This window comes from Chenopodium quinoa, unplaced genomic scaffold (assembly GCF_001683475.1).
Source record: "Chenopodium quinoa cultivar QQ74 unplaced genomic scaffold, ASM168347v1, whole genome shotgun sequence".
Classification (NCBI taxonomy): Eukaryota; Viridiplantae; Streptophyta; class Magnoliopsida; order Caryophyllales; family Amaranthaceae; genus Chenopodium; species Chenopodium quinoa.
Window position 1 is genome coordinate 2,286,068 of NW_018743033.1, and position 69,129 is coordinate 2,355,196.

The window sequence follows — 69,129 nt, forward strand, 5'->3', positions numbered from 1 at the left end:
ATAATCAAGTCCAATTTCACAAATGACTCAAACGGTGAACGCCTGGGTGTTCAAGATGGTATCGCCTGAATCTTGGACGGCTGTGTACTTGGCTTGGGGCAATCAATCTATTTTGAAACCAACCAAACCGCCGCCCAGGGGCAATAAGTCAGCCGGCTTGTTAGTTGTCGCATGCAATAAGTAAGTTGGGAAAAATCAAAGCATATATATAGCAAAGGTCAAAATGGCAAGAATTGAAAATTTTAACAAAACCGACTCACTTGGTCATGTCATAAATAAAACCTAACCAAAAGGCCAGGAGAGTGATTGTCAAATGGGATCTACGTCCGGGGAATTGAAAAAGATTGTCAAAAATTACAACAGAAATACTCGGCACGAAGGCTGGAGATGCATACGGCCAAACGCCGAATAGAAATAAAGAAAGCTAATTCTACTGAAGCGGGGCCCTTGCCGCATCCATCTGAGGCGGAGGTAGAGCTGAATTCACCTGTGCATCCTCTACCTGTTGCTCTTGCTCCTCTCCCTCTCCTACAACCTAAGCTGGCTCCTCACCGTCTAAGGCCTCCTTGTTTGCCCATTCCTCAAACGGTTCAGGCTCCGGCTTCCCTTCAACCCTTGCAGAAAGAACAAGATCTGCGTACAGGTAGGCCAAAGCCCAGACGCCATAATCAGCACACTAATGCACAAGGTCCTATGCCATCCTCATCTGGTCTTCACAGTATTGTTCATTCTCCTCAATGAGGCGGCTTTGCTCAGCCTCCAGAGTTACCCTGAAGTTGGCCTGGGAAGCGGCCATCTCATCCTTCAGACGGTTGACGTCTGCTCGGAGAATGGTGTTCTCCTTGTCGGCGCCCTCCAGAGCTTTGAGGTCCGCCTAGGCGTTCTTTAGCGCTGCCTCAAAATTGGTGGCTTTTAGGTTAGCCTCATCAAGAGCAGCCGTCAGACGCCTGATGGATTCCGCCTGCGTCATTAGCTCAGCTTTCGTTTTAAGATCATTTATGGTATTTTGATACTGGGCAACGTGAGCGGACTCATTCGCCCATTTATTGGCCCGCCTTACCTCTTCCTGCTTGCTAGCATACGGCTTCTTCACCCCATCAACTCTCAGCATCGCCTATATAAATGCGGACGGTATGTTAGAAACACAACCGGCATTATACTTAAAAGAATCTTAATTAAGTTGCTATACCTTAAACAGCAGGGTGAGGATGCGTTTGACATTGAACGACTGAATTCCAAGGATGGCCTCCTTATCCTCCTTGGGTATAGACCTCAACATGGTCTTGGATAATTGTTGCACATCCGGCCATCGAGAGGATTGATCTGCACCAGAAGATAGATTTGGTGAGAAAGCTACATAGGCGCCACCAACAAACTGTCGACTGCCTCAGGAACCCTCCAACTGTAGCTGAGAACGTGAGTTGACCTGCATGGGCCAACCAAGCTCAAACGGGAAGTCGAAGGGGTCAATCGTACCTTGGGGATGTTTTCTGAAGGCTTAGATCACCCACAGCCGCTATAGAACCGCTTGCAGCTTTGGGTGGCTCGCTAACCTTCGACACCTCAGAGGCACCCGACTTGTTGGAGAGATCTATCCCCAGACCAAGGTTCCTGATACTCTTACTTTCGATGGTCAGACGGCCCTTCCCAAGCGAAAGATCAGGAGCCGTCTGAGCAGAAGACACTTTTCTGAACTTAGCTAAGCTTGTGACCTAGTCATCCGACTTCCGTTTGATTAGCTTGGTAAGGAATCTAGGAGGCCCCTTATCTCCATCCTGGACAAGAAAATGCAAGCAATAAGTATACAGTCGGTCATAGCCGTCTTTATACGTTAAAAGAGATGAAAGACTAATGCAGGCGGTTCATACTTGACCCTTGGTCGCTAGCTGGGCCTTCTTTTTCTCTGCATTCTCTTGTCTTATTTCAGCTGCAGAGCGGGCAGGCGTCTTGCCTTCAGGAAGCATGCTTCTGCCAGTGTCTACAAAAAGAACCGTATGTCAGATTATCAAACAAACAAGAGTTCACAAGTTAGAAACAATAAAGATGGCATAAAACTGTCGGATGTCTATTCTACGTACGTCTATCGAACATGGTGCTCAGACCGCAGGCGGACAAGAATGCCTCGTCCCTTAGCCACTCATGCTTGGGTATCCAATTTTTAGGTACGCTTATTAATTAACTCGCCGATTGCTAGGGGCATGGTAGTCACCCCAAAGAAATTCGACTCTATTATTGCCTCCCAGTCGGCGTCTGGAACCTTGAGCTTGGCACATTTCTGGCCTAACAGATCCGGCTTCTTATTGTAGCAGCGATACTCGAAGTTTTCTCGCCATTTGGGGGCAGAAACAAGATAAAACCTGTTCCTCTAATCAGACCACTTAGACGATTTGTCTAAGGTCATGAGGTATTCCGGATGGGTTGTTAATTTGTACCAAGCCCTCCATCCAACTGGGTTACGGCTCAAATAATGCATATGAGCAAAAGCCTCCAAGGCGGGATGGAGGTTTTGCATCTCACAGGCAACAATGTAGCCCAGAATGTTGACCCAGGAGTTTGGGGCCAACTGCCACACGCCAAGGCCGTATCCTCGAAGGATTGCCTTTATTGCATCATGGAGGGGGAAGCGAAGACGGGCTAGGAACGCCACCTCATAACAACCAAAGTACTCATTGGCGTTTGGTTGGTTATATTTCTAAGCAATGGTGCCAAGCTCAGGTGGAACCCGTATGGCATAGCCCACTCCAAGAGGACGTTTCTTCTTGAAGTTCTCCAAACCTTGTTCCATGTTAGCCCTATCTTTGGAGGAAACATGGATTCGGAAGGGGTCCATCTCTTTATTCCACTTCTTACGCTCTTCTTCCTCACTATCCTCAAGCGGGGATAATGAGCCACTACTCTCCTCAGAGCTTGACCCAGAGGCGGTCCCTCCACCGTCTCTCTCTGAGCCAGATACAGAGCCGGTCTCTTCACCTTCTCTCTGTTCGGACTCAACTTCTTTATCAGATTCCTCCAGGATCCTATCACTAGGAGTGCTAGGTGAACCCGGAGGAGACCCTCCTTCCTCGCCAACCGGTCCCACCTCATCAGGTGGAACATCGTCTGTACCTTCCTCTCTATAATTTGGATTAGGTTCCGTTCACATTAACCTAGGCATTGCGTCCTACACAGACACAGAGACGGTCGAATTTGGGGAGTTACAAGGGTGGTCCAAACACCCAGAGGCGGCACCTCCAGTCCTAAACTCATTCGTACTAGGAGACCAGCTAACTACTGACATAGGTTGTGCCGTGTGTGCAGTCGTGAAGATGGTAAATCTATCTTATTCAATGCTATATACACAAACGGTAAAAGAGCAGGGGGAATAGAGACGGTACCTTAAATGTTTTTCTCGAAAGTGTCAAGCATTCACCGGCTGTAACAGGCGGCAAGAAATGAGGCAAGTGTCTGAGAAATACATAGGCGGTTGTCTGAGAAATACACAGGCGGCTGTCAGATTTTCTTTCTCTAGAACGTTTGACTTTCTCTCTCTAAACTTTTTTGAAAATGTTAAAAATGAGGGGGGGTAAAATTCTACTTATAGAGGGATAAATTCAAGAGCATCCCTGTAATTTCCCCAGAAGGTGAACAGTTAAAAAATTTTCACCAATGCCTAAGTGACAAGTGTCACATGTGCCACGTGGCACACCACGTCACCCTTGTGAGGGGAAAATGTTTTGGGTAAAAATAACCAGGCCACGTGGCCCAATCAGAGGGTGACACATGTCACCTTAGGAGAGGTTCAAAATGAACCAATCCTCAGCTGATACGTGGCACTCCCAATCAGCAGGGAAAAAGACGGCCTTCAGGGCCCAATTCCCAAGAAAAGCCGCAAAACGGCATAGCCCACCAAATCTAGGTCATAATGGCCTAGGTAGGGGCACATTTACCAACGACCCTATAAATAGGGAGATTTCCCCATTTTGGGGACACGTTCATTTATTACACACAATCAGTTCTCTCGAAAACAGAGAAATCACCTGATCTCAGAATCCGAGAAGATCTACTTTTACTTTCCGCACTTTTACATCACTCCGAACACTTTCCAACTTGATCGTCGGAGGCGGAACTCCGAACACCCAAAGCTTCTGTTGTCTGCAAGTACAGCCGGCGAGAAATCAGTTTTGGTGACGTAACTCTCCCGAGGGACAAAAAGCCCCGAAACAGAACTGTTTGTCTAAATACTCTACGGACAGTTGAGGAATTCTCACCCAAGCAGTGAGAAATTTAATAGGTGCTTCATCTGCAACAAAATTGGGCACCCACTTTCGAATAGTCAAATAACTATCGCCAATAATCCACGGTCCTTGAGTAAGAACAAAGTTGTAGTCTTCCATATTGTTGAACCTGACTATGTAGTACTCATAGCCAACATCAGTAAGGGTTATATCACCCTTCAAACTCCATTTAAGCCTTAATATTTTGATCTTCATTACCCCATTTTCTTATCAAACAATTTGATGATTAGCGCGTTTCTCCATGGTTGTCTTAACCTCTACTTCTCTTCCTTTGATAATAGGAAATTTGGGCAAGCTTCATCGTCAGAATCACAATCTACAGGAATATCATCATCCGAATCAAATTCCTCGCTATCCATCTTGAGAATGGGGTTTGTCAGAATCAATCCCCCTCCACCACCAGCCATGTGACTGTAACACACACGGTTTCTCTGGTTATTCATCAAAGGAATATCCTCTGGTTGCTCATTCATTTCCACATCCAATATTGGATGTTGAGGATTTCCATTCCCTGGTGAATTTTCAGGGGTTCTTTTGAATTTCTTATTAGATCTACGCATTAAATCGGCTTCCTCAGAGGAAAGCTCATATTCTCTCCGTTCGCTCTCCATTTCTTTCGGATCGTTTCAATTAAGTTCTACTGTACTATGATACAAAGCGAATGAGTTGAAAGTGATAATAATTTGTGAAACCATTTAAATTTAGAGAGTATAACTACTAGTAGAGGAATATGATGTAATTGAAATCTATAAAATAATATATTGAATGCCTTTTTTGGGTGGCAATACTATTTATCTGAATTCCAAATCTAATTATGATATTAAATTGGAGAAAACTAACCATTTGCTTATTCCTATAAACAAATTTTTTTTTTTTTCGATTCAATAGCAGTGAACTTTTAAAATCTAATGCGAAAGTAACTATTCCTTCCGTGTGTTAATTAATTACCTTCGTTTCATATTATTTGCAATTTTAGAATATTTTATACTTCATATCTCACAAATAATCCCACAAAGTTGCATATAATATGAAACGAATTGAAGGTCACATTTCTTTAATGGGATCCCAAAATATTATGCTTATTTGTATGTTTATTTCATGCAATATTACCAAAACTCCCTAACCACCCTTCAAAATTGATGTCATAACATTATTGTAATCAAAATAGTGTAAAAACAAACAAAAAAAAATGATGTTAATATACAAAAACAATAAAAACATAATAAGAAATATATTTAATTTGGTTAGGTCTCATTAAATAGAATAGTTTCGATTTGAATTTATAAAGTATGTAATTTTGTATAATTCTTATAATTAAAATATTAATGATCAAAATTTGTGCATTGACAAACATGCAAATTAAAAAAAAAAAAAAAAAAAAAAAAAAAAAAAAAAAAAATTAAAAAAAAAAATTAAAAAAAAAAGGGAATTATTGTTAAGAAAAATTACATATTTTTTTACATAAGGAATATCAAATTTACACATAATACTTATACTGCAAACATATTTACACTTGCAAGTTGCAACTTCAATTTCAAATTACATATCGGACATCACAACAAGCCAATTAAAGAACTTCACCTACTGTTTCAGATAGACACTTTAAAGCCATATAAATTACAATTGATAATCCAAATTATACAATACATATTATCAATCATGCATATTATTAATACATTTAAATTCCTAAATTGGGTAAGAAGGCTTCATAGCAATACCACAAAGACCTTCTTTAGCACCACCACCTCTCTTAATCCTCATATAACCTTTCTCACCCCATTCTTTTCCCCATGAATTTTTCACCAACCAATACTTACTCCCATCTTTCTCCTCCACTCCATACCCTATCACCGCCACCGCGTGATCCAACTCCGTCCCACACTCTCCTTTAAACACCCCACCGGCGTAGAACTGAAAGTCGAACCCTCCCCCTTCAATCCCCACTGATACCGGCTGATGAGCCACGGCTGCTAACAAGGCATCCTCATTGTTTTCCGGAACATCCTCGTGCCCGTGGATAGAAACGGATTTTATGGCAGCTCGCTTTGCATTGCAGGTTCCGTCAGTGCCCATGTAAGGGTACTTGGCCTCGGTGGTGAGGCCACCATGGCTCTTGATGAACTCAAAGGCGGTGTCTAGTAGACCGCCTTCACAGCCCTCATCAAATGATGTGTCGCAGTCGACGAGCTCTTGCTCGGAGAGGGAGACTAATTTGCCTGTCTTGATTTGGTTTAGGCCTTCCATGGATGCTACAGCTGAGAATGCCCAACAACAACCTGTGTGGCATAATAGAAAGTAACCAATGAGGTTATTGAAGTTGATTTTGATAGTTTTTGTTTTTGTTTTAATTATAATTTAATATTTGTTTTTTCAAGAGGACAAAAAAAGTCCTTAGATACATCAAGTTTATATATATGAACCTAGTCTATTAAATACACGTTTATATTCCACCCATGCATAAATCCTAGGTTTTGTGTTTGTAAGTTACCACTTTAATTTAATTTGTCATGTTCTATACCCTCCTGTGTTTGATGGTGCTTTAACATATTTTGTCTTAGCACTATATACATCTAATTAAATTTGACTATAGCTTATAATTAACACATAAAGAGAATAATAGTATTGAACTCGTGTGTTGTCTTGCAAATTGTTAAATTAATCTTAGTATATACATATTAAATTCTTATAACTTTTACAATTACACATATATGTATGCTTCTAGTTTCACATTAGCAAAGGTTAAAAAAATGGTAATATAATTAACATATAAAGAAAATAATAGTATTGAACTCGTGTGTTGTCTTGCAAATTGTTAAACTAATCTTAGTATATTTTATTTTCATTTTTTGAATAGCAACTAATCTTAGTATATACATATTAAATTCTTATAACTTTTACAATTACACATATATGTGTGTTTCTAGTTTCACATTAGCAAAGGTTAAAAAAATGGTAATATTTTTATGAAAATAGAGGTAATAAGAGTTAACCTTGTATTATTTTTTGCGATGTTGAATTATAGTAAGTTCATTTTTTAAGTGACTATAATCTACAACCATAAGAGTAATAATTTACACAATAAGCATTCATTATTATTCCTAATATGTTAAATTGTTAATAGTTTAGGAATAATTCATTACAAATTATGCGTCCGCTATGCTTATTATTTCAATTTTAAGCTACAATCCTCTTAAATTAGAGTCTTATAAAAACATACACGGTTCTTTGAAAAAAAAAAAACTAAACTAAGAAAAATATGTACACAGTGTTACCTAAAACATTAAGTTACTAACTTTAGATATCAAAAAAGACAAATTATATTATGCAAAAATAAACTTATTTCTCCAATTACTCTTATTGATGTATGAAATGAATGCAAAAATTAAATCAAACAGGAAGGAATGAAGGAAGGCTAAATAATTCTTACCACAATCCTCTTGATTTTTTATTGGAGTAACAGCACCTTTTTTCCTCCAATCCATAGTTGATGAAACACTATTGGTTAAATTTTCATATTTAAAAGATTTTGATTTTGACTTCAAATAAAAATGTTTGGACTGCTTCTTATAACCAGTACGAGAAGCTCGAAACTCCTCGTTAGTTAAGTCAGCAAAAGCATTAACACCTAGGGTAAACCCTCTATTCAATTTATTTGATGCTTCAATACGTTTAACATTTTTATTGAATATCTTAAATCGTTTTGATTTTTCAACGTCGTCTTTGTAGACACGTCCATGAAAATTCATCCATTTTTCGTGTTCCTCGATCATCGATGGCTCATCGTTGAGGAGCCGAGATGAGGCCAAGACAATCCCAAATGAGAAAACAAGAAGTGTCAAACAAAACTGGCTTACAATAGCCATGAGATGAAAGTTAATGCTATTTTAGGAATAATTTAGTGGAGTGAGAAGTTTAGTTGTTTGGTTGTTACATGATATGATTAATTTTGGATGGGATTATATATAAGCAATGTTTGATGTGACCTATGGTATAAATCAGATTCCAACATCATGCTCATGGTCACTTCTTGTTAATTAAATTGAGTCACATGCTATTATCTATATTAACGATTTAAAAATGATAAAAGTATATAGTTATGGAATCTTTAATATTCACACTTTAATTTATTCAACCGTTAATCTAGTATAGCTTCCATTCCTCTTTAGATTTACTATACTATTCCTATGTTTTCACTTTTATCACATAAAAGTTGTCTTTACCAATAAGGTTATGGCCTAATGACAAAAATTGAGGATTTGTATAAAATAGGCCGCGTTGTCAAATATCCTTCCCCAATTTGTATTTTGTATTGCCCTTGTGGCTAATTCGCAAAAAAAAAAAAAAAAAATGGTATTGTCTTTAATTGTTGATGAATTCACCAAAGATAATTTTACTTGCAACTTTAAGATGAGCATCTTAAATAACAAACTACTCGGTTTTTTTAATTTTTTTTTTTTTTAACTACTTTTGGTTTTTAGATTTATTATATAAGTGGAATTCAATTTTAAGATGGTTATCATAGGTTAGATCTAATCAACCTTGCCATCTTGGAATGACTTTGTCTTCTACATTTAGGGGTAGTTTGGTTAGATCATCTGGAATGCAGTTAGAATTCATTCCATTTATTTTTTTGTTTGGTTGAGTTTTTTAGTAATGGAATGTCATACTTAATTAACGGATTCTAACTCTACCCCATACCTATGGAATCCCAAACCTAACTCTCCCTCTAAGATTATTCACAATCCATTCTATTAATAAAGTATATTATCAATTCCAACAATAAAACCAAATAACTTTAAACTTGAATGGTTTAGCTAGAATCCATACCTTTCTAGTATGAGATTATTCTGGTTTTATACCTTAATTTTAAGGCTAAGGTGGTTGGTATGAATTGAAATGTATGAGAAAGTGTGAATATATCCGTATGATCTATTCTTTAAAAAATTAAAAAATTAGTAATAAGTCATGCGACATGTACAATGATTATCAAAATTTATACATAATTAGAGAATTAACACATCTACAATCAAAATAATTTATTTTAAACATATATATACTCAGGCACAATTTTTTAATCCATTCCTTTAACTGTGATGCTAGTATTTTTATTTTTTTTTTTTTTTTTTTATTGTTGTTCAAAATTAATTTGAACTTACTGTATTTGAAATATAAATCTGAGTAGTTTGTTATTATATGCTCCATAATTACCGGTTAGTTATAACTCTTAGAAGAATACGAAGTAATTTGGTTGATTGGGTTTTGTTAGTGTCAACGTAACTTGGGGAACATGCTGAATTAGACTTATCTGTTGATTCCATTTTGGTCAATCTTCACTCCATAATCATTAATTAATTACAATCATATTTTACGCCAATGTAGGACATGCTAACATACTTTACTAATTCCACTCATCTACGATTACTATTTACGATTACTATTTTCTTGATGGACTCTTATAGTTAGCGGTCCAAATATGATAAGCGATAGGAGTAACATTTAATGTACTCTCACAAGTCTTAATCAATGTCCATTTGATGGCCATTGCATACTACAAAGTCTTTTTTTAACTAGAAAGTTTACATTTTTTTCCTTCTATAATTCACATAAGCAGAGTAAGGGTTACAAATAAGTGCATAATACGATGAGGTTATAGAGTTACAAATAAGTGCATAATGCTCGTATTAATTTTTAAATATGATGTCCATTCGTAATCTATGGCCCAATAGTGTGGATGTTGTGTCATGTCGAGCTTGTGATGAGCTCATGTCAGTGGGGTCATATCTATATTGTAACGGAGAGGCCCTCGTATTTGTCTACCCCACTTTTAGTATTGTTATTTTTTTTTTCCAGACATTTTTATTATTGACATTATGTAAAGAGTAATAATAAATGCAAACCATCATGTATATGATGGAAGAATTAAATATTAAAATGGCATACATTGGAAAATTTATGACAAAACGCGTGTTAGTCGGTGTAATTAATGCTAAGTTATTGTTACTTTGTTAGTATTTCCTTGTTTAGCTTCCATATGAAGTACTATATAAAAAAATTTCTTATTTTAAAATTGTGGATAAAATCACACGTCAATTGTGTAAATAATACTTAAGTTAATTTAACTTTTTTTGTAAAGTTTTAGTTTGGGACCTATTTTGGACACTAAATTCGTCATAAACAAATTTTGGTATGAGTTTAAATTTAGACCCTATAATATTGAATTTAATGAATCTAAATCCTAAGAATTGCGTATGTGTTTTTATTAAACTTGATCAAATCTGATCCATTGCTTCCCTGCAGACCACTTTGATAACCACCAATAGCCATCTGAAGTTAACTATAGCAAGAGATAACTAAACTATGGCAAAGGATCACCACACGCCACTTAATTGATGATTATGCAATTTTCACATTCATCATGATATACACACAAACTAATTGATGTAACCATTAGAAAATCATCAACTTTCATAAAAAAAAGATTCCATGAAGTTTGGAATCACCACCGCTGAAGTCTAATTCCAAAGAAAATTGTGATGACTTAAATTCGTGCAAGTAACGAGATCTTCATCAATTGGTGTCGTTTTAACTAATTGAAAAAAATATACATTAATAAATGATGATTTAAATACTTCTATTTAAGGTGTTTTCTTACGTAAAGTTGTTAATCTTGTTGTCGGAATTTGCTACTTAGCCGCAATTTCTCCTGATTGGCTAAATATGGAGAAAATGCATTGTAAGATTCCATTACTTTAGTGAATCTCAGACTTTGGTAGTGATTAGTAAGGTATCTTTTGAATTGACATCACTCATACTACGTAGGACCTATTCCATTCCAAGGCAAATCAAGATTTTATAAATTGGAAATGCATGACAAATGTTACTCTCAATGACAAAAGTAAATTTTAATAAAAAAAAATAATAATAATTGAAAATGGAGACCATAAGCTGTGGCGGATTCTGGATTTTCGAAATGGTGAGTCACCGTTAATTATTAATCACCCTATCCTACCTACACCACCACCCGCACCCACAAAAAAAACCTCAAAAAATACAAAAAAACCACACCCACACCCATTGCACCCACCCTTAACATATTGCACCATGGAAACAACAAAATAAGACAAAAAATTTGGAATAAACACATAAAACTTAAAGCATACATCACAAAATTACATCAATTATGGGTTTTTAGAGTCATATAGAGGGAGGAATAAGTGGATGATTTTTGTGATTTTAGTACATGTTCTTTCCAAAAATACTCTGTCTTTCATCTCCAATTTTCCAAAACACAAACCGTAAAACACAATGCCAAAGTACAATTTTACCACAATTGAACTAAACAACTCCGAACATTCAACAATTCAACCAACAATTTCAAAACAATGTATTTATCAAAATAAGAAAGAAAAAAAAAAAGGTAGAAGAAATGAAAAGTAAATAAATCAAAGAAAGGAATGAATAAAAAAGGGACTTGTTAAACATCGCCCGCGTTTTACTACATAAAGCCCACATTTTTTAAAAGTTTTGACATTCTTGCCCTTGTTATAATTTTTACCGAAAACGAAATTTTTCACTCACCAAAAATGTGGAGCAGGACTGGATCGCCGATTGACACCGAAGAGCCCTCAACGTCGGCTAGATGCACCGGAGAGACGCCGTCGACGCCGGGAAACGAGGTACGAAGCCATCTAAAACCACGAATTGGCGGCTGGCGTCCTGCCGGGACGCCGCCACCGTAGCGGTGGCGCCTAGCCAGGACGCCGCCTCCGTGGCCTTGGCGCCTGGCCGGGACGCCGCCACCGTGGCCTTGGCGCCTGGCCGGGACGCCGCCACCGTGGCCTTGGCGTCTGGCCAAGACGCCGCCACCATGGAAGCGGCGTCCTGGCCAGGCGCCACCGCCACGGTGGCGGCGTCCAGGCTAGGCGCCACTGATATTTTATTTTTTTTTTTTTAATTTTTTTTTTTTAATTTAATTTAAAATTTGTTTAATGTTTTTTTTTTTGTGTTACAATTTTTTTCGTTTTTTTTTTGGTTTTTTTGTTTTGTTTTTTCTTTTGTGCTAATGTTGTGTCAAATGTATTAATTTAATCTAATCTTATGAGATTATATTTATATGTTATTGTTGCAGGATTATGGTGGAGACGGAAATGATTATAGTGGGATTTTTGTACACGATGGTCTGTTCGAAGATGCTCAACAAGCGGTTGATTGGGCGAAACATGTTGCAATTACATCAGGTTTTTGTTTAGTAGTAGCAACTCATAAATTTCAACGGGATGGTAGAATGGATCGCATTTTGAGATGCGACCGTTATCGCAAAAGGGAGGAACGAGATTTCAGGCAAGCGATTCGGTTTGATACAAAGCGGAAAGGTTGTGGGTGTCAGTTCAGAGTAAAGGTTCGACAACAGCAAAGGGGTGACGGTTGGGAAGTGAAGAGTTACGGTAAATGGGGGTATCACAACCATGAGATGATCGCATATGAAGTGGGTCATCGACAGTTAAGCGGCCTAAGTCCTGCTGCGAAACTAGTTGTAAAAGAAATGAGTGATGCTCAAGTGAAGCCTGCTAAAATATTAGCATCTGTGTTGGAGAAATTTCCTGAAGACCAGCCAAACCGAAGACACATCTACAACGTCAGACAGAAATTGAGGTTTGAACGGTCAGAGGGAAGGAACCCTATACAGCAGCTTCTACACCAGGCACAAGCACGTGGTTACCTGTACTGGTTTGAATCTGATGAAGACACATCGGAGGTGACTCATTTGTTCCTTGTGCATCCTGACTGTGCTGATATGATTTCGTCTTGGCCATCTGTGATTACGATCGATTCAACGTACAAGACAAACAAGTATAAGTTTCCACTGGTTAAGATGGTTGGGATGACTCCAACGAACCAGAACTTTTTGATTGGTTATGCAGTTATGAAGGATGAGACGGTTGCGAGTTACCGTTGGGTGTTGGAGAAGTTGAGAAATTACATCGGCCCAAATGTTCAGCCATCGGCCATCGTCAGCGATTGTGAGGGAGGTCTCTTTGCCCCTATAGCGGAGCTGTTTCCGGAGTCGAGCCATTTACTGTGCACATGGCACATCAACAACTGCGTGAAAGTCAAAGCCTACAACCTTTTCAACAAGAACTTAGATTCAGCAGAGAGATTGGTAAATGGTAAGTGGCGGAAGATCCTGCAAGCTACCACGGAGGAAGAGTACGACCGAGCCTTGGATAACTTCAAGGATGCATACCAATGGTGCCCGACAATCGTAGACTATGTGATGCAGCAGTGGGTGCCTCAGAGGGAAAAGTTTGTCAAATATTGGACAAACCAAGTTCTTCATTTTGGAAACACTACTACATGTAGAGTTGAGAGCGCTCATAGAGCTCTGAAGGACTGGATTGATTCTTCCACCTCTGCTCTGGATACACTGTTCGAGAGAATAAACAAGGCTATTGATACTCAGAGGAACGGCATCAAGAACTCTCTTGAGGACTCCAGACGGCGACATGGCACGATGTATCTCCATGGTCGTGTGTCACACTACTGCTTGGGGTTGATTCTGAGCGAGCACACCAGGATGAGGGAGTTGGGTGATGAAGTGGCTATTCGGTGCGGATGTGCTATATCGGTGACTCATGGACTACCTTGTGCATGCACCATTCACCGCGTAATTACGCAAGATAGGGCGTCGTTACATGTTGATCAGGTTCATCCATTCTGGCGGACGCTCGTTATCGGAGAGCATGCTGTTCCACAGACAGTCAACCGTGAACAAGAGGAGTTGGAGCAGTTTCGTTCGATGTTTGACCAAGTGTCCTCCAGCCACCCTTCAATCATTCGTAGTGCTACCCACGTACTTCATGACATGTTCAACTCGTCGTGCTTGGATCATGAGGAACCTGAGGGGGTCGAGCGACCACGGGGCCGACAACCACGGCGGGAAAGGAGTGCGTTTGAGTACATTCGTGGTCGTGGTCGTGGTCGTGGTCGTACATCGTCATCAAGTGGTAGTCAAACTTCTTCGTCGGTGAATATGCCCGGCACCGGTACGGTACTTTAGTTTAATTTACTTTTTAGAGTGTTTGTTTAGTTTTCTGCTGACTTGTTAACTGTGTTTTTTGATGTGTGCAACAGGTAGAATGGACATTGAACATTTTCCATATAAAGACAGGATCCCTAATATCATGATGCCGTTCCTGGACGGGTGGAATGATGTGGTTGCAGATGGTAACTGCGGATTTCGGGTTGTGGCAGATGTGTTTCAGATGGGTGAAGACAACTACGGTTTAGTGCGTCAGTTGATGTACAGTGAAATCGCCTCAAACCGAGCTGTTTATCGCCACGTGTACGGACAGGACTTGGATAGGTCTTTGCAGCGTATCCGGTGGGGAGGAGGACCTTGCGGTCAAAATCATTGGTTCGACGCGCCACTTGATCTCTTCGCCGTTGCAAACATCTACAAGTGTGCAGTGATGCATTTCGGCCTTGGTTTGCATGGTGGAGCTTACTATCCATGTACCACGGTGCTGCCTTGGTGTTCGCGTGAGACCGTCACCAGACCGGTAACAGAGGTTGCTATTGGATTTCTGGGGCCGTCATACAGACATTTCATCCGACTGGACCTGTCACCCAATTTTCCGGTCCCACCGATCATACCAACGTGGTACACCATTCGTACAGCAAGCGTAGAGGGCTGGGATGCGTTATATCATGACCGGGAGCAGCAGTGGAACAATCTAGTTGCCTTTTCTATGTGACCTTCTATTGTTATTGCTATGTTTTTCCCCTTTAAGAGTAATTTTCGGATTCTAATTTTCGTATTTAGTTTTCCCATTTATATGTGAACTTGTATTTAATTTTCGTATGCCCACTAATTACAACTTAAAATAATAATTATAAAAACTAAAAATATAATGTCAAATTCTAAGAACTTTAAATAATAATTATAAGAATAGATAATGTTAACTTTTACAAACAACTAGGAAAATGTTATATAAATGCACTGCCGACATATCAATAATCTCTCTGTGACGCCCACTGCCACTGCTCAAGGGCCCGTTCCAGTTCATCAATAACAGCTCTGCCTGTTGCAGTCGTCATGTTGTCCCTCTCCTCAAAAAGTCTGTGTCCCAACTGCGTCATCTTTCCCATCCACTACACATAACAAAACACATAAAATTCAATAACGACGTATTATATGAAAAAAAAAACACAACAACAAATGTTTTATGAGTCGTACCGCATCCACGGCAGTGGGCGGTGGCACATCATCATCATCGGCGTCGTCGCCGTGGTGGACGTCTCTGATCAACCTCGGGTGCGAGTGCCGGTTGTACCACTCCATGTAGTGCTGGTCACACATGGCAGCCACCCCAGCTGGCGGCCGCTGTAGCTGCTCAATCCATATGCGGGCAACCATCGGAAATTGCTCCCACGTGCCAATCATGCTTGCCGGCCATTGGACGACGTACTCCTTCGACGACGCAGATCGGACGGCCTTACTGGGCCATGCTGGTGGAGGAGGAACAACTTGGACATATCCAAGCTGGCGAAGACAGCGCTGCGGCATGTACGCCTCTACGATCTCACGATACTGAATCAGTCCCGTGTAGAGGGACCTGGGTACCCTATTACTAGGGTTCTGGCCGAAAGGCATCCAGTTCACCTGCACATTTTTTAAAATTATTAAGATTCATACAATAAACACATCAAACTATAAAAGTAGAAATAATTTTAAACACTTTACCTCTAATGGGGACATCCTGTCAAGCAATAACCGTATCGATCGCAGGCGGTCAATGGACTTCTTCTCGACACGCGGACTCCACGCACAGGCACGTGGCTGGCCATCCCCAATAGGAACCGGGTCGCGGTGTGGTCGAAACGCCGGGAAATACTCGTATATCCACGTCTGTAACAACGTCATACATCTAGTGATACCTGCCGCATCAGCCCGGCTCGAGAATCCTAACTGGCGATACATGTACGCTAATGTAGCCGACCCCCAAGAAAACTGGCCTACTCTGTCGGGCTCACACGCGTCAACTATGTCGCGTGGCCTGAGCTTGTTTCCGCTCTTATCCGGAAACAAGGTACACCCGAGAAGAAGAAAAACATATGCAGCTAGCTGTGTGTCCTGCGTCCTACGTGAAGTGGGGTGCAAACATCGCTACAAAACTGCTGCGATCTTAACACCGCCGTGATCCCACACACCAAGTGCCGCTGTGTACAGCGCAGCCCTATCCACCGCCAACAGCTCCGCTAGTAAATCTGCCTGATCCGCATCTGTGACAACAGATGCTCGGTTTCCCTCTACGGGAATCCCAAGGATGGCCTCGACGTCATGCAACATGATCGTCATCTCACCGAACGGAAGGTGGAAAGAGTTCGTGTCCGGCTGCCATCTCTCAACGAAAGCCGTGATCAGCGTCGAGTCAATCCTCTCATGCATGGTGGCAGGAAGGTGGCTCACTCTAGTGCCCCTCAATCGGCCGACCATCTCGCTCTCCTCCGGCCAAGCCTCAGCCCAACTACACAAGAAGTTACAAGTCCTCTCCCGGGTTTGGCATTTCAAAATGCCGCTATCCAAAGCCCGCTCTTGGTCCTCCCAAATACGGGTAGCGATGTGTCCTAGAAAGCTAGGAATCACACTCCCGTCTATAGGTCCCCAGCCACCTCGCCCCTCACCACCCAAGAATCATTAACGGCCCTCGACCGTTTTCTGCTAACCGCAGACACAGTGGACGCAGATGATGTGCCAGATCTACTAACAAATCTACCATCTCTACCCTTACGCACGGCTACCCTACGCGTCTCATACACATCATCAAGCCTCTGACTGAATGGACCGTAATCATCATATGGTCCACTCTGATCGTCCACATCCTCATCTGCATCCTCCTCCTCCTCCTCCTCCTCATCACCATCATCATCTTCATCATCCTCAGAATAGTGCACCCGTTCTCTACGAGCCGAGGCCGAAATACCACGGGATCTAACGTGTCTGGGCCCCGAGCTCTCCATTGAGTTCATCGTACTTCTCATAATGTCCATACTCTTCCCAGCCCCAGAACGAAAATACGATGCCTAAAAATTAAAAAATAAAACGGAAAAACAAAAACAAAAAAAAGCAAAAAAATAATTCAAAAAAAAATAAAAGAAAATGAAAAAAAAAAAAATAAGGGTTCTGGCGCCTGTCCCAGACGCCAGAGCCACGGTGGTGGCGCCTGGGCAGGACGCCGGTGCCACGGTAGTGGCGTCTGACGTGGACGCCGCCACTGTGGCACCGGCGCCCTGCCCAGGCGCCACCACCGTGGCCTTGGCGTCTGGGACAGGCGCCGGAACCGTGGTGGAGGCGTCTGGGCCAAACGCCGCCGCCCAGTCGCCGCCGTCCAGCCACCTTTTACGGTTTTTTTTTTTTTTTTTTAAACAAATTAACAAAATATAAAACATACCTTTCCTCCTCCAAACCCCCTTGCTCCGGCCACCGGTGCCGCCACTTCCTTGCCTTGCCGCCTCGACATTTTTAAAAAATATTTTAGAGAGAGAAAGTGAGACTACAAAGTTAAGAGAAGATGAGAGTGTGTTTTTTACTAGAGTACAGAGTATATAATTTTAGTTCAAGGGCAAAAGAGTAATTTCACTTTTAATTTGTGGGCTTTATGTGGAGATTTGCGGGCGATGTTTAGCAGTTCACATAAAGAAAGGGGGAAAAAAAATTGAAAGAAAAAAAAATTATAAAAAAAAAAAAAGGACAACCATCAGACCCCCCACCCCCAATTTCTTCCTTCTTCCTTTTCGCATGTGGCTGCTCTGTTCTTCGTGGCTCTCTTCCTCTACAATCATCATCGTCGTCGTACATCACCATCGATCAGCAAATCAAGACCGTTGTTCATGATTAATTCAATCACAAAACCACAAAACGAGGAGAATCGCAAATTAATCAATAAATTAACTGCAAAAATTTCCCTATTAATAGTTTCAAATTAAAATTAACCGAAAAAAATTCAAATAATCAACTGCAAAATTTTTAAAAACAAGTATGATTTTAGATTAAGCAGAAACAACCAATTATTCAAGTAATCATTCATTCAACTGCAAAATTACTGTGGGCTGTGCGACAGTGGATTTTGTTATTTTTTTCAATTAAATTTTTTTTCCTTTCTCCTGCTGAGTTACGTGCACCAGCATGCACCTGAATAGATCCGCCACTGACCATAAGGTCAGAGAGATAATAGTAAATCAAAAATGTTGCAGTAATAGATACTAAGACCACTCTCAATGGTGAGCAAAAAAAATGTTCACCCACTCTCTCTCTACCCACTTTATCTCTCAACAAATCAATTTTGCTCATGGATAAATTTTTTTCACATTTTCTCTCCCAATGGTGAGCAAAAAAAAATGCCCACCCACCACTCTCTCTCTTAGAGCACTAGTAATGATGAGAAATTTTTTTGCTCATGAGCATTTTTTGTGAGGAAAAAAAAATGATCACCAACCACAATGGTGAGAAATTGGTGAAATGCAAAAAAAAGCCCTTGAGCATTTTTATTGATGAACAGTAACCCATGTGGGGCCCACACCTGGCAGACCCACTAAAAAAATTTCAGCCAACCCACCATCAAAACGACGCGTTTTGATGAAGCTTCCTCAAAGGCGCGCCTCAAAACGCGTCGTTTTGAGGTTGCGGATTTTAAAAAAAAAAACTCAGTGCTTCTGACGCGTGCAGGGGGTTGGCGAATGACGAGGCGACGAGTGGCGTGTGCAGCGGAGTAGCCAATCAAAAAATACTAGCCGTTTACAACGGTTATATATTTGTAATCTATTTTCTGAAAAATATATTTTGTAAAAAAAAAAAAAAATTACCAACGGTCATAAAATTAAATTCTCTATAAATAGACATGCATTTTGATATATTTTGATATAATTTCGTAAACACTTTAAATCCTCCATATTCTTTATTTTAACGATAAAAACGACACAAATAAAAAAAAATAAGTTACACAAATTTAGACTAGTTTTTATTTATTTGGAGTATATTGTTAAAATATAAATGAAATTAATAAATAAAGAAGTGTTGTGTTGGAGAGAGAAAGCAATGGTAGGGTATTGAAAAAGTAAGAGAGAGAGAGTAGTGGGCAAGATTTTTTTTGCTCACCATTAGGAGAGAAATTGTGAAAAAAATTTGCCCATGGGGAAAACAGATTTGTTGAGAGAGAAGTGGGTAGAGAGATAGTGGGTAAGCATTTTTTCTGCTCACCATTGAGAGTGGTCTAAGGCCTTATTCACTTGAAGTTACTGATAGATCAATACGAGACATGACCTAATCCACAACCATTTCCAAACATCTCTTACACCCATATTTTGAATATAAATCCAATCCTTAGACTATATTTATATCAATACCTAAAATTGACTACCTATCATATCTATGGCCAAACTAATCTCTCTATATAATTGTATTTAAAAAATCGGTTTTTTGCCAAACACTACTAAGTAATTCGTTTATTCACAATATACTCATAAAACTTTCAAAATTCACCATTGAGAGTAGTCTAAGGCCTTATTCACTTGAAGTTACTGATAGATCAATACGAGACATGACCTAATCCACAACCATTTCCAAACATCTCTTACACCCATATTTTGAATATAAATCCAATCCTTAGACTATATTTATATCAATACCTAAAATTGACTACCTATCATATCTATGGCCAAACTAATCTCTCTATATAATTGTATTTAAAAAATTGGTTTTTTGCCAAACACTCCTAAGTAATTCGTTTATTCACAATATACTCATAAAACTTTCAAAATTCACCATATACCCTCGAATTTAACAACGATGTCCCAAATGCCCAAATGACTAATGGACGTCAATTCCGTTAGTCATTAACGGTTGATTGTGCCACGTGGCATGCTCTTATTAGTTGTTTTTAAAATCTATTTAATTATTTTTTTAAAAAAACCAAAAAAAAAAAAAAAAACAGCCCAAACCCCAGCCACCCTCCCCGCCCCACCACCACCACCACCACCAATTAACTCCCACCAAAACCCTCACCCCAGCCACACCACAACCTTCCTCCCCCATTGAAACCTTAACCCCAGCCACCCCACCTCAGTCGAACTCAAAACGAGGTGGTGCAGGTCGTGGGTTGTGGTTTCGCTTGGGCAGGGGAGAGAGAGGGATGGTCGTGGGTTTGGGTTTCAATTTGGGCGAAGGAGAAAGAATCGTGGGTTTGGGTTTCAATCTAGGCGGAGGACAAAAGAAAGGGGGATCGTGGGTTTTCGATCTACACGGAGGAGAAAGAGAGGGGATCGTGGTATGGGTTTTAGTCTGGGCGGTGGTCGTGGTCAGAGGACAAAGGGGGAAAAGCGGTGTTCGAGGTTCCAGGTGGGCGTTGGTCGAGAAATCAGAGAGGTGATGGGGCAGGAATCAGGATGGTGGCTCGGATATCGGGGTAGGGTCGCCGGCAGGGGGAGGGGAGAGATTAGACACTGGCAGTGAAGGGGAGGGGGAGAGGGCGGCTGGGTGAGTGGGGGTGGAGGTGGCGGTAGTGGTGGCTGGGATGGTGGAAGGGTTTTTTTTTAGGTTAATTTGTAAATTACCACCCTAAAATGTACTGTTTTTAAAATAACCACCCGTTTAATTTTTATTTTTATTTTACCACCCCTTAAATTAAATAATCACTCAGATTACCACTCATTTCAAAATTCCGGTGGGTTTTCCGACTGTGGGCTCCACCTAACGACTATTTTGACCCTTTTGACTGATTTCCCCCCCGATTTTTTCTCTCTCCGTCTTCCTACCTTCTTCAACCTTCTTCGTACCTTCTTCAACCTTTAATCCTCCATTTTTCTCTAACCTTCTGACAAATTCTTCTTCTCCCTCCTCTCCCACTTTCTCTCTCCTCCATTTTCCTCCATTTTTCTTCTGAAATTTTTTTATCCAGAGATAAGGGAGTAGTATCCTGTACTGAAAGAAGGATCCCTAGCCTCTTCCACCCTCACCTCCCACTTCTCATTTTCCTGTTGAACACCATCCGCCAAAACAGCACCATCCTCGCCCCTAATAACAGCTCCCAGACAGAGAAAGAAAAAGAAAATGAAGAAAAAGAAAGGATACAAAATGGACAGAAGGGAATGATGAAGACAGAGAAAGGTAGAAAGAAAGAGAGAAAAAAAAAAGATTGAAAAAAGAGACTAACCTGGGAAACCTTGCCAGTGACATTCCAATAATTCCAGTGCTGGAATCCACCGGGACAGTGCTCACCAGTAATCACTATAACAGCAACAACAACTAATTTCCCCAGGTGTTTCACAATTCACAAGTTAGGGTTTTATATGTTTAAGGCTGTCGATTCGGGGTAAAATTGTAGCTAATTCATGCAATTAATTGAGGGGTTTTGCTCGAAATTTTAGAAAACCCCCAATTCAATCAAAATAAGAACCCTAATATAAGAAAACCCCTAATTCAATTGAAGCATGGACCCTAATTTCAGAAAACCCCCAATCCAATTATTACAAAAGTTGTTAATTAAATTTTAGAATTTAATTAAAATTGGTAATTTATACTAATTTGCAACCGAGAAAAGAGAAAATTGAGAGTGTAATTAATATATGAAAAGAGACATGGAATCTTGTAGGAGAGTAAAAGACAGTAGAGGGATGACAAGAACCGCAGGAAGTGTAGGTGAATCGCCATTAAAAAAGGAAGGAGAAAGAGGGAGTTCCGCCATTAAAGAAGCTATACTCCAAGCTTTGTTGCTTGAATTTGAAGATTTTTTCGTCATTTTGATAGCAGAAAAATGGAGTAAAGTGGAGGAGAGAGAAAGTGGGGGAGGGGGGAGAAGAAGAATTTGTCAGAAGGTTAGAGAAAAATGGAGGATTGAAGGTTGAAGAAGGTAGGAAGATGGAGAGAGAAAAAATCGAGGGAAAAAATGAAAATATGGGGAAAATTTTTAAATTACCACCCATTAGGTGGGGCCCACAGACGGAAAACCACCGGAATTTTAAAATGGGTGGTAATATGAACAGTTATTTAATTTAAGGGATGGTAAAATAAAAATAAAAATTAAACAGGTGGTTATTTAAAAACAGGTACATTTTAGGGTGGTAATTTACAAATTAACCTTTTTTTTATTTTATATAATATAAAAAATTATAATTAATAAAATAATTATTTTAAAAATATAATTGTTTTAAAAAATAAATAATTTGTAATCAACCAATCAAATGCTGCCACGTGGCACAATTAACCCTTAATGACTAACGGAGTTGACGTCCGTTAGTCATTTGGGCATTTGGGACATTGTTGTTAAACTCGGGGGTATATGGTGAATTTGGAAAGTTTTCATGGATAAATGGTGAATAAACGAATTAATCAGGGGTATTTGATGAAAAAACCGTTAAAAAATTTAGACAATGAGAGAAAACCCTTTTTTTCCTATTTAAAGACCTTTGTGAGAACAATAAGCGTTAAATAAGAATAATCAAACGCCCAGACCATTTGTCTAAGTAATGACACTGTTTTTATTTTCTTAATATAATTAACATTTACTCCTCTTAACCTCACTTATATATCTCCTCTACAATGTTGATTATCTTTCTTTAAACTATTTAGGGGGCGTTTGGTTCGTAGGTTTTAGATATGAGGCATGGGGTTGGAATGAGTAAAATCCATACCTAATGTTTGTTGAATAAAAATCTAATTTTTAAACCCATACCTCAAATCCACAAGGTATGGGGTTTAGAAACCTAAGGGGTGTTTGTTTTGATCTTTTGGAATGAGTTGGAATGGAGTAGAATTCATTCCAAACTTTAGTTAGACATTTGTTATTTTTATTATCAATTGTTAATAGATTATTTGTTTATCAATTGTTATTTTATTACAAAAATAGAATTAAAAGGAGAAAGAGAAGTATTAAATTAAAGTTATTGATATAAATAGAGTCTAAGGATTGGATTTTAAAATAGACTTTACGTAAAGTTTTCTCAAACCTTTATGTAATCTAGTTCAACGTTTTAACCACTGTTTAAATCTTTCTTGAATTTTATTTTGGGTTCTCTTTTAAAACTCCCTTAATTTGTCTTAAATGCTCTTTCTTTACTCACTTTACTCACCTTTTTCAAACTCTTTTAAATGATGATTTTGTTATATCCTTTTCTTAATATCGTACAATTCCTTATGACAATTCATGTTAGCCGATCCCAAATCATTTTGGGACTAAGGCGTTGTTGTTGTTGTTGATGATGTTGAGCATCTTTCCAAGTAGAGACGTTTACATCTGCGCTAATGTTTTGATCGTATTGTTTATGACAAACCCTAAACCCATATGAATCCAAATCACCTTCCCAATTATTATTAGAAATATAAAAATTAAATTAAATTAGTAGGAAAATGAAATAATAAAATATTGTGAAAGTGGGTTAGTGCAAAAATAATAAATTAATTGTGGGACCTTACCAAATAATTGGGTCATAGTAAGGTCGTATTCTTTTGGACTTATTTTTAGTTCAATTCAATGCAAATTTAATGTAGGTTAGCTCAACTCAACTCCTTATAAGTATTCTGCTTTAGTTAAATTTAACTCAACTCTATTCGATCAATTTAATTCAATTCCAAAGAACGTTGCCTAATTACAGAATATACATGTATCGGAATTCAAAATAAAAAAATGTAACAAAAATCTATCCCTTTTACTTTGATTGGGGGTAATAAAATTCAAACTTGAAAAATAAAATAAAATAGAGGTGCTATTTTAGGAGGTACGGTGTTTACAAATGAAATAAGGTAGTTGTGTCATGAGGAAAAGAGAGACATGGAGAGATTACTACCCTCATAAGTCATAATAATTAAGGTAATAGTTACACACCCTCCCCTTGATGTAACTATTACCCCCAAATTGGAAGTAATAATAATTCTTCTTTCTTCAACTCATACGACACCATCACTGCACAACTTTCAACGCATCGCAGTGCCAAACTGTGATGAAAATGATTGGTCCATCATAGGGGCAGGAAGGTAATTTTGCCAGTTTTGAAATTTTGAAATAAAAGCTCAGCACATGCCAACATGTTAAACCCGTTTTGCCAACTCACACACCGTTGCTTATGTGACGGGGATAAATCTTAGTCAGATAACTATGCTGCTTTACACTTTGTTCAATTTCCCCAATTAAACACTCTAGGTGACTTTAGGGTTCTTCGACATTTTCCCCAAACCATTCCTTCGTAGCTTAATCACTCGTTGTTCGTCTTTGCAATTAGGGTTGTTTGCGAAAAAAAGTAAAGGATCCCTCTTCCAAGCTCAAATTAGTTAAATTAGGGCTTTGCTTTGCAAAAGGAATTAGGGTGGTTGCAAAGGAATTCGCAAAGGATTCAGGTAATCTACGCTTCAATTTGAACGAATGGTTTGATTTAGCGTTTGGTTTCCATTATTTAATTAATGTAGTTTGATATAGCGTTTGGTTTCTATTTAAGTAATGTAGTTTGATTGAACATGTTGATTGAATCCTGAAGTTAATAGGTATAAAACAATGTATAAAACAATACGAAATCAACTAATTTTACGATTTATGCAAAATGTAAACATGGTATAGGTTGTTAAGCAACTAATTTTTTAATAGGGTATACTTGCATATAAATTGAAACCAAGTTGATGAGGTTTACTAGATTATGTAGTGTAGTTTACTAAGTTTGTGGCAACATTTATTCAAAACAAAGTAATTGAAGTATTCTTATTTTAGCCTTTACTTTTGCAATTTATTTATTTGGTTTTGTGTTGTTTGTATTTGTTTGATGTTGTTCATTGTATTATTGTGTGAATTATGTTGATGTTCTTCTCTGTATTGCTTAATATTACAAGAGAATGGTAAGACACGATGGTCGTAGGATTTTAAACCATGTTGAAGAAAAGAAAAAGGGTTGAATATGATGACTGTTATGGTATTTATGAGAAATCCGATTCGATTGAAAGAGGCAAGAGTGAAGATGGAAGTGGCTCTCAAAATTCCACTCATTCTTCTTCCCATAAATCTAAGGATGATAGAAGAAGGAAACACCAATACAAATCTAAGGTAAAAGTGAATGACAGTGTAGTCTACATAAAAGACAATGTTTGTAAGCTGATTTGGCTTTGTAGTTTTGGTTTTATAATTGTGCTAATTACATCATTCTGGATGTGTAAAGCTGATTGAACGTAGCAAAGGGGAGATTGTGAAGCTAGGTATGATGTTGTTGCTACACAGGCGAGGAAGTGCAGTTAGGTAAGGTGTATATCTTGCAAGTAAAGCTTTTACTGTATTATTTTGATTGCACTGTAGGGTCCAAATGTGATATGTCGGGTTGATATGTTTTACTCGAGGGTAATCAAATCGTTAGATCGAAGCAGGAAGGAGGAAGTAAAGTTGATGGGTTTTGGTGGGCTATTGGAACTGAAGTTAAAATATTTGCCAAGGCAGTTTTGTTATTTGATACTGTCAAGGATTCAAAGTTGCGGTTCGATAGAATTTGGTTATGAAACAAGTAATGTTGTTGGCCCCAATACAACTTCAATGTATATTGGGGTTGCCAATGGAAGATAAAGAAGTTCCTTTGAAGGTCGATAGGGATGATCGTGTGATGATGAAGAAGTTGGGTGATATTATAAAAGATTATAGGGTTGGAGGGAAAGACAGAGATTCACTTTCTTTGGAGAAGGTAATAGGGGTTGTTACTAAGGGGTTGGATGAGGATGGGAATGAAATGCCTCTTGTTAATGATGCAGAGAAGATGTAGTTCAGGACTGCCTTTCTTATTGTTGTTGTGGGTGCCATATTATGTCCCACAACAAAATGGGGCCTCTTAGCGAAGAAGCTTACACCAGCTATTACAGTTGCTCGGCATTCGACCAAGTATGATTGGTGCACCATAGTATATAATTGGTTAATGGGTTGTGTTAAGGTGTTTGCGGATAAGTTTGATGAGAACGGGTTTGTTGCAAGTTGTGGCTGCTCACTGTTTGTATTAATTGGTAAGTGAATTTTGTTAATTCACTTGGATGCACTCGATGATGTTTGATTTTTAATCATATGCTTTACAATGTTGATTTTATGTTTATTGCAGGTTGTAGGCGTCATTCGAAGAGCGCCTACTTAAACATGTTGTGAATATGCTTAGCAATCATACGAAGTGGGAATTGACATTATACAATTAGGGATAAATAGAGTAGGGAGCCGCCAACAAGTTTTTTAACGAACTTGTAAACCGTTCACGGATCATTTAAGGCAACCATGATAAGGGACAACGAAAGGCAACAATGGTTGACCTGTGAAGGTTACACCCCATTCATAATCCATGAGATTACTAACTCCATATGGTTCATGTAGGGAATATTTCAACACTCAACTTTGAGCCCCACTGTGATCATGAGTTTAAGCATGGTGGCGTCCAAAGGGAAAGAAGCTAGAGCAAAAGATTCGCCAACAAGTTTTAGGAACTTGTAAACTGTTCACGGGTGTGAAGGTTACACCCCATTCACGATCACGGAGATCGCTAACTCCATAGTGGTCCGGAACCATGACTGGATATTCGAGAATGATGGTACGAATCCATCCTAAAAGAGATTGAACCTGCCCTAAATCGGCCTCTACTTAATTCATATGACATTCATGTGCGCTTTCCGATCAACATACACACAACAGGTTAATCCTAAACCTATTTAATCTATATTAATTGATTATTAATGCACAAATAAACCTATTATTGGCGATTCACTTGAATTAAAATCATATTAAACCTAAAAAAAATTATTAATTATCTTATTAGGCGTGATTTCAATTACAAATTTCCTTTAAACCTACAAGAAAGGGCGTGATCAAGCAATAACAATAAATAATAAATAATTAAGCAATGTAATAACACTAGGCGAAAAAACACAAACGGGCACCGGTTCAAAACCCCCATTTAGCACGGGTTTTGAACCGGTCCCTATTTGAGGGATGCCAAAAACCAAAAGATTTCGCACCGGTTCTTGCTGTGAACCGGTGCGAAAATGGGTCCAAAAAAATTAAAAAAAAAAAACTTTTAGCACCGTTTCTTGCTGTGAATTGGTGCGAAAAATGGCCCAAAAAAACTGTTTCAAAACCGGTGCCAAAAATGCCCCAAAAAAATAAAACTTTTTTTTTTGGCATTTTTTTCACTTAAATTGATATATAATCACTAACATATATATAAAGTTACATATTTTCATTAAAAAAGGCTGTAATATTACTATTTTCGTCCAAAAAAATAAAATATAAAATAAAATAACATAAGATAATCTTTAAGACTAACAGACCATCCAACCACCTCAAGTTCTTTAACATATTGACAAATAAACTGCTCATAGAGCTCAATAGCCAAACAACATGACCATACCAAGAAAAGTTAAAAGAAGCATTGAATTCAACTAAGAAAGTTCTAACTTTGAACAAACATTTCAATTCAAGTCAAGCACTGAACAACATGGACATGCAAAAGGCTCTCCGGCAAACTGAGCTGGCATTAGAAGCATTCTGATCATAGCATTAGTCGAGTGCAACGACCTTTACTCCTGAAAAAGCAAAATCACCATTACAACTTTCATAAAAGTTTAAGCTGACCAAGAAGACAAATATATTGCTGAAAAACTCACATCTACATCAGATTTGCGGGGAGACTGACTACGAGAATCAGCTTGCTTAATATCATCCAGTTCTCATCCTCCCATTATCAACAAATTGCTTGACGATTTACATAAAAAGCACTGACGAAATATATATTCTCCAGTAATACACAAGCAGAAATCATGAAAACTTACAGTCAACCAGCAACTATACATGCCTTTTTACACATTTAAGTTTTCAAAAAGCAGCCGGTTTTACCTAATTGTTTCACTAAACAACCTTGAATATCACAAAGTACACAGGTTAACCTACCCTACACTTACTCAGCTCATACACAAAGTAACGAACAAAAAAAGGCATCATGGAAACTCAAAATGAACAAACCATGAATAGCTTAAGATATGAAATTTTGAAAGCCAAAAAGTGTTGCAAGAAAACACACCTTCTCCAGTGACTACCAGCTAGGAGAAATCCCAGACAGGTTGAACGTCAAATAGATTCATCCTTAATCTAATGCTCCTGCAATACATATTACAAATGGTTATATCATCCATTCAAAGCTATTAAACGCGTTTGCAAGTCAACTTGGCTCACATTCTTAATATATATTTTGTAATCCATGCCAATTCTATTCAGCTACAAGCTATCATCAAGTCGTCATCCTCCAATAATAAACAGATTGCTTGACGATTAATTAACTAAAAAAACATTAACCAACTTATGATTTTCTACACTAACACAAAAGCAAACAACATCAAAAGGTTCAATCAGCCAACAACTATCCTTGACTTTAACATGTTTAAGTACCTAGTATTGAACAAGTAGCCAGTTCTACCTACATGCTTCACTGAACAAACTTTGATATCATAAAATATACAGATTAATCTACCCTACGCATACTTAGCTAATACCTAAAGGAACAAAAAAAAAGGTGGGAGACAATGATGAATAATAAGACACGAAAAATCAATCATTCATAATCTGAACTATGAAGTGATTCTAGACAATGTACCTTCTCCAATGACTAGCCTATTCATGAGAATCCTAGACAGCTTTAAGTGCCAAATAGGTTCATCATCAATATCCAATACTCCTGCAAATTCAAATGACAAATGGTTACATAATAATTTCATCAATTCTAACAGATTTTCTAGTGTAGTAGCTTCAACAAAAGCAGCGAGGAATTTGTCAAAACAAATCGTATATCCAGTTATGAACAAAGTATCAAAATGCCAACATAGCAATGCACAAGTATCTGTAAAACTTAAGTGGCCTCACCAATTTTTGATTCTCAAGCTGTGTGGAAAGAAGCTCATTGTATTCATTTACGATCTGGTAAGAAAAACCAAAAATAGGGAAATTTAATCTCTGTAATTTGCAGAAACAAGCCAAAAATCTTTAACTTAAAATAAAGAAAAAATACAAACATACAACTTCAATTTTACTATTAACGATGGCATCATTTACTTCAGGATCCCCATTACACTCACAACTTCCACAACCATGCATGGCATGTGAACAAGGAGCATTTAGCTCAACCAACTTCCCATCGGTTTTTTTATTGTATTAAACGGTGGACATAGTTGTCGCCAACATAATCCCAAACACGCCAAATTTCCAAGCCCAGGGAGTAATAGTGCTGTGTTTTTTTCCAATGCATTATAACATGCCATCTTTATACCTGGATCAAACGTTTCCTGGTCAGAAAATTTAGACAATTAAAATATCTTGTTTATATGACAGGCATATTAAATGTGATATTTTTTTTATTTTTATAATTTTTTACGTTCCTTTGGCCATTTCAATAATGAGAATAGTTTCTTATCATTACGTACTTGAAAGTTGACACTATGGGGTTAAACTATGATGGCCTGAAATTTCTCATTAGAATAGGAAAGAAATTATTACCTTCCACAACCCACAAAACCACATATTACACATATCCACAAATTCTCTGAGGTTTGAAAAACGAAACATGTTGAATTATTAGGTTGTTGTTGACAGTATCAACAAACCTAGATGATCACAAAAGATTAATAATTAGAACAACAATATCTTAGCAGCAAATAATGGAGAAAAGACGGATGTTCCAGGGCTGTTACCTCTGACTCCAGAACAGGAAAGACAAAGTGATGATTACTAAATTCCCAAACAATTCTCAAGCTAACAAAATCACAAAGCAAAAAACACTAGACTAAAAAGACAACTACCACTCTTGGGGTTCGGGGGAAGGTAAAATTGAATCATGGCACCAATATTTCGCCAACCACGGATTATATGCTTGGTAGGAACAACAAAATGTTCCTCATGAGTTCATATGAAAATTCTAATAAATCCAAAGAAGTTTTTACGTAAAATAAGCACATAAGTTATAGGCACAGAAATCAATCAAATAAAAATAAATTAATCAACAACCAGACAAGTTACAATGTTTGAGTTGAGGAGTCTTCAAACTCTAAGCATGTGATATCAATTTTCAGTTCTTAAAAATGAACAGTAACCAATCACATACAAAACACTGTAGAATGATTTAAAAAATAAGAATATCTTATATACTCACAGGATAAGAAGAATCAGTCCACTTAGAGATGCAACAACAACCACACTCAATAACAACAACAGCACCCCACAACAGAGCACCACATAACACGCAATTGTAGCGCACCACACACGCAACAATACACGCACAACACCACACGCGCAACAACTAATCTTGCAGCACCACGATTAAAATAGAAAGGAAAAGGAAAACTGATCCACTAAAGATGCAATTGCTCATTGATCTCAACAGCAAAACTGATCAAATTAACATCAATAACACTAAACAAACACACAAACTCAAGAATAAAGAGAACAACGAGAACCTGAAAGAGCAAAACCTAACACTGTAAAAGAAGCAATAGAAAGGAAAAAAACTCAACCCACTTTTTACAATGGAACACTAACTCAGGAAAACTCAACAAAAGAAGATGAAGCCAACGATTTTAGTCTTCAACAAATTGTGCAATTGAAACTGAGTTAGTCTTCCTTCCGCTGCTGTAATATCTGCTGCCACCACCGCCAAATAAAACCCTAAAAACACCTCAAGTTTAAAAACAAACAAAACCCTAAGATTGAATGCAATTGAAAAAGAAGAAAGAGGAAAACCTTGATTGATGGAGCACAACTGAAGAACTCCACAATGAAACCAAGGAAGGGTGCATAGGTTGCAATAAGGCTTGCAAGAAGGTGCCGCCACTATTAACAGACGAAACCCTTGAAAAATCCAAACAAAAACCCTAAAATCTTGTAACGTAAATCGAACAACAAGGTTTTGAGGAAAGTACTAAGAATTTAGCGAGCTGATCTCGGGTGATTGTAGAAGCTGTTGAATTGGGTCGAGTTGAAGCCCCTTCAATGGAGAATGTCGAGTACGCTTCAATGGAGGAGAGAGAGAGGAGAGAAAGGCAGATGAGAGAGGAGGAAAGATCGAGGAATTGAAAGAGAAAGAAAGAAGATAATAACCGATTTTTTTTTTATTTTACAACAGCTTTTGCACAGGTTCGAACTGAACCGGTGCGATTTACTTACTTTTCGCACCGGTTTGGTTAGAACCGGTGCGAAAAGTCTTCCCCTCAATCCCGCCTATTTTTTTATTGCACCGGTTTTTAAAAACCGGTGCGCAATTTGCGGTGCCTATTTCATTTTTTCTACTAGTGTAATCAATGTTGACACAACAAATAATCATCATAATAACAATGCAATATCTTTAAAATAATATTAGCAAGATCCTAGGCATGATACTAAACGGATTAATAACAAACCCTAGCATGTCACTAAACAACAAAAATCAAAGCTTGAGCTTAAACATGATTCTAAGAATATGATATTAGAAATATTAATTAACGCCCTAAACACGATACTAGAAATCAAAATCAACATCCTAACATGATACTAGGATATTAAAATAATATTCTAAGCATGATTTCTATATCAAAAACAAGGAATAAAGATAGTAGGTCTACTCACTTTGATGCCTCGTATCTCTTTCTATTAAAACAATCCACGCGTTAGTAACTTCAAGAAATAAATAAATCAAACAAATAAATCAAATAAGAATTGAAATAAGGATTTGGGACCAATCCCTCAGAAATATCAATCTTTCACGTCGAGGTCGAAGGCAACATCGAGCTTGGCTAGGAGTATTCAAGTCTCGCAAAGGTCGTATGGTGTGTGATGTGTTTAGGCTAAGGCCAAGAAAGAGAGAGAGAGAGAGAGGGAAGCTTATAGCGATTAGGATGATGATTGTTGGTGAATGAAAACGAAGGAAAACGACCCTATTTATAGGAAAAAACGAGAGAAAAGATTAGAAAAAGAGTCAGAATCCGACTCGAAGTAAAACGCTTTTCATCGCGTAATGATGGTTTAATCGCGTCGCGATGCTTATATCGTTGCGTGATATTAGCATCGCTGTGCGATATTTCCATCGCTGCGCGATGCTTTTCAAAAAATAAGATCCGTACGGAATCCAACTTCCAATCAAATTGGGTTAGTCGAATATCCGTACTTATCATTATTTTATCAGAATTAAATATATTAAAAACAAGTGTTTTATCCGAAGTAAAATTCTTAGATTTTATCTTTTCAAAAACAGGATAAATTAGAACCTTTTAGAGGATTCTAGAAGCTAATAATAAATCCTAAGGGTTTTAGAAATGATGTTTAAGGTTAATGGACCCTCCACATGATCATTGGGTCCGTAGGTAAGGCTCGGTTTGGGCTCGGTTTAGTATTTTGGCCATAAGTTCCACATTATAACTCGGATTTGGGCTTATAATATATCGTTGGAAAGATCTTTTCAAGCCCCATCCAACTACACAATTATTAAACCCAGATTATGGACCAAACTAAACTGGATTGGACGTTTTATAAAGAGGACACGAAATGAATGATTTTAAGGGACACGAAATGAACTATTTTGGGTTAAAATACACGAAATAAATGATTTTGGCTAAAAATATTTTAAGAAAGGTTAGAAACGGTCAAGGTCAAAGGGAACTTCACGATACTCTTCAACTCTTCACCTAACTCCTTAATCAAAGACGTGAAAGGTACTCATCACTGGGTTTGGTTTTTGGGGAGACACAATCAGGTGTCTACAGTTCGGAACCACGAAAGGAGGATTGAGGATGATGGTACGAAGTGAGTCATGGAGTCATATTCTCCCGTATTGGCTTCTGCTCGATTCTTATTGTGAAAAGTATTTCTTGCAATCTCAAAGGCATACAAATAAAGATTCAATTTACTCCAAACTAGATTAGGCTAAATTGGGTGAATATGAATGCAACACATAATTCTAAAATATTTCTGATCACTTCAATTAACAGCAAGATTAAAAAGGAACCTAAACCGGTCGTCCAAATTATCTTATTAGTCGTTATATTCAATTACATATTCCCTTTAAACATGCAATGTGGTAATCATCCATATATAAAATAAGCAATAACATTGTAAGCAATTTAACCATAATAACAACGATTAATATATGACAAACATAATAGAAATCGTTAGTTTTATAATAGGAACAAAAGGAACATGGTTCCTTACTTTGATTGCATTTGCTTGCAACTATAAAACAATAAACACGTTAGTACCTTTAAGGAAATTAATAAACAATAATGGAAATTAAATCAAATGAAACTAAAATTGATTTGGGGCTAAACCCTCAAATAGGGCTACCTTTCACGCCTTGGCTTCAGTACGGAATTTTAGGTAAAGTATGGACTCCGGGGAGTGCTTAAGGGATGAATTGTGAAATAAGGAAGGCAAGTATTTAGGGTAGAGCATAAAAGAGGAAGAGAGTATCAATTGGTTGCTGCCACGAAACTCGTAAATGAGCTTCGTATTTATATAGGAAATGTGAAGGATGCAGTCCGGAACCCATGAATACAAGCGTCGCTGAAGAAAAAGGTACCGTGGCATGGTACCAAATTCTATCATTTCTAGAAAAGAAAGCACGTGAAAAGAACCTGGAAAAATCTTGGTGCCGTGGTGCGGCACTAGTACTGAGGCAAGGCACTTTGTAATGTGGCACGGTATTTTGTACCGTTACGCGGTACTTTTCAGTTTTTATGCGTTTTTAAAACATCCATAACTTTTGAACCGTAACTTGGAAAAAGACATAAATTATATCATTGGAAAGATATTTAAGTCTACTTTCAAGCCCAATTAGAATCAGGTCAAAAACTTTTGTAGATTTTATGATATGGCTGTTTTAGTGCAAGGGTGTCGGTTTTGGGCCAAATTTTAGTGTTTTGCTCATATCTTCTTTGTTTTAAATCGCAATTGGGCTTATGATTTAATTGGAAAGCTTATTTCAATGCCTATCCAACAAAATAATATTTAAATCAAAATTATGGGGCCACAAAATCAGTTTTTCCCATTTTTGGATTATGGTCACAAAAAGAGAAAAAAACTTTATGGCTTGGGGAAATGGGCTAGGAATTGGATTCGTTTAGGTGGAATACTATCTCCATTTCATATTTTTTGCAACTTTTGAATATTTCATATCTCACAAATAATACCCCAAAGTTGCAAAAAATATGAAACGGAGGTGGTAAATGAAATGTTGGGCTAAGGTTATGGTTTTAAGCACTTTGCAGATTTAATACGCAACCCGACCCATAATGGTAGTGAAAGATTGTTCATCATCGGGTTTGGTTTTGGGGAGACATTTTTAGGTGTCTACACATATGTTCTATCTTGACCATCTACACCGACCTCCTGTCAAGTGGGGTGTTTTACCAAGAATAAAGGTGTGGACGCCGGCTGAATTGTCCATGGCTATGAAAGAAGACAAATGGAGAACGTCTGACGATTACGGAAAGTTCAAGGTTTATGCTTTTCCTTTTTTTTTATTACACTTGGTTTAATTTTTATTTTAGAACTGTAAAAACTAAAAAAAAAAAAAAAAAAAAAAAGGAACTGTTGTTTCAGTCTGCCCCAATTGCATTTGGAGAGGAGGATCATCCATGTGCAGTTCGAGACTTCTCGAGGACATTAGTGTAGAAGGTGGCTGCTAAGGTAACATAGCAACATATATATGCAGTCTCTTTGTTTGTTATATGTACAGGTTATAGGTAATTGGAGGTATTTTATTTTGTCTGTTTTTTTCATCTTATTTTTGCAATTATAATTGTAATTGCAGGTAGTGAAGCTGTTAAAACCTCAATTGGAGAGGATGGTCACTGATGTAGTGAGGAATGAGGCCCAACCTCCGAAATATGAGTCTAGACAGAGCAAGTCAAGGCGGTATGTTCGATTTATGTTTGATGATGATGAGGAGGTTGGACCTAGTCAAGTGTTTTAAATCATTGACCCTTAGAGTTCCAAATCTCAGGAGGACCATCCTGAGAAGTCTAAATCTGTTGAGAAGTTTAAATCTGTGGAGGAGGAGAATTTTACTGACAATGAGAAATCTGAGGAAAGATCTAAGAAGAATTCTCCTAAGAAGGAGAAATCTAAGGATGAGGAGAGATTTGAGAAGAATTCTCCTGAGAAGGAGAAATCTCCTAAGAAGATCTACTCATGAGGAGAGATCTCCTCATAAGGAGAGATCTTCTGAGGAGGAGAATGACAAAACTAAGGGGAATGAGAATCTGATGGTGTGGAGGTGGACAAAGGGAATGGGAAGGAGATATCTTGTGAGCCTGTTCGTGAAGAAACTCCATCTCGAGCGGATGTACCGAGTGAGGGGTTGTTTGTTCATCCACCTCATGAAAAGCGTAGAATGAGGGAGAAGAGACCTTTGAAGCCAACAAATGTCAGTTTGATTTTTGGACTCCCTAACACTACCAAACAATCAATTTTGGAGAAAAGGTTTCTAGATTATGTTCGTTCGTTTTGGTTAGTACGAAGTGAAAGGTATAACACATATATTGAAATGCCTTACTTGAATTTTTCAATAATTTCCATTTTTTTTGTCCTTCAACTTAGGAATTCTTATGTATTTGTGGGTTATATTTCTGGATTAAGCAGGTACTGTCCAGTGCTTGTTCAATGCAATGGTGTTGATGCCACCCTTAAAGATTGCTACCATGTTTTGATGGTGAAGAAGTGCATGAGTACTGGCTATGTCCGTATGGCTTCTAAGTTGTACACAAGACAATGGGAAGTTGAGCAATTCCCTAGCAAGAGCAATTCCCTAGCAATTCTCATGTCTCCTAACTTCTCGGTAAATGCTTTATATGCCTTTTATTGGTTCCTATGACATATTAAATGCAGCTAATGTGTTTGTGCTTTTACAATAGAATCGAGCTTTGTCATCTACTAACAAATACCAGGTAGCCCTTCGGCACTGGAATGCAATTGCAAATATTCCACTTGGTGAATTGCTAGTTGTAAGGCCTTAAATAAATCAACTCCTTCCCCTTGTAATTATTATTATTTGTCATGCTTCCATTTACTGATGTCGTCATGTGTCTATGTGAAGATATTTGTACCTATGTTAAAAAACGATCATTAATGGTGCGCGATGTTTGATTTGCAAGCAAAGACAAGGCGGTACATTGATAATATGTACTTAGAGTCGTGGGTCGCTCACTAGTCTGATTGTGTCAGTTTGGTATGTGCTTAGTTGTGTGGATTGGATTTGTATTTTACTTGAATCCAATCAAGCATTTATGCCATTATTTACTGGGTTTTTTTTTTTTTTTTTTTAAGCAGACCAATGTTGTAGATGTGCTGATCAATTCCCTGCGGCATTCGCAATGAAAGCTTGGACAAATCGCAGCGTGGCCTCAAAAGGTTGTACAAATCTTGGACCGCACAGATCAGTAAGTGTACAAAATTTATGTTTTTGCTGTGCTTTGATGTTGCATATGCTGTAATCATTCCTTTATTATGAATTTAATATGACCTTCACTTGTACATGTCAAGCAGATCATGTGGGGTATTCATGCTTGCGTGCATAAAAGCCTGTGCATATCAGATACAGACTAAGTGGAGCATTATGAGTACATCTTTCTTCTCATTCTTGTTAAATTTTTGTTAATGTAGCATGGTTAATATGCAGCATGCTTAACTTATATTCGCCATGCTTTTGTTGTATAGAAGGATAAATTGAAGCGTGCACAAATATAACAGAAACCCAGTAGCATATAAGCATTACAGATTGTATAATGCAATACATTACAAAAGGTAAATTATTAATACATAGAACATACTATGCAAAATGCAAGATAGATCACTGAAATATGCCACATAAGTCACTTCATATTTCAATTTCTTCCCATTCATCCGATGACCAATCGTCATTTGGGATATTTTGTCTTGCCGAATCATACTCGTCATCCCTTAATAGTTCATATGAAGGCACATGTTGAACTTCTCCAAATATCCGTGTGGGTAATTATCGAAATCAAATGCAATGAAATCCCTAACTTCAGTAGTGTAGTAATTGTTGTTTGCTCAGCCATGGTTCACTTGAATTTCTTGTATTTTGACCCGTTTAAGTTGTTTTGATACGGATCATTCTTGTATGTCCTTAGCCACACATAGGTTACACTCCATTCTATTTTGAAGACTTGTCCACCGCGTTCATCAACTTCGTCCTTAAACCTATTTATGTCCCTCCCCAAAATAACTAACCCCCAAATTTTTTGGATTTCTCATTCTCCATTAACATGACCATTATTGCTTCTCTCCACCTATCTATTGGCATGAACAACTTCATGAACTTAATAAAATACCGGTGATACGTAGGATAATTCTTGCACTTGATGAGTCTCCAACGTAACACCCTAGAAATTCTTCCCTTTAAAATACCTGTTTTGCCCTTTTCAAAATACGAAATAGGAAATACTACGATATTACCGCCACCGTGATAACGGTTAAGGCAATTATCAAAGACACAGAGCGGAAGACTCGTTTCAAAAACCATTAAAAAATAAAACCAACTTCAAAAGTCAAACCAAAAAAAAGTAAATCAAATCAAAGTCAAACAAAGTCAACCTACAACTTGGAACCATTATAGGCCCTTTCAAACCCAAACCAAATAATTTTAAACGTTGCGTTAGTCTCACAAGCAAATAAAAAATAATTAAAGCTAATTAAACATATCATATTCTTATAGAAACTATGCAAGATTCTCTCTTCACTCATGCCCCAACATGTATATGCTTCATCACCTGAAAAGCTTCTCTTTAAGTACTTTGTCCCCACTACTCGCCATTTGAAATGGGTCGTCGTATGGCCAAGATAAAGACAAGGCTAAACAAGCATACAAACACACAATCAGCAATGCTGAGTACATAAGCGTAAATGAAACACACTAACATGCTTACAACCTAGCATCAAGCAACTTACCGTTTTGCACCTGTTTACAAGCATACAACATACAGCTCAAACAATAGACAATTAAATTGCTTATTTATTTGATTACGCATCAAACGAGTTTCCCACCAAATCCCAGCCCTAAAGAATTGGGGTAAACTACTTCGGGAGCTAACCGGATAGCCATAAATGTTACTTGTGAGTGACGGACATCATGCGCATAAAATAATAAAAGGAAAATACAGCGTCCTATACTCCCAGTAGAAGCTATAGTTAAATATAAAACCCCATAACTTCCCCCGTATGTTCATACTCGAGGTATATAAGTTCCAAGAGTTTTGGTGCGTAATCTCTTTCACTTTACGTTGATTACATATTTTAGACTTGGTGATCAGATGACTCTCAATCCACAACAAAATCAATCAACATGAATTATTCAAGCAATCAAACATTCAATTCTTGAATATTTAGTGATCACATTTAATTTAATGTTGAACCCTTTTAAAACTACCTCTGTGTAGAAACACTTTAAACGCATAAAGCACTGCAAATCCTATCCCTCGGTGTTTAGAGCAACTTAAGTGCACTTAGGCACCTCCATACATTTTATTCCTGTGTACTAAGACACTTGATAGGTTAATTCCCATGCTTATAGCGTCAATAAAATTATATGAACCATAATATAATTCCCTTTTTAAATTCCAAACTAAATTAAACAATTAGTTTAATTAAACATGCCTTCAATCATGCCAATAATAAAAGTGTGGTCCATATATAACATACCAACATAATTAATTCCACTCAATAATTCATTCAGCCAAGCATGCCTCGTAAATAAGTCATCAATTCCAATCTAATATCCACAATTCAATTCAATCCAACAATTCCGACCAAATCCTAACATGATACTAGTTTGAAATCAATCAAAATAAATCCTAGCATGCTTCTACACGCTTAAATAATATCGAGTACGCGTATATACCACGAATATGATCTCAAAATTGCCACGACTATACAAAATCACTCACTTGGAAGTCTCCTACAACCCACAAATACCAAGAGACATTAATACCCACTCTAATTAAATTTCAGCAATATAAACTCACTTTAAAACACTTTTAAACCTCTTTAAACATGCTGAAAATTATTTATAACTACTTAGTTTTATTCCCAATTAATGGGTAATTAAAATCCTTTCAAGAAAACCTTAATTTAGCCTCTACATAAAAATTCCAGCAATACAAAAACCCTTAAACTTGCTGTAATTTAGTTTAAAAACATTAATTTCAATAGTACTAATCAACTATACTTTAATTCATTCTTTCAATAAACATCAATTTAGAAACCTAGGGTTTATCAATTTGGGGCTTTTCCATATAAAAACCAAAATAAATTTGAAAATTATGTATATTAGTCATCATTAAAAACATCATAAATTCATCATGCAACACCCAAAATCAATAATTAATCAAAGCTAGATTGAATTTAAAACAAGAAGAAGTTTTTTTTTTCTTGAAACAGCACACATACAAGGGAAGGGGAGGACAGTTGCTGCCGCCTCCCCACGGCTGCTGCTGCTGCCGACAAGTACTGGCGGCGACCGACTATGGTGGTGGTGGTAGAAGCCGGCCACCATGGTGGTGTGTGTGGTGGTGCCTGTGATGATAAAAGGGGAAGGGAAAAATTAAGGGGAAAAATAAGTAGAGAGAGAGAGAGAGAGAGAGAGACTTTACCTCTTTGAAATTATCACCTTGGGCAAAATCTGATTTTTGCCTTTGGGTGAGTATTTATACTCCTCTCTAAAACCCTCTTTCTACTTGATCTTCCTTTTTTACCCTTAATGATTTCCACTTTCACTCAAATGGTCTTTTGACTTTATTTAAAATTCCTTTGACTTTAAAACTCCTTCATAAATTTAATGTGCCCCAAAGTTTACAAATATTAAAAATAAAATATTTCCAAACCATATAAATAAATAATAAATGGGTTTTTCATTTAAATACATCTTTTTAAATATCAAAATACCATAAATAATTCATTTCAATTTATTTAAGTACATTATAAAATGATACTTTAATATATAAACCGTATAAAAATGTGGGGTATTACAGTCTACCCCCCTTAAAAGAAGTTTCGTTTTATAAAAACAAAACCCACACTCCATGAGTGAAAGAATACTAACTTTTGAAAACCTTTTTCCTCATTTTGTGTAATATTGTTGTACTCATTTACCTTTAATGTCTTCTTGGAACCAAAAATACTCGAAATTACCGTTAATAATGTGTAAACAGCACTAAAATTAGTTAGATTCAGGGAAAAAGAGCGAAATTCTACCGCATTCTACCCCCTTAAAGAAAACGAGTTACGTCCCCGTAACTCAACATACCTAAAACAACTCAGGGTACTTCTTTCTCATCTCATCCTCGGCTTCCCAAGTTGCTTCCTCATACTCTTGGTTAGACCATAGCACCTTAATTAACAATCTTACCTTCCTTATTGCGTGTACTACGCACTTTGCTGTCAAGTATCTTGGCAGGTCTTTCCTCATAAGTTAAGCTGATCTAATTCAATTGTTTCGGGATGTAATACGTGTGACTTTTCAAGTATATACCTTCTCCATTGTGATACATGGAACACATCATGCACCTTACTTAACTCCATAGGTAAGGCCAACCTATAGGCTACTTTGCCTATTCTTTGTAATATCTCATATGGACCAATATACTTTGGGCTAAGTTTCCCTTTCTTCTCAAATCTCATGACACCTTTCATTGGCAACACCTTCAACAACACCTTGTCACCAACTTCAAACTCTTCTTCCCTACGCTTCAAATCTGCATAACTCTTTTGACGGTCCTACGCCGCTTGAATCATAGCTTGAATTTCCTTCACTTGCTTGACTATATCTGTAGGGAATTTTTCATTTCCGACCTACATGTGGGTCATGTTTTTAGGCATGCCGGCGCTCCAAGGAAAAGAAGCTAGAGAAAAGAGTCGCCAACAAGTTTTAGGAACTTCTAAACCGTTCACGATTGTGAAGGTTACACCCCATTCACAATCACAGAGATTGCTAACTCCATAGTGGTCTGGAACCATGACCGGATGTTCGGGGATGATGGTATGAATTCAACCTTCAAAGAGATCATACCAACTCTAAATAGGCCTCTACTTAATTCTTATTGATATTCATGTGCGCTTTTCGATCAACATACACTCATCAAATTAATCCTAATCCTGTTTGATCTATGTTGGTTGATTATTGATGCACAATTAAATCTAATATTAGTGATCACTTGAATTAAAAATTAAGCCTAAATTCAATTATTAATTATCTTATTAGGTGTGATTTCAATTACAAATTCCCTTTAAACCTACAAAAAGGGGCGTGATCAAGCAATAACAACAAATGATTGATAATCAAGCAACATATAATTAACATCATGATCACCATCATAAAAATATCATCAAAACATCGTTAATAGTAAGATCCTAGGCATGATACTAAACAGATTAATAACAATCCTAGCATGTTACTATTAACAAAATCAACATATTATCCTAAACATGATTTCTATTCCAAAAGAGAGTAATTAAATAATTAAACTACTCACTTTGATGCTTCGACCTTCTTTCTATTAAAACAATACACACGTTAGTGAACTTTAAGAAAGCGAAATCAATAAAGTAAATAATTAACTAAATTAATTAAGAATTGAAATATAGATTTGGGACCAAACCCTCAGAAATATTAACCTTTCATGTTGAGGTCGAAGACAACGTCGAGTGTGGTTTGGAGTATTCGAATCACGCAAAGGAAGTATGGTGGATGATTGGGATGTATCAAAGATGTGTTTAGGCTAAGAACATAGGAATTTCGGGAATTTGTGTGTTGATGATTATTGACGATGATTGTATTTAATTGTTAATGATTGTGACTGGCTTGAAAACGGGAAAAACAACCTCTATTTATAAGTAAAAAAAGAGAGTCGAATCGATCAAAAAAGATCAGAAGTTCTAAATAAAATAGAACTTCTCTGTCGCGGCGCGATAGGTTTGTCGCAACGCATTGGCCCTTGTCGTGTCGCGACAGAGTTGACGCGGCGCGTTGGACCTGTCGCTGTGCAATGGTTCCAAAATATATCCAAGTTTTCTATGCGAATATATCCGAACGTGTTTGAATTCGAATAGGATAAATATTATCACATGAGAAGTTTTATTCAATCTCGAATTTCTTTAATCTTTATCTTTTCAGAAAGGATAGATTAGAATTAACTAGAGGATTCTAACTAATTTAGGTTTAGGAATGTGATCATATAGGGCCTAAATTACTTGGGCTCTATATAATCATTGGGTCGTACTAGAGGTGGACCTAGGCTCGGTTTGGGCTCGGTTTAGTATTTTGGCCATAACTTATTCGTTTTAAGTCGGATTTGGGCTTATAACATATCGTTGGAAAGTTCTTTTCAAACCCCATTCAACTAAAAAATAATTGGACTGGGAACATGGACCAAAAATAATTAGATTGTACGTTTTTATAATTTGGGCACGAAATGAATGTTTTAAGGACACAAAATGAATGATTTTGGATTTATGGACACAAAATGAATGATTTTGGATTTAAACACTTTGGGTAAGGTTAGTAATATGGTATAGGAGAGCATTTTCTAGGAATTCCAGAACTCCACAAGTATCTCCTGTTGAAATAATAAGTGTGGACCCACTTTATCCAGAGGCTGTCAGCTTTGTGAGACAGGTCCCACAGAATTTTAGTTACAGCAGCAGAATTCTAGTCACTCAAAGATGTAATATTCCAGCCACCACAAGACTTAGGGAGGTAGAGAAACTTCCAGGCAACAAGAGCTTTCTGGGAAAAATTACCCTTCCCGGTCTAGAGGAAGCACCTCAGTTTAGCTTCCATTTTATTTAAGAATCTTCTTAGGCAGGATAAAGATTTGTGCCTAGTAGGTTTGAATCCCAAACAAGGAACTTTTAATAAGCTGCAATCTCCCTGCATAAGATAAGATCCTAGCAGCCCAGGATTCAATCCTAGAAGTGATCCTTTCAACTAAAGGCCTACATTGAGAAACAGTAAGTTTCTTTGAAGAAAGTGGGACTCCTAGACACTTGAAAGGAATACTACCTGCAACCATACCAAGAATATGCAACAACTCAGCCTGAACAGTATCATCAATTCCCCCAAAATAGGCATCACTCTTATGCTGATTAGCAAAAAGACCAGAAGCTTGAGAAAACTCCTGAAAAGCAGTCACCAACAGCTGCATAGAGATAGCATCAGCTCTAGCAAATAAGAGAAGGTCATCTGCAAACATTAAGTGAGTAGGATTGAGTTTTTCACATCTAGGTTGAAAATTAAACTCAGGATTAGACACCATTTCCTGTAGGCACTTAGACAAATATTCCATGCAAATGGCAAAAAGGAAAGGTGACATAGGATCACCTTACCTTAAACCTTTTTTAGCAGGAAAAGGGAGGGTAGGAAAGCCATTGATAAGAATAGAATAAGAGACAGTGCTAACACATCCTATAATCCAAGTGATTACTCTATTAGGAAAGCCAAGTTCACCAAGAACAGTCTCAAGGAAACTCCACTCAACTGAGTCATAGGTCTTCTTGAGATCAACCTTGAGCATGCACCTAGGAGTAATAAATTTGTGAGAGTAACCCTTGATCAATTCCTTAGACAAAATAATGTTATCACCAATATGTTTGCCTGGGATAAAACTAGCCTGAGATTCATTAATCACAAAGCCAACCACTCTAGACAGCCTACTAGTGATAACCTTGGAAATGAGCATATACACCATGGTACAGCAAGCTATAGGCCTGAAGTCTATTACATATGAGGGATTCTGCACCTTAGGCACTAAGGTTATGGTAGTACAATTCCATTGCTTAGCCATTTTGCTAGTGTGAAAGAAATGCAACACAACTTTATATACATCATGCTTTATAATAGGCCAAGCTTTCTTAAAGAAGACAACATTAAACCCATCAATTCCAGGAGCCTTTTCATTATTCAGAGCAGCATCAATCTCAGCATGAGAAACATCAGCAGACATAATACCAATGCATCTGAATCCAACTATTTGCCCCTCCTCATAGTGACCAAATCAACAGCAAGGAGAACATTAGCTCTGGACCCCAACAGATCCTTATAGAATCTGACTATTTCATCAGAGATCAAACCAGGATCCTTAATAAGAACGTCATCTTCAGTAAAAAAATAGAGTTGATCCTGTTCCTATGCTGCCTTTGTTTCATAATCGAAAAGAAGTAGTGTGAATTTGAGTCACCAAGAGTAATCTAATCCACTCTAGACTTTTGCTTATAAATACATTAATTTCTTGAATCCCCGACCAGTATTTAACTTGTTGCACAATATCATCTTCCTGATTATGAAGCACAACATTGCTAACATCATCAGCAAGTTAATTCTGGATATTCAACAAATGAGCCTGAGCTTGAGTAACTCTGTCTGCTACATTAGAAAACTTCTTAGTATTCAAATTTTTCAAGCTATGTTTAACAACTTTCAAATTATTCCACCTTCCCACCGTAGGACACCTAGAAGGCATTTGAGCCCAATGCTCCTCAACAGTAGGGTTAAAATCAGCATGATCAGCAAGACAATTAAGGAATCTAAAAGGCCTGCCATGACCAGGGTTATCAATTTGCATATCAATCAAAATTGAAGAGTGATCAGAGAGAGAAGGAGGCAGATAGAGAGATTCAACCTGAGTATAAAGAGAAAACCAACTCTGATTCACAAAAGCTCTATCAATTCTAGTAGCAATTCTACTAGAACCAACACTCTTATTGGACCAGGAATAGAAAGCCCTAGTACTTTAAAGCTTAGTTAACTCCATGGTTTTAATACAGTCTTTGAAATCTTTAACTTCATAATCAGTAACAGGGTTACCATTGATTATGTCATCAGAATAAAGAACAGTATTAAAATCCCCCAAGCAAAGCCAAGGCAAAGCAATATTACCAAGACCCTTGATACCAGCCAGAGTGGAGCCTATCCTGTATGGAATAAAGCCCATAAACAAAGGTGCAGGCACAGCTATGAGTCATATCCCTAACACAAAGAATGACATGGATAACTGATCTGTGACAATTTTGACATCATGTTCAATGAGATCAGGCATCCAGCCCACCTAGATTCTACCCTTAGGAGAATAAGAATAATTGTAAATGCAAGACCAATTTCTACCAAATTTATTCTGCATAGCAGCAAGTTTATGTAGTTTGACTTTAGTCTCCAGGATACTTACCACACCGATGTTATGTGCAACAAGCAGCCTTTTAACATTAGGGGCTTTACTAGCATCATTCAGACCCATGATGTTCCAAGAAGAAATATTCATGTCACCAAAGGGGGATTACCATCAACCCCGATAGGAACTTTAGTATCAACTTCATCTTGCAATAGGACATGGTAAGCATTAGCACTACTAACAGGTTGTTGGCTATGAACGATCTGTTAAGGGCTAATGTAATACCCCATATAGTATTTTCTAACTAATTAATTAATAATTATTTTCTAAAAAAAGTATTTTGGTAATTTCATTATTTATTTGAATTTTGGAGCCAAAATGATATTTGAATTTTGGTGCCAAAACTATTTTCAAACTTAATTATTATTTTGGATTTTAAATAAAATTAATTATCCTCTTATTTATTTTATATAAACCCGAATTTATATACAATATTCGAATATTTCATAAAATATTAAAATCTAATTTTAATTATTTATTTTGGACGAATTTTAATAAATTATTTCCTAATTTAATTGTTTTCATAAAATTGAAAATTAATATGTATTTTGTGATTTTTGAGAAAATAAAAACTGATTTTATTTTTATTATTTGGTTCGAAATTTAGAAAATAAAAATGAGTTTTGGAAAGTTAATAATTTCGGATTTTACGAGGAAAATAAAATAGATTTTGTTTGATTTAATTATATTACCTTAAATTAATTAAATTCCTAAGTTATCCTATTTTTATAAAATAATATCTTGCTTATATTTGGTCATATATATTTTGATACTAAATCTCTCATACTTATATTCCAAGCAAGCTTTTATTTCTTTAAACTATTTTCATGATCATCTTACTATTTAACACTTTCCATAATCTATTTTCTTAATTATTCTCCAAGTAAGCTCACTTACTTTCTTTTATTTCATGATCAAACTATTTACCTTATTTCTTAATCACCATAAACTAAACCTTCTTTATTTCTTAAACTCTCTTTTCCAAGTAATTCCTTAAACTAAATTTACCATAATTTTTCTTACAAAATCTTGCCTTAATTCTTTCATCCGTGAGCCTATAAATACCCCCTCATAGCTCGCATATTATTCACACCAAAACCCAATTCTCTTCTTCTCACTTATTTTTCTTTTCCCTAAAACCTTTTCTACTTTTCTTCTCTTTTCATACAAATATTATCCCGTATACCTTTGAAGCCAATTTTCACTGAAAATTGTTTCTCTTGAAAAGTACTTGAGGTTAGGCTCAAAAATCACCCAATCTAGAGTTATATTGAAGGAATTATGGCCTCTGCAAGTTCTGCCTATTCTTTCCAACATGAATTCAATTCTCCTTAATCCTATTCCTTTATTCTCTTCATGGTTAGTTTTCTAAAATATTATTTCAAAGCTATAATTTTATATTAAAGTACTATTTTTAAAAGAGTTTTATAGTCGATGCACATTAGATTTGGGTTTATGTCTAAAGATGTTATGATAAGCTTATGGTTATGTTAATTGCAAGGTGTATTCGTGATTGAACTTTGAAAGTTCGAAGTGTTGATTTGAGATTCGGAATCAAGGTATGTTTAGGTGGATAGATACCTTTGAAAGTGATTGGTTTGAATAGCATGTTTTCACATGATTTTTATTAGCGATTGAATTAAATTAATTTGAATTATGCTTTATGAAATAAGTTTGAGAATTCATGTTTTAAAATAAAGATGTTTGAGAATGGATTTTAATATCATGTTTTGAATAGTTTGAATTATTAAATGGTTTGATTTCAAAGTATGTTGAATTAAATAAAAGGAGTTTGAATTATTTTATTATAAAGGTTGATTTTAATCAAAAGAGGAATTTCATGAGAATTATTGAATTATCCCTTAAAGTTTTACAAGCATGTTTATGTAATCCCACTATGAAGATTTGGTTGATAAGACTATGGACTTTGTATCACTTGGTCTTTCCTCAAGAATAGCCTTTCAATATAAAGATACTAAATTGGGGGGTGTGCATACTTAGGAGAGGAAATTGGAATAAATTAAAGGAATGGATTTTCAATGCTTTGAGGATTGGATTTATTGGAATTATTTTGAGAATCTTGAGAATTGGTTTTGAATTATGAGGTTTGGAATTATTGAAATAAATAATATTGAAATTTCATGATTGATTTTAAAAGCATATTTGCTTATAAATTGAGTTTACATATCTTGCAAGTATCGTACTTAGCATATTTTTCGCTAATTCATATTTCCTATTTGTTTCTGTTCGCCCTGTTTACCTTAATGGTAAGCAGTGTTGACTATTTCTGGTGGAGTCATGATTGAGCATATGGGAGTCTCGGGATTTTCTTAACCTAGATTAGGGGATGTTGGTTATTGTCTTTATTTTGAGTACTCATAACAATTGTTACTATTTTTATAAGTATTAATAAAGAAAGAGTTTGAGTTTCCGCTGCAAAGTTTTGGTATTAAGTTAGTAGTTTGAGTAGCCTTGCGTAATCACGCAGCGGTAATATGCCTAAATCTATCTTTACGGTAAAATTATACGTATTGTACTAGTATTTCCGTAGAGGGAGATTTGGAGGTGTTACACCTAGATTTTCTACCTACCACCCTCCAATCATCTTCAGAATGAGCAACATTTGTTGTGAGAGCAAGGGTAGCAAGATTAGTAGGCCTAGGCCATGACTTGATCTGCTCCAGCAGGAACACTAGGCTATATAGGAACCAAGACTTTCTGCACTGGAGCAGTTTGAGTAGTCTTAGCTTGAACCTGAGCAGGAACTTGCTTAGACTTAGGCTTAGGAGAAGCATCACAATAATTATGCCCCACTTTGTCACACTTTTTACAAAAAGGTGGTGTCCACTCAAATTGGACTTTCAATTCAACTACATCACTTGCAAAACTTTCAATCATAACAGAGCTACACAATGGTTTAGTTATATCAACCTCAACCAATAACCTAGCAAAAGAGACTCGAAGCTTTCTAGATGTACATTCATTTGCAAACAGAGGCACACCCAGAGTACTACTAATTCTGCTAAGAATGCAATAGCGGAGCCAGGTGGGGACAAGGAGGGACACTTGTCCCCCCACTTATTTTAAAAAAAAATGGTTATATACATTTCTATGGTGTATAATTACAAAGAGAAAGAAATGGTCTAGTCGTCAAAGTGTCTATGTTGGGCTTTTAAGGTCATGGGTTCAATCCCTTAATCTAGCCTTTTTTTTCCTTTTCTCTATTTTAATACTTCATATTTCCCCCTTTCCTACTATGTAATTTATGCTTTTTCCCTTTCGCGCGTACTATGGAATTTTATTTTATACACCTAAATTACCCCTACTAGTTATGTAATTTATGTTTTTTTCCCTTTCCTACTATGGGATTTTATTTTATAACACAAAAATTACCTTAGTAATTTACATAAATTTTTTAAACCTAGCTCAAATTGCAACCCCAAATAAACTATTTGTTGTAATAGAAACTTAAAAAGAATAATTTGAAAATGAAACTTTAATTTAAATTAATAGTTATTATTTTTCAACTTTTTGGATCGTATGACTAAGTAGTTTAGAATTTTGGGTTGTAAAACTTGATTATAAATATCAAACGCACAATTTATGCATTTAAGTATATTTGTAAGGGTTTTTTGTCAAATTATAGAACAACGTCGTCCTTAATTAGTCCGTCCCCTCGTGATAAAAATCTTGGCTCCGCCACTGTAAGAGTATCTGGTCCCCAGCAATATAAAGGCAGATTAGGAAATCTCACCCAAAGTGGATTGTCTTAAGAATTTCATCATGAAAGTTAAATTTATCAGTCCAAGGTTTAACTATAGCTGGTTTACCATTAATCAATTGAGGTCCTAAGCACGGGACATCATTTTTATCTTCAGCGGTATAAAGATTAACCACAAAATAGCCATCATCATGCCAAAACACTTTAGGTTTAACAAAATTGCTCCACTGCTAGGAAATAAACCTATGAATTGCAGCAATAATGGTAGGATAAAACCTAACAACATATAGTACAATAGCATTGCACCATTTATCATTACCTGCCTTGATTTCTGAAGCCTGTAATTAAGCAATTGGCTGGCCATTCTTAAGAATAGGATCAACAAAAGAAAGAGGAGTATCTTTAGCAGTGAGCTTTCCTCTAAAGAGATCAGACCACCTATTAGACTTCCCACCATTCAGAATCACATTATCATGCGCAGAATGTTCCTCACTAGCATCAGAAACCCCCAATACACCACCACCTGTACCATTATCAAGTCTAGAATTCAATGGAACAGTAACCTTAGGAGCTCGACTTACTGTTCTATTGGGATTTTCAAGAATAGAACCAAAATTGATCCCCGAGCTGGTAGAAACACCATTTCGAGATCTAGGTGCAGCTCCATCAACATTAAGAATTATCGATTAAATCTAAGGCAATGGAATAGTAACCCTAGTTACCGTTTCATTTGATTTGTTCTATGTTTCAGCTAAATCCACTTGATAATTATGCTCAAGTATTCTTAAATCAGCTCTAGTAATCATTCCAGCTTAAGGATGAACAAGATGAATAGGAGGAGTAACCAACTCATCAAGTTCACTCAAACGCTCATGAATGGTTGCAGAATTGCGAGAAAACCCAGTTTTATTCATTCGGATTAAACCCGAATTAGCAGTAGTCAAAGATACTAAGTTTGAGGTTTGAGGGAGTAGAGTGGATTACTTCTTCTTCTTAGCCATGATCGACCTTGACCGAGTGCGAAAACCAGCTCAGAAAATTGCCATTGACGAGCGAAAAGTCAAGGAAAAGTCAAACAGCGATTCTAGAATTCTTTTGGGTTTTTACCGCCATACATTTTATTCTTGTGTACTAAGATACTTGATAGGTCAATTCCCATGCTTATAGCATCAATAAAAATTATATGAACAATAATAAAATTCCCTTTTTATATTCCAAACCAAATTAAACATTTAGTTTAATTAAACATGTCTTTAATCATGCCAATAATAAAAGTGTGGTCCATATACAACATGTCAACATAATTAATTCCACTCAATAATTCATTCAACGAATCGAACCTCATAAACAAGTCATCAATTCCAATCCAATATCCCCAATTCAATCCAATCCAACAATTCCAACCAAATCCTAACATGATACTAGTTTGAAATCAACCAAAATAAATCCTAGCATGCTTCTACACGCTTAAATAATATCAAGTACGCGTACGTACCTCGAATATGATCTCAAAATCGTCACGACTACACAAAATCGCTCACTTGGAAGTCTCCTAAAACCCACAAATATGATACCAAGAGACATTAATACACACTCTAGTTAAATTTCCAGTAATATAACACACTTTAAAACACTTTTAAACCTCTTGAAACATGCTGAAAATTATTTACAACCACTTAGCTTTGTTCCCAATTAATGGGTAATTAAATCCTTTCAAGAAAACCTTAATTTAGCCTCTAATAAAAATTCCAGCAATATAAAAACCCTTAAACTTGCTGTAATTTAGTTTTAAAACATTAATTTCAATAGTACTAATCAACTATAATTAAATTCATTCCTTTAATAAACATCAATTTAGAAACCTAGTGTTTATCAATTTGGGGCTTTTTCATATAAAAACCAAATCTGAAAATTATATATATTAATCATCATTAAAAACATCATAATTTCATCTCACAACACCCAAAATAAATAATTAATCAAAGCTAGATTTAATTTAAAACAATAAGAAGTTTTTTTTTCTTGAAACCGCATGCACACAAGGGAGGGGGAGGATGGCTGCTACCGCCTCCCCACGGCTGCTGCTGCTGGCGGCCATTGCTGGCGGCGGCCTGCTACGGTGGTGTTGGTGGCAGCCGGCCACTGTGGTAGGTGGTGTGTGTGGTGGTGCATGTGGTGATAAAAGGGGAAGGGGAAAATCAAGGTGAAAAATAATTGGGGAGAGAAAGAGAGTTTACCTCTTTGGAATTATCACCTTGGGGAAAATCTGATTTTTACCTTTGGGTGAGTATTTATACTCCTTTGTAAAACCCTCTTCCTACTTGATCTTCCCTTTTTACCCTTAATGATTCTCACTTCCACTCAAAGTGGTCTTCTGACTTTATTTAAAATTCCTTTGACTTTAAAACTCCTTTATAAATTAAATGTGCTGCAAAGTTTACAAATGTTAAAAATAAAATATTTCCAAACCATATAAATACATATTAAATGGGTTTTTAATTTAAATACACCTTTTCAAATATCAAAATACCATAAATAATTCATTTTAAATTATTTAAGTACGTTATAAAATAATACTTTAATTAGTAAACTATATAAAAATGCGGGGTATTGCAGTCAAAGCCTCCTCGAACAAGAGTTGTCATTAAATGACCTCCCACTAAGGTTTTCATGTGGTTCATTTTGGTGAACCGACCAATGTTGTTTTTCAGGTTTGTGTTCCACTTCAAATTAACGAGCTCTTTCCATTTTGATTGACCTTTTTAGTGCTGACGATGATCCTATTTCCCATATTCGTATCCCTTCATCTTCATTTTCTACTTATGCTTTACCCTCTCTTTGCTTGAAGTTTGCCATGGTGGATTTCGTAGATGAGATGAACAAAGGTTATTTTATTTTTTCTTTTTGTTTCTCACGTAATTTTAGTTTATCTTACGTAATTTTAGTTTTTTGACATTTTTGTCCTTTTCATAATTTCACCCAAATCGCAATTTTACATCCTGAAAAATGTTCCGCTCGCATGGATCATTATACACCAAAAACATTTTATATTACATGAAACAAATTATACAAAATCATTTACGTAAGATAAATTAACAAATTACGTGAGATTATTAATATTTTATTATATTTTTTTTATAATTCTATTATTAGGAAAGAAAACCATGAACTCAAGAAGTTCCATCCTGAATCATCGTTTTGGATGTATTTAACAACTTAAAGATATAAGAAAGCAATAGAAACATGAACACCATGAAGGCATGAAAACCTAACCCTTGGCCTTGTTTGGCAAATGGTGGTTGGCCGTTGACGGTTGGCTGGTTCACTTGGCTTGTTTGACCAACTGGAATGTTTAGCTGTTTATAATGACTTTTGAAATTGACTATTTAAACTAGTTGTTTATAAAAGTGTTTAATAAATTTAGTTGGTGGCTAATGGCTGTTTATTAGATAATTTGTGGGCCAATAAGCCAAAAGCCAACAAAAAAAGCTACTCATAACAGCTTTTTTATTTTGGCTTAAAAGCCAGTTTTTTTGCTGAATGAAAAGTCAATTACCAAATATTTTTTTGGCTGTTTGACCACATAAAAAAGCCAAAAGCCAAAAGCTGACCAAAAAGCCATTTACCAAACATGGCCCTTGTCCTACTGTGGCAACACAATAGCTTACTCCCGGCCTAGCTAAAGAAAAGTCCCGATAGCCCTTAAAAGGGAGTAGACCACCATGCTATGTTGATTGATATGAGTAGACTTGGAAATCTTGACCCAACCCGAACGACCAGACCCGAATGACCCGACCCGTGATCCGAAATTGACCCAAAAACGTAAACGTAAACCCGAACACGAAACAGACCCAACCCGACCCATGCCCGACCCAAAGTGGAGTTGACCCAAATTTGACCCGATACCCGAATTGACCCGACCCGAATTAACGCAACCCCAAGTTAACTCGATACCCGAATTGGCCCGATACCCGAAGCGACCCGACACGATCTTGACCTAAATTGATTGAATCGAACGGACTTAAAACCCGAAACGACCCGAACTATACCCGAAATGACCCAACCCAAAATTAACTAATACTCAAAATGACCTAACTGATTTAGGGCGTAATTACTTTACCCGAATAAACACTTATAAAAAATAACCTAAAATTATATTCTTGTGTGTATAGTGCTGTTGGAATGTGCGTGTAATTTACGTAATTCATAAAGAGTTCCACTTGATTAGGAACACTTGTTATTGTTATTATTACTATTACTCTTAGCTTCTTCTTTTAAGTGTTATTCCCTCTGTCCTAGAATACTTAACACATTTTCCATTTTCGTCCGCCCCAAAATACTTGACACATTACTAAATATAGAAAGGGACCACTAATAAAAAAATATTTTCCTATACTCTCTTTGGGACCACAAACCCCAAAACCCAATTAAATCCTACATTTTCTCTTTACTCACTACCCCCACCTCCTCCACTTTTTTTTTCCTTACAGTATAGAAATACAAAAGAGAATCCTTTATATAATGGTTTTTTCATGAAATACCCCTGAATTATCACTTAATTCACCATATACCCATCAAAAATTTCAAATTCACCATATACCCATAAGTTTCATGAAAATATCACTAAATGCCCTTAATGACTAATGGCGTTAACTCCGTTAGTCATTATAGTTAATTGTGCCAGGTGGCAATCTATGACTGGTTCTTATTTAATTTAATTAACGGATTTTTCACCAAATACCACTGAGTTATTGCAAAATTCACCATATACCACACAAAATTTTCTAATTCACCATATAGCACTGAGTTTATGTACATTAACACAGAATGCCATTTTTTCTAACTGCCGTTAACGCCGTTAGTAATTAAGGTCAATTTTGCCACGTGGCAGCTTGTAATTGGTTCTTATTAATATTATTTAATTACTTAAATAAAAAATTAAAAAAAAAAAACAACCACCTTTTCTCTCTCCTTTGACCGAACACCAAGACCACCACCAACGCCCAAACCCAACTACCCAAAGGCGTGGCACCCTAGCCACCACCCTGTCTCAACAACCCCTGTCGGCGCGGAATCAGACCAGAACCCCGGCGCCGGTACGAAAACCATCCAGAACCCCTGCGCTCCTCCCCTTCCCTTGAACCACCGTTCCGGAATACTAAAAACCCATATCTCCCTCGAAAAACCCTCCCCTAATCATCGGCCAGTGCCCAAACCCCTGTCCCCCGTGTCGGCGAACTCAAATTCCCCTCTCTCAGTCACTACCGCCCAGTTTAATTGAAAATAACCACCCCAAAACCCTAAAACCCCAAAATCGAAACCCTAGATTTTTGTTTTAGGGTTTCGAGGTGGTGATTCAGGGGAGGAGGAGGAGGCTGGAGGTGGCAAGGGTAGGGCTGAATTAGGTTTGCCGGCATTTGGCAGGGGGTTTGGACGGCCGACGGGTTGGGAGGGAGGCTTTTCGAGGGAGGGATGGGGATTTTGATTGAGATGATGGTGATTTTGGGAAAGAGGAAGACGCCGACGGGAGGTTCCAGGTTAGGGTGGCACCGGCACGAGGTTTAGGGCTGGAAGTGCCGGCGTGGGGAGGCCGGGGGTTGGGGGCATGGTGGGTGGCTGGGTTGCGATGTGGTGGTTTGTTTTTTTTTTTAATTTTTTATTTAAGTAACTAAATAATATTAATAAGAACCAATTACAAGCTGCCACGTGGCACAATTAACCTTAATTACTAACGGCGTTAACGGCAGATAAAAAAAATGGCATTCTGTGTTAATGTACATAAACTCAGTGCTATATGGTGAATTAGAAAATTTTGTGTCTTATATGGTGAATTTTGCAATTACTCAGTGGTATTTGGTGAAAAAACCGTTTAATTAATTTAAAAAATCTTTTAAAAAATTATTAAAAAAGTAAACCCAAAGCTCAGCCACCTTCACCGCGCCCTCACACCGGCAACTAGCCCAGCCTTGTCGACAACCGGCGCCCTGACCCCCTTCCTCCGCGTCGGCGTCGTCCCTCCCTAGCCTTGCCGCCAATGCCATTCCCCCTTCCCCTTGAACCACCACGTATTTTCCCTCCCTTTCCCGTCCTCTTACCTCCTTGAAGCACCTTCTCCTTGCTATAAATTTCATAAATCTGACAAATCTAACACCAGAAAAACAATAGACACAATTGTGAAAATTCAGCAAAAAAAAAAAAAAAATGCATTTACTTTTTCGAGCCTTGATATTAGTTGAATGAAATGCATTTACAAATCCTAATTGACTTCGAACCTTGATATTAGTTTTACGGTAAAATAAAAAGATTTAATATAACCAACATTTTCGAGCGATCCTCCAATGTTGTAAAAAGAAGGAAGATCGTTTGGCGCTAGAGCTAAAAGCGGAGGCGAAGGAACAACCGCAGCTTTTGCCACTGATTTAGCAAGTAAGCAAAGTTAATTTCGGTCGAAAATCCCAGGAAAAATTGCAAGAAATTAAGGAATTTTAGATTGAATGCCGGTAATTTGTGATAACAATTGGTTCTCATTGTCTGGGAATCTGGGATGATAGTTAAGAGGGAAGGGGGGACGACACCGGTAGCGGGGGTTGGGGTTGGGAGAAGGGGAAGCGCCGGTGCGGAAGGAGGGGGTATGGGCGTCGATCGTCGGGGTATGGGGTGAAGGGGTGCGATGAGGGTGGCTGGGCTTTGGGTGTTTGAGGTTTTTTTCTTACAGTACACTTTTAAAATAATTTTATTAAGGGTTTTTTTAATTAATTAATTAATTTAAATAAGAACCAATAAGAGGCTGACAAGTGGCACAATTAACTTTAATAACTAATGGAGTTGACGGAAAAGGTATTTCGTGATATTTTTGTGAAACTTATGGATATATGGTGAATTTGAAAATTTTGATGGGTATATGGTGAATTAAGTAATAACTCAGGGGTATTTCGTGAAAAAACCGTTTATATAATAAACAAATGTTTTAAATGAATCCACTTATTATTTTCTTAAACTACATGTCCACCCCAACGTCCCAAGTATTTTGGGACAGAGGGATCGGAGTACATTGAATTTTTTTTCCACTATTCACTTTATCTAATTTGAATTTTTGACCAATTAATCAATGATAGTGATTATACATATGAAACAATACATGTGTGTATAGTACTGTTGGAATTGTCTAATGAATATTTTATTAATATTCAATTGTTATACTTTATACTTATTGATGATAATATATTATTGGTCAAATTTCTACATCGACTTAGACGAAGATTGACCCGACCCGAATTGACTCGACCCGAATTTGACCTGACCCAAATTTGACTTGACCCAAACTTGACCTGACAAATGGACCCGAAGACTGACCCTACCCAAATTGACCCGACCCGAACTCAACTCGAAGTGTTAACCCGATATCCGACCCGACTCGACCTAAATTACCATTGACCTGAAACCCGAATTGACCTGACCCGAACTCGAACCCGACCCGAAATTAACCCGACCCGAACTGACCCGACATATACCCGACCCGAATGACCCGTTTTCTAGGTCTAGATATGAGCACTCTCAAATCCTCAATTCTAGTCCATAAATGCCAATCTCAAAAGTTAATACTACCTATGTGTCACGGTCCGAGTGTTTTGACACCAGATCGGGCGGCGCGTTCTTGTCTGCTGGCGACAAGGACGCAAGTCTAGAGAGAAAAGGGTATGTAAGCACACAGCCACACAGCAACACGGACCAAGTGTATCTCAAGGAAGCACACGTCTACAACGAGTGCGGAGTCGGGGCTTGTGACGACCGATATTTCGAAGCGGGCACAAGCGGGACCGACGACTACGAGGGCGTCTTTTGAGGTTATCTTGGTTTGGAGGGGATGCTTTAAAATAAGGCGAGCACAATATCTATAAAGGCTTAAATCAACACACAAGTCTTAAAACAATATGCAACCGGGTAGGGAGCTTTGATTCCTTCAACCATTCGCTGCTTTATATTGATTAGATAGAGAAATATTAGTGAACACTGAAATTACACTAACACAATAGTTCTCCCTAGAGCCTAGAAAGTAAAAAAGAAAGGCTTAAAAGACAATACATAAGGAAAATATAAGGGAAAAGAAAGGGGATACATGGAGAAAGAGGCGGATTCTAACAACCTCCCCCACTTAAGCCGTCGACGACCTCGTCGACTTACAAGACAAAACATACACTTAAAAGGAAAGAACTAGCACCTTCAGTCTTCTGTCGCAGGAGTGGCTCCTGTCTTGGTTTTGATGTTGGCGCGGTTGATGATGTTGCGGTTGTTGTCTTCTGCATCTGGATGATAAGGTTTGAGCCGACTAATGTGGAAGACGGAGTGTATCTTCATCCACGCAGGCAGTTCAACCTTATATGCATTCTTCCCAATCCGTTTAGTGATGCGGATAGGGCCTTCATATTTTCTAATTAGCCTACGATCCCTTCCTCTAAGGAACTTGAGCTGTTCCGGCAAGGCTTTTACCATCACCATGTCCCCTACATCAAATTCCAGCGGCCTTGTCGGCCCACTTCTTCATTCTCTTCGCTGCCCGCTCCAAGTAAGCACGAGCAACTTCCATGTTTTGTTGCCACTCTCTCTTAAAATCCCTTGCTTCGCGGCTTCTCCCCTCTTCGGATGTTGTTATGGTGTGAGGCAGGAGAGGTTGTTGGCCCATCACCAACTCAAACGGGCTTCTTTGGATGCAATACTCTTTTGGGCGTTGAAGCAAAGTTGGGCAACATCAAGGAGTTTCACCCAGTCTTGATTGTTGATTGGCGCTGGCGAAATGTCTCAAGTATTCATCTAAGAGACCGTTGAATCTCTCTGGATTTTCATTAGATTGGGGGTGGTGACTTAAAGACATGTTTAAGTTCGACCCCATCAGTTTGAACAATTCCATCCAAAATATGCTTGTGAATCTTGTATCTCTATCGCTGACAATGCTTTGGGGAAAACCCCAATATTTCACAATGTGTTTAAAGAACAATGTCGCCGTCTCCTCAGCACCACAAGCCTTCTGCAGGGGAACAAAGGTGGCACATTTTGATAATCTGTTGATCACCACCATTACCGCTAAATATCGATCCACCTTGGGTAGACTGCTGATGAAGTCCATATATATGCTTTCCCACGGACGTGTTGGCACGGGAAGAGGATTTAAGAGACCTTCAGGTTTATGACGATCCACTTTGTCCTATTGACAAACCAAGGAGGTCTAAGTGTAACTGATGACATCTTCTTTCATTCCCGGCCAATAATACCCTATGGAGAGTAAGCTTAGAGTTCTCTGCCAACCTGGGTACCCGGCCCATAGGGTATCATGGCATTCTTTCAAGAGCATCTTCCGTAGGCCTCTCGCCTTCGCTATGAATAGCTTGTTGCCCTTGGTGTAAATGAGCCCATCGTCCATCCAGAAGCGTCTTGTCTTCCCCTCTTCTATCAACCCTTTGATGGTTCTCATCATGGGGTCCTCAAGGAGGTGCCGCTTAACCTGTTCTTTTACTGAGGTCGAAACGTTGCTGGAGGTCAAAGGGGACAATCTTTGCACTGAAGCCAAGTCGGCGCGCCGACTCAAAGCATCGGCCACTCGGTTGCTAGCTCTTGTTTTGTATGTGAACTCTACATCAAAATCGGCAAGCACTTCTTGCCACCGTGCTTGTTTCCCGGTCAACTTCGGTTGAGTAAGGAAGTGATTTGCTGCAATGTTATCTGTGCGAACAAAGAACTTGGCCCCCTGCAGATAGTGCCTCCACCCTCTCAAGCAGTGGACAATAGCAAGTAGTTCTTTTTCTTGAGTAGCATATCTTCTATCTGCGCCACTTAGTTTCCGACTCTCGTATGCGACAAGGTGGCCTTCTTGTAAGAGAACCCCGCCCAGCGCAAAATCTAATGCATCTGTTTCCACTTCAAATGGTTTGTTGGTATTCCTTAAGCTCAAGGAAAGCTCCTTGCTGCTCGTCTGCCCAACTCCATTTCCTCTCCTTCTTCAACAAGTCTGTAAGGGGACTTGTGACGATAGTAATTAGCTAGCCCTAAGAACGATCTTAACTCTGAAACGTTCTTTGGTGCTTGCTAATCGCTGATAGCCTTGATTTTCTTTGGATCCATTATGATGCGACCTCCGTCCACAAAATGTCCAAGGAAGTTCACTTCTTTTTGTGCAAAAGCACATTTCTCTTGCTTCACGAATAAATGATGTTGTCTCAATTTCAAAAACACCTTCCTCAAGTGGTCCAGGTGGTCTTCTAGAGTGCGACTAAAGATTATGATGTCATCCAAGTATACCACTACAAACTTGTTGAGGTACTCGTGGAAGACCTGGTTCATCAACGTGCAAAATGTTGCTGGAGCATTCGTTAACCCAAACGGCATGACTAACCACTCAGAAGCCCCATATCTGGTGACGCAGGCCGTCTTTTGCTCGTCTCCTTGAGCAATTCGAACTTGATGATAACCCAACCTTTAATCCAGTTTGGTGAAATAAATAACATCTCCCAGTTGGTCGAATAAATCGGCCACCAAAGGTATGGGGTAGTGATTTCTCACCGTCAGCTTGTTTAAAGCCCGATAATCGATGCATGATCTCAAACTCCCATCTTGTTTCTTCTGGAAAAGAACTGGTGCACCATATGGCGCTCTAGAAGGTCGAATGAACCCGGCTTCAAGTCACTCATCCAGCTGTCTGGGCAGCTCAGTTAGCTCAAGAGGTGCCATTCGGTAGGGGCTCCGCGCGGGAGGTCTAGATCTTGGCACCAACTCTATAGTGTGATCAATGGCTCTCCGGGGAAGGAGTGCTTTCGGAAGCCCCTTTGGAAGAAGGTCGGCAAATTCTTCAAGCAACCCTTCCATGGCAAGAGGGAGATCGCTCCCCGTCTCATCTTCCTTCACTGAGAGATTAGCGAGGATTGTTGGCTCATTCCTCTTCATTCCCTTCTGAAGTTGCATCACATACAAGAGAGGTCCTTTCTGGCCTTTTCCTTTTTTAATTTGCGGGCACGTCCATAAGAGGCAAGGATGGTTGCTGGCAACAAGTAAGGAACCCAGGTGGGGCATCGAAACAGCTTTGCTAACATGGAGGAAATCCATTCCCAGTACCATCTCAAAATCATCCATTGTTGCCACGGTGAAGTTGAGTGTCCCACTCCAGTCTCCAATCTTGACCTCCACGTTCTTTGTGATACCATGGATCGGGCGAGCTTTTGAGTTAATAACTTTCATGCAGCCTCCGCCCCGCACCACTTTCAACCCCAGTTGGTTAGCAATATCTTCGGTGATGAAGTTGTGGGTGACTCCAGTGTCAACCATTGCTCGAACATTCTTCCCATTAATCCACACTTCCACGTACATCAGTTCATTTGATGGATGTTTATCTTCCGACATCTCTGTTCCCATGGCGTACATAAAGTGTACCAAACTCAACTTTGAGGGTTCTTCCTCGCTATTCTCCTCTTCCTCCTTATTCTTTACTTTGTCATGTTCGATGGACATCGAGGAGAGTTTCTTCTGAAGATTGTCGATTTCTCCCTTGTGTCGGCACTCGAACCATTTGTGAGGTCCGCGACAAAGTATACAAGTGAGGGGCTTATTCCATGAGGAGGAGCTGGAGGCCACACCTTTGTTGGTCGACGCGAAAGCTCCATTCCTTCGAGAGTCATCTCCTCCACTCTTGTATCTTCTCCCCACACTGTTCGAACTGACTTGGGAGTTCCCGGTGGTGCTCTTTAGGGTACTTGATGCTGACCCACTAGTCCCTATCTTCTAGTTTAATCCCTTGTCCAACGTAATCCATCGACCTTTCAGCTACGGCTATAGCCCCCGACAAGGTGTCTATCTTCTGGCGCCAAATCTCCCTCTGGGCCCAATCTTTCAAACCCCAGACAAAGTTAAACAGACCATCCTTCTCAGACATGTCATGGATCTCTAACATGCACGCAGAGTACTCTTTAACATATTCCCGAATAGAGTTCTTATGTTGTAAGGTTGCCAATTTTGTAAGGGCCACAAACTCAGTGTTTTCTGGGTAGAATTGTTCCATTAGTTCCTTCTTTAGGTCTTCCCAAGTATCTACCGACATCCTTTTAGCTTGAATGTCGGCGTACTTGGTGCGCCACCACAATTTAGCATCGTCCACCAAATGCATTGTGGCAGTATCTACCTTTAGCTCGTCCTCCAACTGACATATGTGGAAGTATTGTTCCATGTCAAGATGAAGTTATCAACTTCTTTTATCTAGTGCCATTAAAGATTTGAGGCTTGGGGGGTTTTATCTTGGCACCTCCACTTCCCCCGAGCCCTCTTTAGGCATGCATCAAGGTAGCACATTTATCTAGTGCATCGTCAGCCAATCCTTGCAAGCAATTGAGCTGCTCTGTCAACCCATCCACCATCGACATAAGCTTCTCCATCTGCTCGGCTTGCTTTATCACAATATCTTCAAGTTTGGGCATCCTTTCTTCAAGCATAGCCCATTGTTCCGACTTGCCTTCAAGCCAGGCAAGTCGTTTCCCACGTATATTCAGGCATCTCTACGTTCGCCATTTCTAGAGCAACCCGGCTCTGATACCAACTATCACGGTCCAAGTGTTTTGACACCGGATCGTGCGACGCGTTCTTGTCTTTTGGCGACAAGGACGCAAGCCTAGAGCGGAAAGGGTACGTGAGCACACAACAACACGGACCAAGTGTATCTCAAGGAAGCACACATCTACAACGAGTGCGGAGTCAGGGCTTGTGACGATCGATATTTCGAAGCGAGCACAAGCGGAATCGATGACTACGAGGGCGTCTTTTGAGGTTATCTTGGTTTGGAGGGGATGCTTTAAAACAAGGCAAGTACAATATCTATAAAGGCTTAAATCAACACACAAGTCTTAAAGCAATATGCAACTGGGTAGGGAGTTTTGATTCATTCAACCATCCGCTCCCTAAAGAGCTTTATATTGATTAGATAGAGAAATACTAGTGAACACTGAAATTATAGTAACACAATAATTCTCCCTAGAGCCTAGAAAGTAAAAAAAAAAAAAAAAAAAAAAGACTTAAAAGACAATACATAAGGAAAACATAAGGGAAAAGAAAGGGGATACATGGAGAAAGAGGCGGATTCTAACGCTATGTCAGTAGATGCAAACTTTGGCCTAAACCAGGGTTAAAAAAGCTTAACTAAAGAAACAAAGAAACCAGACCTAACTATTTACTAAGATAAAAGGATTAAAAATAAAAAAAAATAAAAAAAAATCAGACCTAACTAATTACACAAGGCCATTGGTTTGTTCCTTGCGTCAAAGATAGAGAGAAGAGGTAGGGAGTTATTTGACTTCTGCACCCATCGGCACCTTAAAGGAGATCCTGCTTGCAAGAAGCTGTGCTGCTGCAGTTTGCTGTCTAATTAATTTTCGGTATAAACCCTTATTTGAAATGAAATGTTAGTTCGTTTTTAAAATTGCCATTGATTTTCATTTCTATCATCAATTTGTTAGTTGTATCTTAATTCTTGGTACATGCATTCTATACTTGTGGTAATCTGAATGAGTTAGCTGCATTTCAATTCCAGTTTCTTACCAAGTATTTAATTTTGTATGATTTTGAAGTGTTCTTTGCAATTTTGCATTTTGTTTTAGATTCAATCACATTCATAATTCACTGGCTTTGCTTTATTTTTTTTGGTTGTCTGTTTTTGGTCTCATTTGAGCAATAGTACTCATTGAGTCATTTTGCAAACGTTTAGTAATAACAGTTGCTTATGATTCATATGTGTTACGATTTTAGGGGGCGTTTTTTTCTTTGGTCTATTTGTTTGCTTGCATGATGCTGCTCAGGCTATAGGCATTGTCTTTGTTAATTTTGCGACTTGGGTTGAGCTTTGTTGCTTTGAGCTATTTAAAGTATGGTGTTGTATAAAGTTCGGATAGCTCTTCTTTTCCGTATTCTTTTATTGCCACAATATTGGAGAATAATACTCAAGGTTGTAAGATTTCTTGTTATGTGGATGAAACTTTCTTGATGAGAGTTCCTTAATTGTTGTTTTTCCCCTTGTGTGTGGATAACGTTTTTTTTTTTTGACACAATAACACCAATACTTTGTAGGGATGCCAGGGTAGTGGTCTGTTTTATCTATACTTGTAGATAAACTTGGTAAGTTCCATGTTATAATTCATATCATCATTAGTCATTTGCTGAATTTACTTTCCAGAAACAATGGTTGTGCTTCTTACAGAGAAAAACTACTATGTGAAAATGATTGCTAGCTGTTTGCAACTTTATTTTTTCTATCAGACTTTTTTGCAAAGAATGTAATGTTTGGTAAGCGTCTTCTATTATAATGAGGAAGTCAAGAAGTAAGAACTATATGTTCATATCTTATGGAAAGTGGAAGTTTTAAGTTTCTTTTGTGACTAGCACTAACAGAGATACTTATTTGTTTATGACAGGAGTTTAATACTTTTATATCAATGTTTGATCTTCCATCTTGCCATTTTTCTCATATATTTTGTCAATCTAACTTCGTTAATATGTTTGCAGGTAAAAGTTAATTTACTTTTGACAGGTCAACTACAAAGATTTTTAGTATGAGGAGTACATTTCACCTGCTGCTGGAAATAATGTTCTTCCTTGTGCATGCCACATTCTCCTTCATGGTTGTCTCCTAGAGAGTGGTTTATATTCTGGATTGAGCTCTTTTTACCTTGGAACGTTAAGCGGAAACAAAATATAACACACACTGGGTGCAATAAATTAGTTGCTGAAATTGGAAACTCTAGGAAGAGCATCAAAAACTTTGAAACTGTGGAAAGATTAATGTTTCATCCTTTTCTCACATCTCTAAAGGAATGCATTAGTCATGGTGATCTTGGTAAAGCATTTAGAGCCTTCTCTTTGATCCAGCTTCATGTCACTGCTTCTGTTGCTCATGATCAAATCTTAGAGTCAATATCTTCCCTACTTATAGCTTGTTCAAAACACAAGTTGCTTCAACAGGGTAGGCAGCTCCATTCCCAGATCATATGTTTGGGTCTTGATCAACATAGTCTATTACTGCCTAAGCTTGTCACTTTTTACTCAACTTTTAATATATTGCCCGAGGCACATTTGATAGCTGAAAAATCTAGTGTTTTGGATCCTTTGGTTTGGAATATCCTTATATCTGCATATGTAAGAAATGGACTCTCGAATAAAGCTCTATGTACTTACAGTCAAATGTTGAAATTTGGGATCACACCAGATGAATTTACTTATCCATCTGTGCTAAAGGCATGTGGTGAACAATTAGATCTTGGTTTTGGTAAGGAAGTCCATAGCTCCATTTTGGTCAGCAATTATGGGGAGTCAATTTGTGTTCAAAATGCATTGATCTCCATGTATGGTAAATGTGGCGACGTTGGCGTTGCTCGTGTCCTGTTCGATAACTTGCCCAATAAGGATGGATATTCATGGAATTCTATGATATCTGGATATGCTTCCAAGGGTATGTGGGAAGAAGCATTTGTGCTGTTTATGAAGATGCGGCTTGAGGGTGTTGAATTGAACATTATAACATGGAACACCATTATTGGTGGGTGTTTGCGAACTGGAAACTATGTTAGAGCACTTGGTTTGGTTTCTCAAATGAGAACTTGTGCTGTTAAGTTGGATGCTGTTTCAATGGCCAGTGGGTTGAGCGCTTGCTCTCACATAGGAGCTATAAAAGCAGGGAAAGAGATGCATGCTTTTACTATCCGTGGTGGTTGTGCAAATTTTCTAAATGTTCAGAATGCATTAATTACCATGTATGCCTGGTGTCAAGACCACAGACATGCACATATTATATTCCAACAGATGGAAGAAAAGGATATAATTTCTTGGAATTCAATAATCTCAGGTTATGCACATTATGGAAAATATGAAGAAGCCTCCTTTCTCTTTAGGGATATGTTGCTTTGTGGCTTTAGACCAAATTATGTTACTGTAGCCAGCATTCTTCCCTTGTGTGCTCGAGAAGCTAATCTGCAACATGGAAAAGAACTCCACTGCTTCATCATCAAGCGTCAAGATTTCAGTGAGTATTTGCTATTATGGAATGCCCTGGTGGAGATGTATGCAAGAACATCAAGGATTTCAGAGGCTCAAACAGTGTTTAATTTTTTGACTAGGAAGGATATTGTTACATATACTTCTTTAATAACTGGCTATGGTATTCTAGGAGAGGGAGAAGTTGCATTGAAACTGTTTGAAGAGATGAATAGTTCTGGAATCAAACCTGATCTTATTAGTTTGGTTGCGGTATTGTCAGCATGTAGCCACTCCGGTCTTGTGATTAAGGGTCAGTTGCTGTTTGAAAAAATGTGGAGTGTGTATGGCATAAGACCCTGTTTGGAACACTATGCATGCATGGTGGACCTCTTTGGTAGGGCTGGGTTGCTTAAGAAAGCAGAAGAGATCATTAGAACAATGCCTTTTGAACCAAGTGCTGATATGTGAGCTACTCTAATCGGGGCATGTCAAATCCATCGGAACATAGACTTAGGAGAGTGGGCAGCTGAGAAACTGTTGGCATTAAGGCCCAGAAATCCAGGGTACTATGTGTTAATTGCTAATACGTATGCTGCTGCTAGTTGTTGGGACAAACTGGCAAGAGTTCGAACATATATGAGGGACTTAGGGTTGCTTAAGTCCCCAGGTTGTGCTTGGGTTGATTTAGGAAGTGGTTTCGAACCTTTCTTGGTAGGGGATTCATCCATGGAACTATCACATGAGATATATCCCATACTGGAAGGATTAACTGAGAATATGAAAGATGCTGGATATGTTGATGTATTTGTTATAGATTATGAGGGTTTTGAGGAGTAAGGTGGAAGTATTACTAGTGTCAAAATTTACCAATCAGTTGCGATATTGATGGAGCTATCTGGTGCTCAAGCTGGGGAGACAAATCATCATTTGATAACTGCTTTTGATCATTACTCTCCGTATGAGACAATTTTAACTAAATGTATCCCATAATCCCATCCTTGTGCTTTAACTTTTGTTAGAGACAATTTAAATGGGCTTCAGTATGTTTATAACCTGGTTCACAATGATGTTTTGCAGTCGCACAGAAAACATTCAATAAATGTTGCATCAGAGATGGATTGCAATACTTCATTCTTTTACAGGTTGGTGAATTGCCTTAGCTTTTCCCAGTTGATGTTTTGTCATTCTACCCTTGAAAGATTTGTTCTAAGAATAATTAACAGCTATCTTAACTATAGTCAGACTACCAAAATTAATCCTTATTTGCGTTATTCCACTGTAGTCGGTATCTGCAATGAACTGATATTAGGGGAAAGGGGCATTTTAGACAAAATCCTTATAATTAATTAACTAGTAATGGGAATTAAGTTAGAGAAGAAATGCTATAAATAAGAGAAGATTAGGAAGAGATCAGTATGTTGAATATTGTTGGATGTTTGGGTTAGCTTTATAGAGCTAAATTGGGAGAGATAGGTAGTGGAATTATCGTACGAAAGTGCTGTAACTCAATTAATTAATAAAAAAAAAAAAAAATTCATCTTCCTATTTTCTGCCATACATTATGCTTAAGCTATGTTTTTTTTTTTGAAGCAAGCTATGTTAAGTTATAGCAGTGTCTTCTCAAAAAGATCTGGTGACTTGAACTGGTTTATCAAGTTAGTTGGCCACATGGCACATTACTATTGACTCCCTATATTATCCTACTAAAAAAATTTAGTCATCCCTCACCGGAATTCCCATCTCTCCTCCCCACTTCCCCAGTCCCCTTCTCATTTCCCGGCAACCATCCTTCCCTGGAAAATTTTATCGTCCAATTATAACTGTGTCATTGCCTGACCTTTCATTAATGCGCCACTGCCTATCACCTCCTCCCCCTTTAATTAGCGTCGTGTGAACTAAAATAGTCGTCCACCCCTTGCTACTTAGATTTGATTGCCACCCCTAGCTAATTATTTGGTCTTTTTTATTCTCAATTTTTTAATTTTTATTTTCTTTGTTTCCATGCTTCTCACCGAATATCATAAGATTATTATGCCCCAACCGTGTTTCCAAATTATCTTAAAATTGACTTCAAATTTCATTGGTTGTGTTCAAAAACTCAATTTTGTTTATATTATAAAACTAAAAACAATTGTATTGGATAGAGAATATGGGTTTCTTTGTATTGAAAAATTAACAAATTTAAAAATTAAAAAAATATTTGCAATGATATATTTCCATAAAAACTTAAAAAATCTTGAATCAGTGCAGCATCTCTTCATGACATGTATGTATATTTTTGATAGAAATATGTAGCTCTCTGTTGACCTGAGTTAGCTGCAAAGCTAAGGTTTGTTAATCTTCTTGTTAACATTACTTGTTATCTGTCCTGTGATTCCCATTACGTTCTTAAAGCCTTGCTGAGTTATCCAATGTATGATACAGAGTTGGATGGTGCTGATTTTTTTTCTGTTTTACTGGTTATTTAACCTTTCTTTCTCAAATATCAGCAGAGATTATAGGCAAATTGTTGTCAGCAAATATGGTATATCATGGAGCAGCGCCAATGCCAAAGTTCTTTGTGCTAGTAATGCTGCAGGGTTGGCTCCCTGGACCGTGGGAGAAGATGCGGTGCCAGTCCTATTTGATAAAATCAATGGCCTGTGCTCACGATTGGTCTGCAGATGCTTCCAAGGGGTTTTTCTACCACTATGGCACTATCCACCCAGGCTGAAGAACATGTTTAAAGTCCCAATACCAGATTTTGCTTCCTGGATATGGCATGGGTGGTATGTATGACAACTGACAAGTGTTTTAACACACACTTGAAGTTTTTTACAAATATACTCCCAATAACAAGTATATATCTGAGATTTTTATGGTGGAAATTTTTTCAAGTTGGATTGAAAATTGCCAAGGACTCTACTTTACACTTCAGAAACTGCTTGATAACTACCTGGTCATAATCCAAACAGATGGTCCCTCTAAGGCTGAAATATGGTACAGCAGCAGTGGCTTGGGTAGCTCTATCTCCAGTTACGGGGTTCTGTGCTGCAGAAGGGACACAGAGAAGCAGGAACAACACTGCAAACTGCAAACTGAAGCAACAACACTACAAACTGAAGCAACAACACTACAAATTGAAGCAATAGCACTACTGTAGGCGTCATTCGAAGCGCGCCTACTTTAAGCATGTTGTGAATATGCTTGGCACTCATAGGAAGTGGAAATTGACATTCGATTAAGGATAAGGAAAGTAGGGAGCTGCCAACAAGTTTTTAAGGAACTTGTAAACCGTTCACGGATCATTATAAGGTAACCACGATTAAGGGACAACAAAAGACAACAACGATTGACCCGTGAAGGTTACACCTCATTCATAACCCATGAGATTACTAACTCCATATGGTTCGGAACCACGAAAGGAGTATCAGGGATGATGGTACGAAGTGAGTCATGGAGTCACATTCGCCCGTATTAGCCTCTACTCGATTCTTATTGTGAAAAGTGATTTCTGCGATCTCAAAGGCATGCAAACAAATATTCAATTTGCTCTAAACTAATATTAAGCTAAATTGGTTTAATGTTAATGCAACATATAATTCTAAAATATCGTGATCATTTCGATTAAACAACAAGATTAAAAAGGAACCTAAACCGGTCGTCCAAATTATCTTATTAGGCGTGATATTCAATTACATATTCCCTTTAAACATGCAATATGGTGATCAATAAATATAATAGAATCAACATCAACATTGGAAGCAATTTAACCATAATAACGTGCCTCACGTTTCGCGTTTCCTTCAATTGCTACATCATGAATAAACAGTTAGTAATTTCAATAAATAATAAATCAAATTGAATTAAATTAAATGAAAAGTAGAGTTAATTTGGTCCAAACCCTCAGTTAATTCTACCTTTCA

The 69,129-nt window shown here is 37.8% G+C and overlaps 2 protein-coding genes and 3 long non-coding RNA genes across 8 annotated transcripts; 2 read left to right on the forward strand and 3 right to left on the reverse strand.

Moving 5' to 3' along the window:
* Positions 1-5,703: 5,703 nt before the first annotated feature.
* On the reverse strand, positions 5,704-8,218 carry LOC110730583 (senescence-specific cysteine protease SAG12-like). Its single transcript, XM_021910406.1, has 2 exons — positions 7,702-8,218; positions 5,704-6,550 (listed from the first exon to the last, which is right to left on the reverse strand). Exons 1-2 carry the CDS (start codon positions 8,135-8,137, stop codon positions 5,961-5,963), a joined length of 1,026 nt encoding a protein of 341 aa, XP_021766098.1. The 5' UTR covers positions 8,138-8,218; the 3' UTR covers positions 5,704-5,960.
* A 6,848-nt stretch (positions 8,219-15,066) lies between these two features.
* Positions 15,067-15,641, reverse strand: LOC110730474. Its single transcript, XR_002513063.1, has 2 exons — positions 15,511-15,641; positions 15,067-15,425 (listed from the first exon to the last, which is right to left on the reverse strand). It is a non-coding gene; the product is annotated as an uncharacterized LOC110730474 (long non-coding RNA).
* Positions 15,642-27,501: 11,860 nt separating this feature from the next.
* Positions 27,502-31,504, reverse strand: LOC110730584. 2 transcript variants are annotated; one of them, XR_002513095.1, is made up of 6 exons: positions 31,046-31,504; positions 29,807-30,970; positions 29,330-29,579; positions 29,177-29,230; positions 27,928-28,991; positions 27,502-27,846 (listed from the first exon to the last, which is right to left on the reverse strand). It is a non-coding gene; the product is annotated as an uncharacterized LOC110730584 (long non-coding RNA). The 2 variants fall into 2 exon arrangements; XR_002513096.1 differs by having other exon boundaries at positions 29,330-29,595.
* Positions 31,505-34,640: 3,136 nt separating this feature from the next.
* Positions 34,641-38,100, forward strand: LOC110730585. 3 transcript variants are annotated; one of them, XR_002513100.1, is made up of 6 exons: positions 34,641-34,770; positions 34,859-34,960; positions 35,085-35,800; positions 35,915-36,500; positions 36,602-36,711; positions 36,818-38,100. It is a non-coding gene; the product is annotated as an uncharacterized LOC110730585 (long non-coding RNA). The 3 variants fall into 3 exon arrangements; XR_002513099.1 differs by lacking the exon at positions 34,641-34,770 and having other exon boundaries at positions 34,803-34,960; positions 35,915-36,110; positions 36,187-36,500; XR_002513098.1 differs by lacking the exon at positions 34,641-34,770 and having other exon boundaries at positions 34,803-34,960.
* Positions 38,101-51,786: 13,686 nt separating this feature from the next.
* LOC110730586 (pentatricopeptide repeat-containing protein At1g71490-like) lies at positions 51,787-68,129 on the forward strand. The gene is made up of 3 exons (XM_021910407.1): positions 51,787-62,634; positions 63,758-66,366; positions 67,717-68,129. Exon 2 carries the CDS (start codon positions 63,854-63,856, stop codon positions 65,690-65,692), a length of 1,839 nt encoding a protein of 612 aa, XP_021766099.1. The 5' UTR covers positions 51,787-62,634; positions 63,758-63,853; the 3' UTR covers positions 65,693-66,366; positions 67,717-68,129.
* The last annotated feature ends 1,000 nt before the right edge of the window (positions 68,130-69,129 follow it).

Coding starts and splice junctions, on each gene's coding strand:
- LOC110730583 (XM_021910406.1), bottom strand. CDS start 8,137: ATGGCTATTGTAAGCCAGTTTTGTTTGACACTTCTTGTTTTCTCATTT. Junction 6,551..7,701: donor AAAAAATCAAGAGGATTGTG/GTAAGAATTATT, acceptor TATGCCACACAG/GTTGTTGTTGGGCATTCTCA.
- LOC110730586 (XM_021910407.1), top strand. CDS start 63,854: ATGCCACATTCTCCTTCATGGTTGTCTCCTAGAGAGTGGTTTATATTC.